Source organism: Halichoerus grypus, chromosome 13 (assembly GCF_964656455.1).
Source record: "Halichoerus grypus chromosome 13, mHalGry1.hap1.1, whole genome shotgun sequence".
Taxonomy (NCBI): domain Eukaryota; kingdom Metazoa; phylum Chordata; class Mammalia; order Carnivora; family Phocidae; genus Halichoerus; species Halichoerus grypus.
This window is the reverse complement of record NC_135724.1, coordinates 70,451,258-70,522,602: the sequence shown is the minus strand read 5'-3', so window position 1 is coordinate 70,522,602 and position 71,345 is coordinate 70,451,258. Positions and strand designations below refer to the sequence as shown.

At 45.4% G+C, this 71,345-nt stretch overlaps 2 protein-coding genes and 1 pseudogene across 6 annotated transcripts; all 3 read right to left on the bottom strand.

The window, feature by feature from the left end:
* Nucleotides 1-18,807: 18,807 nt before the first annotated feature.
* On the bottom strand, nt 18,808-20,613 carry LOC118554184 (leucine-rich repeat-containing protein 37B-like; annotated as a pseudogene).
* Nucleotides 20,403-29,938, bottom strand: LOC118554275 (RAD52 motif-containing protein 1-like). Of its 5 annotated transcripts, XM_036121657.2 has the most exons (7): nt 29,843-29,938; nt 29,281-29,460; nt 26,393-26,515; nt 25,832-26,000; nt 24,741-24,839; nt 22,217-22,302; nt 20,403-20,734 (listed from the first exon to the last, which is right to left on the bottom strand). In XM_036121657.2, exons 1-7 carry the CDS (start codon nt 29,936-29,938, stop codon nt 20,633-20,635), a joined length of 855 nt encoding a protein of 284 aa, XP_035977550.2. In that variant the 3' UTR covers nt 20,403-20,632. The 5 variants fall into 5 exon arrangements, 3 of the variants coding, with proteins under 3 accessions (XP_035977550.2, XP_077916848.1, XP_077916849.1); XM_078060722.1 differs by lacking the exon at nt 22,217-22,302; XR_004926417.2 differs by lacking the exon at nt 20,403-20,734 and having other exon boundaries at nt 22,227-22,302; nt 25,832-25,909.
* A 2,061-nt stretch (nt 29,939-31,999) lies between these two features.
* On the bottom strand, nt 32,000-34,569 carry LOC144379794 (lysozyme-like protein 6). Its single transcript, XM_078060128.1, has 4 exons — nt 34,431-34,569; nt 33,379-33,537; nt 32,573-32,651; nt 32,000-32,015 (listed from the first exon to the last, which is right to left on the bottom strand). The coding sequence occupies exons 1-4, from the start codon at nt 34,567-34,569 to the stop codon at nt 32,000-32,002; spliced, it is 393 nt and encodes a 130-aa protein (XP_077916254.1).
* Between the last annotated feature and the right edge of the window lie 36,776 nt (nt 34,570-71,345).

Genomic DNA, 71,345 nt, shown 5'->3' with positions numbered 1-71,345 from the left:
TCAGTGGTTAAAGCAGCTGCCTTTGACTCAGGTCATGATCCCAGGATCCTGGGATCAAGCCCCGCATTGCGCTCCCTGGTCAGCGGGAAGCCTGCTTCCCCTCTCACACTCCCCTTGCTTGTGTTCCCTCTCTCGCTGTCTCTCTCTCTGTCAAATATATAAATAAAAATCTTAAAAAAAAAAATAAACTGGTTCTCCTGCAATTAAAAAAAAAAAGGTATCTGTACATGAATAGACACTCACCATCATGAGCTATTAGAGAAATGCAACTTAAAGCCACAATGAGATACAGCCTACATACATACCTATAAGAAAGTCTAAAAAAATTTTTTTAACTGAAATACAAGGTGAAGATCTCATACACTGCTGGTTGGAATGCAAACAGGTACATCCATTTTAAAAACAGCTAAGCAGTTTTTTTGTGTGTTTTTTGTTTGTTTGTTTGTTTCTTTTTTTAGAGAGAGCACACACGTGGGTGCATATGAGCCGGGGGTGGGGAGGTGCAGGGAGAGGAATAGGGAGAGAGAGGATCTTAAGCAGGCTCCACATTCAGCATGGAGCCCAACTGGGAGCTTGATCTCACGACCCTGAGATCATGATCTAAGCCAATATCAAGAGTCAAACACTTAACCGACTGACCCACCCAGGTGCCCCCAGGTAAGCGGTTTCTTAAAAAGTTAAATATACACTTAGGATATGATGTAGCAATCCTACCATTAAATATTTTACCTCCCCCAAAATGAAAACATACGCTCACGCAAAGACCTGCATGTGACTGCTTTTAGCAGATTTATTCATAATAGACAAAAAACTAAGAACAACTCAAATGTCCATTAACTGATGAATGCATAAACAGACTGGTGTATCCATACAACTGGAATACTACTCAGCAATAAAAAGGAATGAACTGCAGATAGATGCAACAACCTTGATGAATCTCAAAAGGATTATGCTGAGTGAGAGGAGCCAATCACAAAAGACTACATACTGTATGATTTCATTTATAAGACATGGTGGAAAAGGCAAAACTATAGGGACAAAAATGAGGCTGGTGGCTGCCAGGGGCTGATGGTGGGAAAAGGGGATTGACTGCAAACAAAAATGTTCTAGATCTCAAATGTGGTGGTGGTTACGTAGCTATATGTTTGCCAAAACTCATCAAACTGTATACTTAAAAAGAGTAAATTTTATTAAATGAAAATCATACCTCAATAAATCTGACTTAAGAAAAGAAACACACATAAACAACTAAGTGAAAATAAACATAAGAAAAATCAACTTACAGTTTTTCCAATTCAAGGGTCATCATGAGGATGCTCTCAATTGTTGGAAGTGACACCTGTGTTGTTCCCATGTCTCTGAAGGAGAAAGTCCAAACATGAATGATACCAAAGACAAAAATTCTATACTTAAAAAGAGACTTCACAACATGTGATTAGTTAAATTCCGTCAAGCCAGCTCAAGAGTTAACTTGCTATGGACAATAATTTCAGAGAACTTTTATTGAAGAAATTTAAATTTATGTGCATCATCAAATTTATCACCTTGGTGATGAACAGGACAATCTCTTTTTACCATTATCCTACTTCTCATTCTCAATTGCATCCACCTCTCTTGATTAATCTTTTTTTAAAAATAATGTACATCTTATTCCACTTTGCTTTTTGAGACAAATGATATTTCTACATACATGATAAATGATATTTCTGCATACATCTGCATGTTCCATATCTGTATGTGTTCTTCAGTACTGCTTTCTTCCTCTGCAGGCTGTCTTGCCCATATACATTGTTTCTTTGCCAATAATTCTTATTTCAATAACCCAGTTAAAATTTAAATTATGACTTTTTAACCAAAATGCAAAATACTTAATCTTTAAAAAACAGCAGAAATCATCTCATGAGCCATGAGATTGTTGTAATACTTACAAATATTTTAATGCCGGCAATTTAAAAAGATACGAATCTTCAACAGTTGTCAGAGGGTTACGATTGAGAATTCTGAAAAATGCAATGGAATTAAAATTATCTGCATTTTCAATAACTACCATGAAAGTTTATGTTCATTTTTTTGGGATGGGACTGGAAGGTTAAAAGTAATCATTTTCTGCCTTTGCCTATAAATCTGTAAAGCAGTCTTCCTTTGGGAACTACCCAGGTCTCTGAATGATAAAGCGGGAAAGAGAAAAAACATTTTTTTTAAGTGGACGGCAAAGAAAAACTATGCCAAAGAACTTTTCAGGTTGAAAACCCCAGAAGTGACTACACTAGTAGGAAGCCCTGGCTCTGTAGGAAATACCATTTCTAGTGTCCTCCATGATTTAAGGTGTTTTTCTCTTATCTCTAGAAATTTAAAAAATTCCACAGTTTAAACCACGCAGTGAAAGACAAAAAGAGGACCAATTCCTCAGTTTTGGAGCCAAACAATAGGGGCTAAATGTAGGAGGAACTGGTGAAAGCTATACTCCCGCCACATGTTCCGTGTATCCTTGTATCACAGCCTTTGTCATGGCATGTAATCACCTGTTTCCTTGTCAGTCTCCTGGACTGTCGGCTCCTTGAGGGCAGGGACCATACTTGATTGTCATTGTCCCTGTGCCTGACATAGTGCTTGTTATTTACTAGTTATTTAATGAATGTTTGTCGAATAAATAAATAACATTTTTTCATTCTTTGACACAAGTTTTTATTCCAAAATGTTGAATACATTTTCTTCTCAATGCTTTAAAAACAAAAAAGGTAAAAGAAATAGGAAGAAAGAAAAGAAAATCTTCCTTGAGGTTGACTATACTCAAGAATCATTACTGTACTTTTGCCAAATATTAGAAAGATAATCATCACAACCAATACTATTGGACTGTAAGGCATCTGTGATCAGCATTTCACATTTAATCCTCACAATAACCTTATGTGATAGATATGATCATTACCCCGTTTTACAAATGAGGAAACTGAGGTACAGAGAGGTTATGTAATTTGTCCTAGATTGTCAAGAGAGTCAGAAGCAGAGCTGGAATTTGAAATCAGTTTTGACCTCAAAGCCTGTGTTTAAGTCATATGAAGAAAAGGGGATTTCAAAATAGCTGTTACCTTAAACTTAACTTTGAGAGCACTAAATATAGAAATACTTTGTTGAACTTCATCTCTCCATCTGGGAGAGCTTCTCTGAGAAATACATTTTCTATTTTTATTCCTTTTCTCTAATCATCTCACATGATTAAGTGTTTAATTAGCCAATGGTCATTGAGACTTTAGAGATTTAAAAAACCATGTTATAGGCAAATCAGCTAAAATGGGAAAGTGAGGACATCTGAAAATTCATCTCTCATAAAAGCAACAACAACAATGACAAAAACTGGCAAAAATGGTCAGAATTAACTTTGTTAGAAGTTTGGAAAATTTAACCAATGGGCTTGCAGCAACCCAGAGAGCATTTATTAAATAAAAACTAATTTCTGTAAGAACAGTGAGCTCTGTTGTTTTAACTTGTCCTAGACCTCTGCTCTCTATCCTGATGGTCGCCTTGAAAAATAGCCCACATCCCAGGGGAGCAAAATGGAGCTGGAGTTCCTTAAAGCCTCATTTTCTTTTTTTTTAATTTTATTATGTTATGTTAGTCACCATACAATACATCATTGGTTTTTGATGTGGTGATCCACGATCCATCATTTTCGTATAACACCCAGTGCTCCATGCAGTACGTGCCCTCCTTAATACCCATCACCGGGCTAACCAATCCCCCCTCCCCCCTCCCCTCTAAAACCCTGTTTGTTTCTCAGAGTCCATAGTCTCTCATGGTTCATCTCTCCCTCCAATTCCTCCCCACCCCCATTTTTCCCTTCCTTCTCCTAATGTCCTCCATGTTATTCCTTATGTTCCACAAATAAGTGAAACCATATGATAATTGACTTTCTCTGCTTGACTTATTTCACTTAGCATAATCTCCTCCAGTCCCATCCATGTTGATGTAAAAGTTGGGTATTCATCCTTTCTGATGGCTGAGTAATATTCCATTGTATATGTGGACCACATCTTCTTTATCCATTCATCTGTTGAAGGGCATCTCGGCTCTTTCCACAGTTTGGCTCTTTTAAAGCCTCATTTTCAAAGAACTGTCATTGTTTTACCTGTATAGTGGGTTCCCTGGAAAACCTCGCTTGAAAAGCTTGTCTTTGACCTCACTGAGAGCTGCACAATGCTAAAAGCCTCTTCTTCTCAAGGGGCATTTTTAAAAAACAATTACAGGTAAATGTTTTATCCTGGTGGTCGTGTGAGGCAATGGATTAACAGGCGGGACAAAAAAATAGCCTAACCAAAAATCTTAAAAGGAAAAAACTGAGAAATAAGATGTCCACAGAGACTTTGAAATGCTTCAACATATTCCTGGGAAACCAGAAGACCACAAGACATATTCCTAGGAATGTAGGAAAAAACTTAGCGCTAATACATTGGGTCAGCAAGGTTGCAGGATACAAGATCAATGTGTAAAAATTAGCTGTATTTCTATACACTAGCAATGAGTAGTCCAAAATGAAATTAAGAAAACGATTCCATGTATAACAATATTAAAAAGAATAAAATACTTAGGAAAAAATTAACCAAAGAAGTACAAGACTACACTGAAAACTATAAAACATTGTTGAAAGAAATTAAAGAACATCAAAATAAATGGAAAGATACGCCACGTTCATGGATTAGAAGAAAATATTGTTAAAATGGCACTATGCCCCAAACTGAACTATGGTTTCAGCACATTCCCTATCCAAATCGCAGCTGACTTCTTTCCAGAAATTGGCAAGTGAATTCTAAAATTCATACGTCAAATCAAGGGACCCAGAATAGCCAAAACAATCTTGATAAGGAAGAACAAAGTGGAAAGACTCATGTGCCCTGGTTTCAAAACCCAATTCAAAGCTACAGTAATCATAGTGGGATACTGGCATAAGAATAGACATACAGGGGCGCCTGGGTGGCTCAGTCGTTAAGCGTCTGCCTTCGGCTCAGGTCATGATCCCAGGGTCCTGGGATCGAGCCCCACATCGGGCTCCCTGCTCAGCGGGAAGCCTGCTTCTCCTTCTCCCACTCCCCCTGCTTGTGTTCCCTCTCTCGCTGTGTCTCTCTGTCAAATAAATAAATAAAATCTTTAAAAAAAAAAGAATAGACATATAAATCGATGGAACAGAACTGACTGTCCAGGAATAAATACTCACATTTATGGTCTATTAATTTTCAACAAGGATGCCAAAACAATTCATTGTGGGAAGACTGGTCTCTTCAAGTGGTGCTGGGACAACTGAATACCCACATACAGAATAATGTAGTTGGATTCTTACACTTCATACCATATATAAAAATTAACTCGAAATGGACCAACTACCTAAATGCAAGAGCTCAAGTTATAAAACTAGGAATCTTTCTGACCTTGGGTCAAGCAACAGCTTCTTCGACATGACACCAAAAGCACAAATAACCAAAGGAAAAATAAATAAATTGGACTTTATAAAAAAACAGACTTTTGTGCTTCAAAGGACATTATCACAAAAGTGAAAGACAACTCACAGAATGGGAGAGAACATTTACAAATCATATGTCTGATAAAAGTCTAGTATGCAGAATATCCAGAATATAAAGAACTCTTACAACTCAATAAAAAGACAAATAATCAAATTTTTAAATGGGCAAAGGATTTGAAGAGATGTTTCTCCAAAGAAAATACACAAATGGCCAATAAGCACATGAAAAGATGTTTGATGTCTTAAGTCATTAGGCAAGTACAAATCAAGGCTATAATGAGATATTACTTTACACTCACTAAGATGGCTATAACCAAACAAACAGACAACGATAAGTGGTAGCAAGATTATGGAGAAACTGGAACCTTCATACATTGGTGGAAACATAAAATGGTGTAGTCACCTGTGGAAAACAGTTTGGCAGTTCCTCAAAAGGGTTAAACATACAGTTACCACATCACCCAGCAATTCCACTTCTAGGTATGTACCCAAGAGAATTAAAAACATGTGTCCACACAAAAACTTGTATGTGAATACTCATAGCAGCATTATTGATAATAGCCAAAAAGTGGAAACAATCCAAATGTCTCATAACTGAGGAATGAACAAAATGTGATGTATATGTATGTATACAAGGGAATATTATCCAGCCTTAAAAACGAATGAAGTACTGAGACATGCTACAACATGGATAAACCTCGAAGCTAACATGCTGTGTGAAAGAAGCTAGACACACATTTCTATGAAATGTCCAGAATGGGCAAATCTACAGGGACAGAAGGTAAATTAGTTGTTGCCAGGGCCTGGGAGGAAGGGAGAATGGGGAGTCACAGGTGATGGGTATGGTATTTCTTTTCGGGGCTGATGGAAATACCCTGGCATTAATACTGACTATCGTCTGTCAAAGTATACCATTGGACTGTATACTTTATAATGTTGTATATTATATTATGTGGATTATATCTCCATTAAAAAAAAGAACCATATTGTGATAAATAGAGCACCAGTTGTCAGAAGACCAAATATGTTGGTAGGTGGAGAAAAGAGGAGTAAAGACTCAGACTCTTCCACAACGGAGGTCAGAGGGTGCCAATGGTGAGGCTGGGAGCCATGCTTTTTCTGGGCGGGGGTGGGGGGTGGGGGGCAGCGGGGGTGCTGGTGGGGGTGGGGGGGTCGGGGGTGGGAAGAACCATGCATTTTTGTTCTTGCCTTGGAAACTCCCCTATTCTTCCTATTCTAGCCCATTCTTCTAGATTTTTTTCAGTACCATTAACATGTTGGATTTGTAACACTAGTTATAAAAAGGAAGAATGTGAGTGTCACATGTCTGGTTAAGCACAGTTCCTCAACTTTGAGGCTTTGAATGTCCTTTGCTTTGAAAAAAAAATTGGCATTAAAATCTATAAGCTCATTGGTGGGCTCTGTGCAAGTGAGTTCCTCCACTTGTGCATCTTTCTCTGTTTTAAAAATGACTATAAGGCATTATGTAGCCAAAACAATTTAGCAATTAGTTATCCTTCCCACCAAATTATCTCAGTTCTCTAACCCTCCACTCTTTCCTGGGTGCTCACCCATGGCCTTGTATCCATCAGCTCAGTGTTTCCTCTTAACCAGACAGCCCTTGTCCTACTGAGATTAACATCCTGCGTTTATCCCTAGTGAAACCAAAATATAGGGCCACTCTAAATTATCCTATTTCCTCCTCCTGTCTTTTGTGCTGTCTTTTCTTCATGAAAGCTGTGCCTGGGGGGCAGACAGAATGAGAACTGACCCAACAGTTTACATGTGGGGGACTCCACAGTAACCGTTTTTCTACAAATCACAAAACGAATGGTTTTAGATGCACTGAGGACATCACACTAGAGACCATTTCCCTTTCAGTTCAATTCCCTCATTTTACCGATAAAAGGTATGCTGACTCCTAGTCCATCAGCTTTTTGATATTCACGGGCTTCTAAATGATTTTTAAAAATATACCTTACTTGAAGAGGAAAACTCAAGTATTTTTGCAAAAGCCTTTTGCTGTAGAACAATGGGACAGATTAAAGGTAGCTCACAAAATAAGGGAACACTTCTTAGCTGTTATTTTTTTTTCTCCAAATTCTTCTATACAGGTCCAGACAGATGGGCTACGTTTCCTTTCTATTAACTGAGGAGACAGAGAAGAATTGAGGACTGAAGCATGTCATCACTGTCCTGAATGTACTGAAATCCTAACAGGTTTAGCTGAAAAAATGTCCAAAGCACGCAGTGAAAATAAATTTAAAATAGGACCAACTCCAAACTATCTATGCTAGAATCCCAAGGCAGGCAGGGAAAACTGGCTCTTTGGAGGAAGGCAGTCCAAGAAGTAAGCAGAGTGACCTAGAACCTGTTCCAGTATGTTTGAAGTACTTGGGGATGGAGTAACCCCTTTCCTTTATTCATCTACATAGGTCCATGATCCACGAGAACATGTGAAACTGGTGTGAAGCTCCCCATGTGAAGCTCCTCAATACAAGACATCTAATTTCATGACGTAAATCCTTCCTCGGGTGGGAGGGGAGGGCGAAGTCTAAAGGATCTGAAATTGTGGGCCTATATTTTAATCAAAGTTCTGAGAATAGCTTTGAAGAAGAGTTCCTGGCAGTGAGGAACAGCAGAAGCAGCAAGGGCCTCTGGAATCAGGAAGACCTAGGTTTGAATTCTGGCTGTCACATCGTGGTGAAGTGACTGGAGTAACAAACATCTCTGAGTCTCACTTAGCACCATTTACTTCATAAGGCAATTTGAGGATTAAATGAAAGAGCATGTGCAAAGCACCTCACATAAGGCTGGGCACAGAGTAGGTGCCTAGTAATAATGATGTTACATTTGCACTGGGCAGTGAGCAGAAAATCTGGGGATGCCCAGAGGTGGCATGGCCAGGAGCTCCAGAAGCATGCGACTGTCATGGGGAAAAGGAGCTCTCTTCCCCAAAAGGTCCTATTCCAGTTAGAAACCAACTCCAAGAGACGATGCACAAAACACCAAATAGTCATCATTCAGCTCCTAGTCCAAGGGAATGCGGAGTTGCCTTACTTGCAAAGCTCCTAGGCGGTTCTGCCACTTGTTAACAGTGTGAACCTAGGCAAGTGACCCAACGTCTCCGGGTTTCAATTTCCTCATCCCCAAAGTGGGGATAATGATATCTACATTGCAAGAGCTGTTGGAAACATGGAAATGAGATACAGTGTGAGAGAGCATGTATTGAGCATTTTCCATGTGCCAGGCACTATCTGAGAGTGTTGGGCACACTATCTTGCTTGTACAATACGTAAAGGTCCCTAGCCTAGTGCCTGAAACACAGTAAGTACCTACTAGAGATAGGTCATAAAGAAATGTTAAGGGGCAGAGGAAGAACTACTCTGCTTCCAAGAGAAAGAAGATATGTTGTGAGATATGTGGGAAGAAGGGATGCGGCTGGGAGAAGGAAAGTATGGTAGTTGCTGGGTAGGACTATCTCAAACCTTTTGAACTATTACAAATAGAAAATAATAAAACAGCCACCCGAAGTTCCCTCAAAGGACAGACCCGAGTTATTATTTTCATCCTGAATGTTTCTGCCTTTCTGAATCGGAGAAGAAGCTGCCAGGATTTCCAGTACATAGCAAAAAGTGATGACGATACCCTGCAGTGTATAAACTTGTGTGTGCACACAGCCATCTAAAGGAAACCGATGCTGGATGACGGGGGAGCATTAGGGTGTCTCTGTGACTGCAGCTCGATTTGCCTTCACAGTGTGGCCACAACTACCTCAATGGTATTCTCAATAGTGGGGTAAATAATTCAGTAGGGATAAGGCTTAGATTTTCCTCATTCTCTCTTAGTGCTTATGTTCTTGGCACAACACTGATGCACCACAGACAAGCCAGCATGTGGATGTGCTCTACGTGGATCAGGTAGAGCCCTTCTACATTGCAGAATCCTTCAGTTTCTAAAATCATGGAGCTTGTATTGTTAGAACCAATGAAGTGACTAAAAGAATTTTAAAAAATAAGCCATCAGTCTGGACCTCTGTAGGTGAATGAAGGAGAAGCACTTTAAAGTCAGAAAAAAAAGTATACTTAACATTTAGGATTATCAACCACTGCTGGTTTTCCATAATATATTTCATTCCTGATTTCATCTGAAAGAGATATTATTACTACCATTCAAAAAGCGGTACCTTATTAAAACAAAATGTAACAAAAAACCCTGAAAGTGGTACCTTATTAATAAACTCTTGGAATGTCTTTGAGGTGGATTTCAGTTTTTTGTTTTGCCAGCACACCAGAGAACAGGCTCATTGGGTTTCTCCACCAAGAGGTATACCGTCTCAGACTTACCACCTTTACTAAGCACTCTCTAACACCAAGAGTCTCTTACGAGAGTCTGAATTTCATTATAGTTAGGTGGGCAACGTAGGAAGAAATCGGGTGGAATCAGTTGATAAAAATTAATGGATTCACTGAAAAACATTCACCGAGTGCCATGCCCACTCAAAATAGACTTTACCACACTGCTAACTAGTTCACTCTGTGTTTATCAATAACTTAGAGGCTTCATTCAAGAAACTTACTGAGTTATAGTTATCTGAAACCCAGGGGTAAATCAAGGATCTTGTGGGGCCTGAACCTCATCTACTTTGGGAAATCCTGTCTAATAAAACATGCAAAATTATGAATACAAAAAATTGCTAGGACCCTCTCCCAAGACCTTGGAAGGGGCCTGTGTAAGCAAGGAGCCCTGAAGCGTAAGTTCAAGATAAATCCACCTCAGCTGGGGCCTCTAAGTTTTACAAACTAAGTTAATGCCAGAGAAAGTATCGTTTCAACTTATAAACACCCCGGTAATATGTCACATAGGTAATAACATGACTTAATTCAAGGGGTAGCTCCTTCCCTTGGCAACTTGCCTTTGAAAAGAGATGCAGTAAAGTCTATATCTCACTATGGCAAACATTTCCCGAAGCAGACTAGCTTTGTCTATTAGAAAAATGTGGCTCCAAACAAAGAAGGAGCCTCGCCCCCAGTACACACTTACTATACTGTGATTTCTTTCGGAAGGAACCGTGAATTAGTTTCAGTAGTGCAGCTCTATTCAAATCATGTGACATGTGTATGAATTGATTTTCAACGCCAGCTAGCTCTGGTTCTTTAATTACCTTTTTCTGTCATTTAAGATGCACGCAGAAACTCAACACAAACAAGTTGTTGCCTCATCCATTACGAATCTTTCCTATCCCGCAACCCATTGCCTACTTTGTCACCCCCCCACCTTGGGACCCTGCTGTACAGATGCCCGAGGACTCCCGTGTGCCTTCCCCTCAACACCCATCTTCCTCCTTCTGGTATGAAAGTTTCTTGGGGGCAGTCCCTGTCCCGTTCTTCTTTGCACCCCCAGTACTTAGTACAGTGTCAACATATGGTGGGCATGGCACTCAGTGAATGTTTTTCAGTGAATCCATTAATTTTTATCAACTGATTCCACCCGATTTCTTCCTATGTTGCCCACCTAACTATAATGAAATTCAGACTCTCGTAAGAGACTCCTGGTGTTAGAGAGTGCTTAGTAAAGGTGGTCAGTCTGAGACGGTATACCTCTTGGTGGAGAAACCCAATGAGCCTGTTCTCTGGTGTGCTGGCAAAACAAAAAACTGACCCTGAGGACTCCTTCCCCAAGTGAGGCATCAGCAAATTAATGAGAGGAGAGAGGAGGCCACTGCAGATGGACGTCGGTGGCAACAGTTACTCAGCTCCAGACACACCCTCAACACCTTCATCTATTCTAAAATAAACTGTGTGAAATTGTATTTCTGAACCATGAGACAGGTAAGATAGTCTTTTCCAAAGTCAGGTTTAGAGGAGGATCTTCACCTTGTGTCTAAAATCCCACTCAGGCCATTGAACATACCCACTTATGACTTGCTATGTCACAGAGAAATCACGGAATTTTCCAGCTGAAAGGGAATAACACGCTTCTTACTGAAGAACAGCCAGGAAAGAAAGCATATGAAATTAGGCTACAGCAATGTATTTTCTTCATGAACGTTTTTCACACTCCAACTTAACAGAAACACATCTTTTTCCATACCTCCATACCTTTCCATACCTTGCTATTGCCCCCAGATCATTTACTTCAGAGGTATATACTTTTTGCTCTGGGTGACTGGGGAGAGAAGTGTCTTGTGGTAAGTTTTCAGGAGTTCTTTCTGCTTTACCATTTAAAAGAAGCTGATGGCTGAGGAAGGACACACACTTTTGCTCCCTGGAGAACTCTGTGCTAAACTTAGTTCTTTGAAGCTTTATTTTGCATGTATTGAAGCAGTTAGGAACTTTGCACATGAGCAGGAATCAAAGTTAAATTCAAAAGTGGAATTTCAAGGACCACGCACCTATTGGAGAAGCATCATTGTCATGGAGTCCCAGGATAATGCTGATTTGGGTGTTATTTGCTTGGGGTCTTTTATTGCCCACACCAAAGCTGAGTACTAGAGAAAGCAGAGTGTGCCATTTATGAGACAGACAAGTCTCTTGGCCTCTTTGTACCTTAGTTTCCTCATTTGAAAAAATGAATAGATTTTAAGACATACTTTTCAGAGTTCATACTAGGCTTATTATACCCACCGAACCAATAACTGTATGATGTTTTTACACATAGTTATTTTTTTTTACATGTATTCATTTTCTATTTCACTTACAATTTGTGTAAAAACTGCATTCCATGCCAGGCCTGAAATGTTCCAAAGCTCAGTTCTATGAGTAAATTGCAACCAAGATTTCTAAAAAAAAAAAAAAAAGACACAAGCAAAAGAAGAACAAAAGATATTCTTTCAGAACATTTATCCTTTGGCAGTGATTCCAATTTATATATGATGAAACATAACCTCAATACTCTCTCCATACACTGAAGAAATCTCACTATGGAAGATACTTACTTTTTGAAAAAAACTTGCACGAAAGATTTATACTTTCATGTTTATACATGTGGTGCATTAAATACAAATCAGTCAATGTTCTATAAATACTTGTGTCAAGTAATCTTTATTTCTCTAGGAAAATGTTTCACAACATCAGCATTATTGACATCTATGGTTGGATCGTCTTTGTTAGGAGGGGCGGTCCTGCGCATTGTGGGGTGTTTAGCAGCCTCTGCCCACGAGATGCCAGTAGTTCATCTACAGTCTGACAACCATAAACGTTTCCAGACAGTGCCAAATGTCACCCGGGTGCAAAATGACCCCGGTTGAGAACCACTGCTCTAGAATGATTCAGTCTGATCTATATAAAATTCTCACACTAATCTTTGCTACAGACAGAAAAGATTTGCTACATAATTTTAGTAGCTTTCTACTAATAAAATTTCAATCATATTTCAAAATGATTATAACAAAGAGGCTTACAATTAAGTTTAACAAAAATTCCAAGTATAATGAAATTATATTTCTAACTTACATAAACTGCCAAAAAGGTAGTGCTTCAAATGTACCTCTTTCAATAGATTGTATTTTATTGTAGGATAACTCTCTAGGAAAAGTAAAAGGAAAATATTGCCTCAATTATCTATTAGATATCTAATGAGTAGGATGATAGTATTGAATAAGTAGCTTTTGCCTAAACTCTGAATCTCAGGAATTGTTTTTTGAACCTTCCAGAGCCCCTAACTCTACTTACTCTGTCCTCACCTCTCTTAAAAGAGTCTCACCTTCAAGATCTTCATAAATAAAATCCACAACTATAGATCTTGATAGATCTTAGAAGGAATCTCTCCTGAGAGCACAAGAATTGATTAGAGGATCTTTTGTGGTCTCATCAATTTCTAGATTATGAGGTCAAAGCTTTTATCTCCACATACAATAATTTCTTTTTTCAAAAGATTTATTTATTTATTTATTTATTTCAGAGAAAGAGAGTGAGCGAGCGAGTGAGCGAGAGCACAAGTAGGAGGGGCAGAGGGAGAGGGAGAGAGAATCCCAAGCAGACCCCGCACTGAGCACAGAGCCCAGTGCGGGGCTCCATTTCGGGACCCTGAGATCATGACCTGAGCTGAAACCAAGAGTCAGATGTTCAACCAATTGTGCCACCCAGGCGCCCCTATAATTATAATTTCTAATATTAAAAGGGATATTCTCACATTAGCACAACTTCTTGGTTTAGTTCTATTTTTCTAGGCCAATTCAATAGCAGAAGAAATAGAAGATATCCTTTCATTTAACTTGAAAGGAAATCACTCCTCTAATCAATACATAACTTTGAACTAACTCAGAATTATATTATCATATTAATAGAAATTCATTTTTGGTCACACACTGCCTTTTTTTTTTTTTTTTTTAAAGATTTTATTTATTTATTTGACAGAGAGAGACACAGCGAGAGAGGGAACACAAGCAGGGGGAGTGGGAGAGGGAGAAGCAGGCTTCCCACCGAGCAGGGAGCCCGATGCGGGGCTCGATCCCAGGACGCTAGGACCATGACCTGAGCCGAAGGCAGATGCTTAACGACTGAGCCACCCAGGTGCCCCTGGTCACACACTGCCTTAATAGTCCATGAATTTATTAACTGCTTCAGTTGCAGGTAGTGAGACAACAATAAAAACCACATGGTACTGGATTTTTATTTGAAAACACCCATTCTTGATTATAGCTGACCCTCTTACTTCCACTCCATCCCAGCTTAGTTCCTCACTTTCCACCTAGTCTTCTGATGGGCATTGCCATATCCAGTCTCTCCCTTTCTGATCCATCCTACACACAGTTACCAGATTAATTCTCCCGAAGTGGTTCTCGAATACCAGCATCACTTGGGAACTTAATCAAGATGCAAATTCTCAGCCCTACTGTGGACTGAGCAGTCTGTAATCAGTAACTGTGTTCCGACAAGCCCTCCACGTGACTCTGCTGTAGGCTAAAGTCCGTCCTGGAGCACTGCAGTGATAACCCAGTAGCTTGGCATGTTATCCACGGCCTTCAAAATCCTAGAAGATCTGGCTCCAACCTCCTACTCTACAGGTACAAGATATTCCTGCATTTGGCCTTTCTCCCATTCTCCTTTGCAAGCTTATTCTTCCCAAGATGTCCGTCTGATGATACCCAATAGCTCTTCAAGGTCCTGTTCAAACAGCATTGCTCTAGTAGCTTCCCTGATCCAACGTGAAGTCTTTTTTCCCTCATCTGTGTTCCAAAAACAACTTCTATCTCTCATTGCCCATATCCATTTCTCCTTCTCCTTCTCCTCCTCCTCCTCCTTCTTTTTAAAAAAATTTTTAAGTAGACTCCATGCCCAACCTGGGGCTTGAACTCATGATCCCAAGATCAAGAGTCACATGCTCTACCGACTCAGCCAGGCAGGCACCCCAATTTCTTTTTAATATACTTATTTTGGCATCCCATGTCCACTGAGCATAAACTCCTTGAAACTTTGGACTAGTTGTGTTCATCTGCATTGCCTACCATGTTTAAAACTGACACAGGGACATAAAATAAACTCAAATATTTATAAAATAAACAAATAGCTGGGTAATGAGTAGCAGAAGCAAAATGACTGTTTTAAAAGAAATGTAGTTTTATGACTTTATGGCTCCCTCTTCTGCACCTCTCCGGCACCTTGTCCGCTTAGTGCTTTACACATTATGGCTTGAGCTTCTGTTTATTTTCCTTGTGAGATCATGAGTTCCTACAAGGGTCAGAAGCCTGTCTTAACCATCTGTGAGCCTATGATACTGGGCACAGTGCCTGTCATATTAGCTTTTGATTGACATTTTTTTAAATGAATGAGAATACTTCAGCTAACATGAAGTAATTGGTTTACAAAGTATTTCACAGTAGAAGTAATGAAGGACCTAATCCATTGAGCAGTTTATCTCATTTGTTTTTTTCCAAACTGTGTTTGTAAGGTTTGGAGTCCAGATGGCAGAGGTATCCAAGAAGACCAATACAAGGGTGGCTGTTTCCTAAGACTTGGAAGGTTTGATCATTTAAAAGACTATTCTTAATATCATATCAGGCTCTTTTTACCCACTACCCTTAAACCTTCTACATTTACAAGAAGAATCTATTTGCTAAAGAGCATCATTAATAAGGATTAATGACGTACACAGCTCTGGATGCCATGGACAAAGAAGAAAAATTGAACCAGGCATCTGGGTGGCTCAGTTGGTTAAGCGTCTGACTACGGCTCAGGTCATGATCCCGGGGTCCTGGGATTGCGTTGTCCCGCATCAGGCTCCCTGCTCAGTGGGGAGTCCTCTCCCCTTGCTCCTCCCCCCTGCTCATGCTCTCTCTCTCACTGTCAAACAAATAAATAAAATCTTTTTAAAAAATTAAAAGAAGAATAAAAATTGAACCTTCGTAACAAAGAATATAGTATCCCTGTATGTCTAAATCCATAGAAATACCATGCAAGCATTTCCTCCTTTACAATGAGGCTGGAGAGATTTTATTTTGTAATTTGTGAAGTTAGGGGCATTTCTGATATGTTTCTTTAGCGTAAACATTTCTAACTATACCACTTAACCATCATTTTATTTTATTTTTTAAAGATTTTATTTATTTATTTGTGAGAGAGAGAATGGATGAACGCACAAGCTGAGGTAGCGGCAGGCAGAGGGAGAAGCAGGCTCCCCGCTGAGCAAGGAGCTCGATAGGGACTCGATCTCAGGGTCCTGGGATCATGACCTGAGCCGAAGGCAGATGCTTAACCGACTGAGCCACCCAGGAGCCCCTTATTTTACTTTTTTTTAAAAAGAGTTTATTTTTCTCAAGTAACCTCTATACCCAATGTGGGTTTTGAACCTACAACCCCGAGATCCAGAGTCGCTTGCTCTACCAACTGAGCCAGCCAGGCACCCCTTAACCATCATTTTAAACATCTATTTTTAATATTGGTCTAAGAATTCCCACACTGAAATCCTTAATCTGTTCTCTTGGTAACTTAATATGTACTTGATAATACTGCTTACATAATTTACCTGCTTAGTTAAATATTTAATATTTAAATATTTAATTGAGCTTAAATTTTAAAAAAATTCTGGGTTAATGGCATTCAAATTAATCTAAGTGTTCTATATTTTCTTGTCCTGTAGGTGATAATTTGAGGTTAACTTTAATTCCTCTCATTTTATTAAACCAACTTTTAAAACCTTTTCTGTAAAAGCCAGATAGTAAATATGTTGGGCTTTGCAGGCCACATGCCGTTTCTGTTGCATATTCTTCTCTTTCTCTTCTTTTCTCTTTTATAGCCCTTTAAGAATGTAAAAATCATTCTTAACTCATAGGTTGTATAAAGACAGACCATGGGCGGGATTTGATCCATGAGCCATAAACTAAACATAAATGTAAGCAGATGGTATATGAACACGTAGGAAACAAGGTGCATATGGGTGTCCATAATTGCTCAGACCTCATTACCCCTTTTGCTCTATAACTGTAGGGTCTTTTTCTGTCTAGATCTTGTATATAAAGTTAACAAAACTGAAAACGCATAGAAGACATTTAATGCTAGAGATGGGTTGGGGCCCTACAGACTTACAGAACTGTAGAATTTTATTGTTAGAAGAAATTGTCGCGATTATCTAATTTGAACCCCATATTTATTTTATAGATAACTAAAAAGTCATAATAAATGATTAATTAACTTACATACTGGAGGGATAGTAGGCCTTCAAATGAGTCCTTATGTAATTCGGTCAAATAATTTTCACTGAGAATTCTGAAAAATGAAAAGGTTATTTTTGCATCAAAATGCAAAATAACTACAACTATTTACTACCTAGGATTAACTTCCATATGGGAGGGGAAACTTGGGTAATGGTGCCTCGTAAATACACTAATTCTTATTTAATTTAGGAGTACTGATCTCTGCTCTGTTTCCATTCAAATCCTTCTTTTCATGTACTCCTTTGTGTCCATCTCTCTCCATCTCTCTCTCCCTCTCTCTCTCTCTCTGTCATACACACACACACACCCCTATCTACTCTTTGCACCAAAATGCATATTTAATGCCTACTCTCTGGATCACAAAGTCTCTGCTAGAACCCAGCTCTGGGTGCCAACAACCCTGGCAGAACTGCCATTTCCTCCTCTCTTTTCCCAAATTCTATTCGGAAGCCCCATACACAACTATAGCAGTGTGGCAGAGAAAGCCGTTCGTTTTTTTTCTCCCCGACTAAAAACTATTTTTGAGAACTAAAACAATGTTCATTAATAAATGTTCAGTTTAATAATTACCAAGCAAATACCCATGTAACACCATTCATGTCAAGAAAAAGCCCTGCCTGCATCCCAGAAGCCCCCAGTGTGCCCCTTCCAATCACAACCCTCTCTCTGATTCCCCAGAAGTAACCACTATGCTGACTTTAATAACAATTTCCTTGCTTTTTGGTTTTTTTTTATTTTTTTAAAGATTTATTAATTTGAAAGACAGAGGGAGGGGCAGAGGGAGAGGGAGAGAGAGAATCTCTAGCAGACTCCCCACAGAGTGGGGAGTTGAAATCTCAATTTGGTTACTAATTTTTTTTATCAGAAATACTTGACTGTATTTAGATTTCATAAAATTTACAGTTGAAAAGCTAACATCACATACCCACATTGTTGCAAACATATTTAAACATTTTCTAATAACTGTTGAATATCCGTTTTTTAATTTAAATTTTAAAATAATTGAAATTAACTAAATTAAAAATTCAGCTCCTCAGTCACACTAGCTACTCCCAAGTATTCAGTAGCCACATGTAGCAAGACATGCAATACTAGGCATTGAAATGAACCAACCTCAGCTACATGCAACAATATAATGAATTTACAAGATAATGTTGAATGAAAGAAGCAACGCAGAAAATAATACATATAATATGATTCCATTTATATAGAGTTAGAGTTCAATTACAAAGAGCCCTGTCCCACGACCCTGAGATCATGACCTGAGCCCAAGTCAAGGTTGGATGCTTAACCAACTGAGCCACCCAGGCACCCCTAATTTCCTCTCTTTTTAAATGTAGTTTTACCTATCATATGGCAGCTGTAAACAACATAAGTTAGTTTTGCCCTTGGATAGTGGCTTATAGGTTGACTTATCACCTCATCACTTACTGAAGTTTGAAATAGATACTCCATAGGAAACTCTGGAACTAGAGTTGGGGCCTCCTGTTGGACTGGACTAGGTCCAGCCTCCTCGGGGCGCTCTGCAAGCCGAGCCGGGGCCTCCAGCTGGGCTCGGGTGGGCCCAGCCTCCTCGGGGCGCTCTGCTGGCCGAGCCGGGGCCTCCGGCTGGGCTGGGGTGGGCCCAGCCTCCTCGGGGCGCTCTGCTGGCTGAGCCGGGGCCTCCGGCTGGGCTGGGGTGGGCCCAGCCTCCTCGGGGAGCTCTAGTGGCTGAACCGGGGCCTCTAGCTGGACTGGAGTGGGCCCAGCCTCCTCGGGGTGCTCTGCTGGCCGAGCTGGCGCCTCCAGCTGGACTGGGGTGGGCCCAGCCTCCTCGGGGCGCTCTGCTGGCCGAGCTGGGGCCTCCAGCTGGATTGGAGAAGCCTGAGCCTCCTCGGTGCGCTCTGGAGGCTGAGTTAGAGTTACAGTAAGTACCAGATCCACAGGTTAACAGTGACATTGGAGAAGTTTGGCCACTGAGCTTCGTTCTTACTTAGAGATGGCACATTCACCTCATGTGCTATTGGCTGAGGTACCATCTCCTTAGATGGCTCTGGAGGTTGAGCGGAGGCCTCCTGAGGGGTCGAAGGTTCTACTTCCTCAGGGGCCTCTGTCGGTTGAGCTGAGGCTTTCTGCTGGACTGAAGAAAGTTTGATTTCTTCAGGGGTACTTGAAGGCTCAGCTAGAGCCTCCTGTGGGTTTACAGCTTCCTTAAGGATCTCTGGAGGCGGAGATGGAGCCCCCTGCTGAATTGGAGATGTTTCTATTATCTTCAGGGGGCTCTGAATGTGGGGCCTGGGCCTCCATCTGAGGCAAAAAAGATTCAGCTTGCTCAGGCAACTCTGGATGATTTGGGGTCTCCTGCAGGAGTGGAGGAATTTCAACCTCCTCAGGGAGCTTTGGAGGTTGATCCGATCCCCCTGGGAAATCCATTGGTAAGTTCACCTCAGGATATAGGATATCCATACTGGAATCTGAATAACCATCCTGCAACTGTTGTTGAGGGTGGTCTTTATTTGCAAATTGGTTTGGAGTTCCAACAACTTTGGCAAGCCTTTGATGCTGAGCTAGATCTTTCTCCAGGTTTGGGGGTGAAACAATAAACTTGGTTGGCTTTGAACTGTGACTATCCAGAGGTGGAACAAGTATTTCAAATGATTGGTGATCTTTAGCCTGATCTAGACCTACAGTTTTAATCTTAATTTGAGTCGAGGAGGCGGAGCTATGGTCGGATTCTGATCCCAACCTAGCCTTGGAACCACCTCTGGGAGCCTTTCAAGCTGGGTTAGCCTGTCATTCAGATCCTGATCTGCCTCTGGGGGCAGCTTGCCAACTGAATCCGTGTCCGGGAACGGAACCAAAGTCTCAGTCAATCCTTAGGCAGGGCCAACATCTGGGCTGGAGCAGAGGACCCCTCTGCTGGCGGTGTAAGGGCCTGGGGCGATTCGGGCGGGAATTCAGAGGAGTGTGAAGACCAGGGCTCGGTGGGCCCCAGGAGGTCGGAGGTCAGCTGGGCAGGGTCCAGGGCCCACTCCGGAGGCTGAGCTGCCTGGACCAACAGCCACAATGATTGCCACGTGCGGAGGAGCAGTGGGGCCCAGAGGCGCAGCCGGGACAGGACACGCGGACGCTCTGGATCAGCACGCGCCCCAACCGGAGCCGAACCGTTATGGCAGCCCCGTGACGCGCGCACCGTTCATCACTGCCTGCCCCTCCCCCGCCTACATCCCACCCTTTATTTACTACGCCTTTGTTTACGCTCCTTTATTAGCTCAGCGAGGACGGGCACCGCGCCCCTTGGAGCGAGCCCTTTTTCCAGAATCACCGGGGCCCAAGCCTCCCTTCCCCCTACAAAGGGCACAACCACCTCCTGGGGCTCACAGCGAGGCAGGATGGCCCCGGACTCCAGCAGCTCTGGGGTGGAAGGGGGCAGGGTGCAGTTTCCCAAGGACGCCACAGGACCCGGCATCCCGGGAAATTAAAAAATGCTAGTCCGATTCTGGCGGTTTGAACTCGGCCTCTTCAAAGCTTAAATCCGAGAGACATTCTTCCTCCCCTCGGCCATCCTGCTTCCAAGAAAAGTAGCTGACCTGCAGAATAAGCACCCGTCAGGGCAGTGGGGAAGGGAACACATTTTACAGTTAGTTATTCTAAAATGTTGCCATTTCCTCTCAATTCTCAATACGCATGTCTGAGTATTAAGTCGCCACTCTGTTAGGAGGCTACCTACCACTGAATCAGTGATGGCTCCAAAATTTCTGTAGGAGGGGTTTTGGGGTGGAGCTTGAGGGGGCAGGTGAGCATTTCATTCTGGGAATGAGGGTCTGAAACCAAGAGAATAGCCCTCTATTTACACTGGCATGGGAAAACTTCCCCCATCCCACCTGGATTCAACACAGCCGTCAGTCTAGAAAAAGTAACACCACCACTTTTGAGAGGTCTGACCCTGTGTGTGCACATGGAGAAGGCACTTAGGATGTTCAAGTTAGCATGTTAAACAATTTTCTTGAAATACTGTAACTAGCACCCAGTTTACATCCTTCACAGCCCTTTTTACAATCTGTTTTATTTGAGTCCTTGTTTATGGTCTGGCACAAGCTCTAGCACGCAAACCGTAAGACAGAAGGGTTTTATCTTATTCCCAGCGTGTAGCACATAGCAATGGTTTTTAAATGGAACGGATTCCAAGACTGGCCTTATTTAGGAATGGATCTGTTGTTACAATCAGGTTTCTGAAATCTTTAGCATCAATACGGAATCTCTTTCACATTTCACAGGAAGCTAGACTTCTTAAAGTGTAAACTTGGATAAGTCTGAAGTTTCCTTGACTGGCTTGATTTAAATTGAATTAAAATAATTATTTTGCACAAAAAAAAAACCTTCAAATACTTTTTCAGAAAGTAACCATCTTTCCTTTCTCCACTCTTCCCTTCAAAACAAACAAACTTTGCAACTTTGGAGTGAGTTAAATAATCAGAAATCTAGCCCCAAATTAAGTTTTCAATGACATGAAACACATCCTTTTCTCCTTTTTTTTTTAAACATTCTATATGCAGTATATTAATATCTTCTTTTAGAAATTACTTTGGCAACTTAATCCCTAATTCAGGGCATTGATATAAGTGATTTACAGAAAAGTTCTTCAGCAAAATATTTCATACAAGATATGTATGAGATGCTGACATCTGGGTAATACACCTTATTTGAAAGGCATAATGGTTTTCAAGCACTGTAGCATAATCTCACTGAAGGCCAGAGTTACTCTGTTCCCAAATCCTTGAGATTCTGTTCGAGGGGAGCTCTAAAAGGCTGTGTCCTCTCCTATGGCCACAACAGTAGGAGTATTCTGATGCAATTTGCTCTCCAAATTTTAAATAAGGGGTCAGAGCCAAGGGCCAGGACTTCAGGAAAAGCCCCAGAAATTCTCTGCACTCAAAAGCAGTTTCAGAGTTTTACATTTCCCAAAGGATGACAGAGCTAACTGTACGTGCCCAAGTCTTCCAAATCCTGCCGGTTGCTTTAAATTATGGCTACACTGGCTGTGGAATCCTCGAGCTCTAATCTCCACATACTTGAATTAGATCCTGTAGCTCCTCTTCGGTTCTGGCATCTGTAATCTCTTCACAGGGTCTATATTCCACAGCTATTTTACCACTTTCTGAAATAAAGTTAACAAGTAGCATATCAAAATTTTTCTTGTTCTAAAACTTGCTGTATATAACTGGGATAGCACCTAGTAATTAGACATTCTTTTGATTTTTAAAAAATATTTTATTTATTTATCTGAGAGAGAGAGTGCACAAGCAGGGGGAACCGGAGAGGGTGAGGGAGAAGCAAGCGACCTGCTGAGTAGGGAGCCTGATGAGGGGCTCAATCCCACGACCCTGGGATCATGACCTGAGCCGAAGGCAGACCTTAACCAACTGAGCCACTCAGGTGCCCCATAGACATTCTTTTGATTTCTAAAAGCAGAAAATAAAAGCATTTTCTCAGAAGTTTTCTCATCTCACACTTCAGTTTTTATCATAACTAGTTTTTTTTAAGATTTTATTTATTTATTTGAGAGAGAGAACACGAGCAGGGGGGAGGGGCAGAGGGAGAGGGAGAAGCAGACTCCCCACTGAGCAAGGCAGTCCGACACAGGGCTTCATCCCAGGACCCTGGGATCATGACCTGAGCTGAAGGCAGACGCTTAACCGACTAAGCCACTCAGGCACCACTATCATAACTATCTGTGAAAAAATATATATGAAGTTATCAACCATGTGCTTAAAAAAACTTTATGATCTCAGAGATAGGAACTAAGGAATAATGACACAGGAAGTTAAAACTGTGGAAGCAAAAATGTTCAATCATAGTATGATTAAACAGTAAGACGTTAGGTAGGGGTCAATGTAAGTTCAAACCTGGAATGGAGACCACTGGACTATGGCTGATACTTTATATCAGAAACAAGGCAAGTGTCTACTCCCTGAGAACCAAAATCCCACCAGATACAATGAACAATGCTTTGGAGGGGGGTGGGCAGGGCATGTATTTGAACACTTTATTGGCAGAAACAGGCCCGTGTAACTTATAGACAATACAATTTACCTTAGGGCAAACTAGAGCTACAAGACTTTTTAGTCTAAGGAATTTTGAATGTGTACAAGGGACACCATAGCATATTATGGAGAGGTCAACAACCCAAACGCTTAGTTTGGTTCTTCAAGGTTGTCATTCAGAATTGACAGCTAATGGAGAGTCTACCTGATGACCAGGGAAGTCAGTCTTCACGGGAAGACTTGCCCAGGCTGGAAACCTGAGACCAATCCACGGTCAACTCTTACAAGCAAATAAGGTCTCTGAAACTTAGCTAGGATTTCTTAGTCTTTAAGACTCAAGGCTCTGAAGCAGGGGAGCAACTGTTTGGGGACTCTCTACTAATTATAAAATTTCCAGAAAAAAAGGCACCTGGGTAGCTCAGTCGGTTGAGTGTCCCACTCTTGATTTCGGCTCAGGTCAGGATGTCAGGATTGTGAGATCAAGCCCTGCATGGGGCACCATGCTGCGTGTGGAGCCTACTTAAGATATTCTCTCTCTCTCTCTCTCTCTCCCTCTCTCTCCCTCTACTCCTCCCCTGTCTCCCTCTTTTATTTAAACTAATAAAATAAAATAAAATAAAATAAAATAAAATAAAATGAATAAAATAAGTTTCCTTTGAGCCTGGATTGATTCTCTCTCTCCCTCTCCCTCTACGCCTCCCCTGCCTCCCTCTTTTATTTTATTTAAAATAAAAGAATATTTTTAAAAAAATAAAATTTCCTTTGAGCACAGCCTATAACATTCATACTACTGTCGAACTCAATAGGGAATACAATCAACATTATTCAATAGGATGGCCACTTTCAAGGTTCACAAAAATGTAGCTGATCATTACATAAGAATCATGGTCACCTAATATGTCAGTGCCAGAAACAAAAACTGAAACTGAATTGATTCCAAAAGCATAATCTAATAAATTCTCCAACAGGAAAATAATCATGATAAGAAGTTAACATATTTTGTCTGCTTACCACGTTCCAGAGATAGTTCTAAGCTTTTTATATTCATCATCTCATTTATTCTTACTATATCTCCATGAGGTAAGCTGAATTATTAACCTTATTTTGCAGATAAAGAAATTGCAGCTTAGAGAGACTAAATACCTTCAAATTTGAGTATAAAACCTAAAATTGCATCAGAAATCTAAGAGACAGAGTTAGGATTCAACAACAGATGTCCAAAGCTTACAATCACTATACTACTTTGTGTTATGGGCAATCAATCAAGAAACACTGGATCAAGCACTTTCTATGTGGAGGCAAGTCACTGTATATCTATACCCTGGGGACAATAATATTTACTGTCATTTTTCCTCACAAATGCTACAAAGAACAAATTTGAGACTGCTGCTTTGAAAGCATTTGGTGAATAAAAGAATGTGAAGTGTTTTCATCCAACTAACTTCTCAAAATGAGTTTATTTGTTCATGGAAACTGAAGTTGTTTAAGGACAATCAAAAGAAAAGAAAAGAAAAGAAAAGAAAGAAGTAAAGGACAATCAAGAAAGTCTTACCTAAAACCACAATCAACAGTTTCTGGAATGCATCTGACACAGCCTTCTGAATAGCAAGCTTCTGGGTTGTTTTCCTTTTCATCAGAACTGATAATGGCCCTAAATTCAACCAAAACAAATGGATTTAAAATACCTAGCTGAATGATAACCGATTTTTATGTTATATGTTTATATATGAAAGTGCATCCATGATTCGTAGATCATTATCTTAGCAACTAAGAGCAGGCACAACACAAGCACTTGGTGGAATGGCTCTGCTGTAGGTATATCCTGGCCGGGCACATTTTTACTGCCCTGATCTACCCCAGAAGTTCCTGAAGTACCAGAAGGGAGATGCAAGCCAAGAAGGTGGCACAAATCTCACATCACTCACAGATTTCAAATGGACAAGTTGAAACTATAATCCTACAGACCCTACCTACTCTCCTGGGCATCAAGGGCTGGAATCACAGAGTGAGAAAGATTTGGTGGTAGCACACATGACCTGGTCTTTTCCTGAGCATCACCCGTGGGAACCTACTTCCCTCCATTTGCTAACAGCCCTGCCTCTGCCTTAAAACCCTAAGCCTAAGTGCTACGGACTCTGGGAAAAATCAGTACCAATTGGAACACCTTTTCTAGGATCTGTATTTGATTCTTTACACACCAGCCCTTTTATAGGAGGCAAAGGACTAAACATTTACACAAGAGTTTATTTAAATCTTTAGATGATGATTTTGCTGGGATCACTGAAGGCTACAAGAGATCTGTATTTAAAGGACTATTTTAGCACAAGGCAAATTCTTCTTCTTCTTCTTCTTCTTCTTTTTTTTTTTTTAGCACAAGGCAGATTCTTAACCAAAAATGGGAAAAACATTACTTCCCTCTTCCTAAACTTCTTGGCAGAAAGTCAGTTTTAGAATTGTAAAGCTAAGTTCTTTTAGGTATTGTGTATGATAAAAACCTGTAGTGTACGGTAGAAAAGCTCTGCCCAGGGTTTTAGTAGCTTAGCAAGGGGAGGGCTTGATGATATATCTGAAAAGATGAGTTTCAGAAAGAAAGAGAGATTCTACCTCCACTCCACTCCAGCCCCACCCCCACCATAAACAGACCTTCTTCCAGCTTCTCCAAAGGCTCCTCGGCCATGCCAACTCCAGGACTCCTGCACTCATAGGATGGCAACACCACCTCTAAAGCACAGAAGAATTTCAGGCTCTGCTTCTGAAGTGGTACCGGAGCATCTTCATTTTCTCTTTCTTCGAGGTCAGAAAGATCCTGAAGCTGTTAGGATTTTAAATTAAAGGTCCTTCCTAGGATCTCAACATAGACTTCAAGATGTTTTGTTATTAGAAATAAAAACTAAACTCCAGTAAACCCAGCGAACAGTTGAGGTCCTATAGCTTCAAAATCAAGTAAGACTTGCAAATGAATTATTAAATACAGACAACTAGTTTTTTTTTACTCTATACCCTACAAATACTGTCGAAAATTATGGACATCACTACCCAAGTCATTGAAAGTATTATTAATTCTAGGTGGCAGGCCGATGCTCAGGTCCTTCCACTTAGAAGCCTCTCACATCTTCTCCCCACACCCAGTTCTCTCCTCTCTGAAGTCCAGGATTTCAATGTTGAAATGAGTCTGATTAGCCAAAGAAAATCTATAAAGTTTACCTTGATGATCCTTTTTGACCATCCATTGAAACCAAAGTAATAATTTGCCAATTCTTGGCACTGGGAGCTATTTAGGGCAAGGGCCTGATGTTGAACTGCTTTATGTTTGGTGCCAAGACGAACCTAAAGACATAAGAGAGAGACTGAAAAATATCACAACCTGCCACAGAGGCTTATTTTGGATACACCTGAGATTGATCAATACCTATTTCAGAGACTGGCTGTGAAGATTAAAAAGGAAACACCATTGTAAGCAATGAGCTCATAGTAAGCCCTGAATAAATGGTATTCATTATTTTTAAGCTACAGTACTTTTCTGCATCATTTGCAGGGCTCCTGATTGAATGGGAAGATTTCCCTGACGTCTGGTGGTGAGAGTGATGATGAAAGCCACTAAGGAAGCCGTCCAGGAGCAAATTATGTAGGTGAGCAAAGGAAAGAAATTGTTTTTGTTGTCCCATCCTGTAGCTCGTTTGAGAATATGACCTGAAGAGCCGACAAGATGGACCTGACACGGAGGTAGGACCTTAACCTGCAGCACCCTCCTCCCCAAGTTACTAACCTGTTAGAACAAGGAATATACATACCTCTAAAAATTTTATAAGCAACTAAACAACTAGAGGTTCATTTGCATTAATAAGCTTCTTTGAGAATGCAAATACTTCCAGTCTAACTTACGCTCTATGGTGAATTTATTAAATGTCCTGTCTTAAATGTCTATTTCAACTTTAAGCAGGGTGTAGTATAGTAATATATTCATAAAGATTCAAATAATGCAAATGAAGTCACAGCACTATTAATTCTTTATTGATTTGTTCGTGCATCTTCCTCTATCACTAGTTTATAAGCTCCTTAAGTGCTTGAAGGAACCATCTCTTACTCTTTTCTCATTCCTAAAACCGAGCACATTCTGTTGTTGATTGAGTGAACGAATGAAAGAATGGGTGATAAGAAAATCAAATTACTTTCTCCAGCTGAAGCTGCATGCTGGAAAGAAGAAATGAAGATGAACTTTTAAATGTTGAGTGCTGCAGGGGAGGCTAATGGCGAGGCATAGTGGAGCTGTTCTGGATAAGAAGGAAGCTTCAGAAGGGCCCCGAGCTTCTCTGTCGGAGAAATAGTTCCTGCTGCCAACCATTTTCCTTCATGCTACTGAAAAAAACTCAAATGCCTTAGGCCTTTCCTTGATTTATTTTATTTAAGACATTATTCTTTTTCCTGTATTTATAAAAGGCAAACAACAACAACAACAAACCCAACCAGGAACTATATGTAGTTGCCAAAGTAGAAAAGAACACATAAGTAAATTGGATAACAATTTTGGAAAGCAGGGGTAGTAACCCAAGGTTCTGTGTTAAATTAAAAAAAGAGATCGAATATGAATACGCTCTCCTGTCAACTATATATTGACTTGTAGAACATTTCCTTCATCACTCTCAGTGATGGGCTTTATGCTGTTAAATCTCAAAACCTAAATTTATGAAATGATCTTAATGTCCAATGAGAGACAAAAACCTCATTTCTTACAACTGATACAAAGTAATTGTCTCATAATCTATAATATCTGAGTGGCTATGTGAACTTTGCACAGGCTAGAAACAGGCAGAGCAAACTAAAGAAGGTCTGACAGGTCATCATTTCAATCACAGGGAGTGAAGCCCAGATTGAAGAGGGTGTTGAACAAGTAGGCAGTACACCTAGAGTCACATGTGAGCAGAGTTCTCAGATTCAATCAAGCTTAAATCAATAAGGAAAGGCAAATGATAAGAATAGGCAGCCACGTGGGGCGCCTGGGTGGCTCAGTTGGTTAAGCATCTGCCTTCGGCTCGGGTCATGATCCCAGGGTCCTGGGATGGAGCCCCACGTCGGGCTCTCTGCTCGGCGGGGAGCCTGCTTCTCCCTCTCCCTTTGCCTGGCACTCTGCCTACTTGTACACACACTCTCTCTCTCTGTCAAATAAATAAATAAAATCTTAAAAAAAAAAAAAAAGAATAGGCAGCCACATCAGTATGAAGTAGCCAGATTAAGAAGCCAGTTAGAGAAGGCTGATAAAGACATACAATTACAAAGTGAAAGGTTTGGAAATCTAAGTCTCACTCACTTATTCAGAGGAAATGACATGGTCCTTGATAAAGAAATGGTGATTGAATTGAGGCACATACTGAAATATAATTCTGGGGCTCTGGGAAAGTAAAATGGACAGCATGGTTAGTATGGAATAAAGTTCCTGTAGTGCATTAAAGAATGTTTTAACCATTTTCTGGGAATTGAAGGGAGTCCTGAACAGGCAGTTTGAGACTGATGATGATGATAATGACGATGAAGCATCCTTTATAAATACAACAGATGAAAGAATCTGTCATTTTTTTTAAGATTTTATTTATTTATTTGAGAGAGAGAGTGAGAGAGAGAGCACAAGAGCGAAGAGGAAGAGGAAGAAGCAGACTCCCCGCTGAGCAGGGAGCCGGACCGGGATCATGACCTGAGCTGAAGGCAGATACTCAACCGACTGAGCCACCCAGGCACCCCTAGAGTTTGTCATTGTAAATCCACATAATAGTAAATATAAGCAAGACTCTTCCTGTTAAGATTTCTTAAATTAAGGGGCAGGATAAAATGCCACGGGGTTTAATATCAGTAAGTTGGGGTTTGATCTCCAGCTTCCAGTTATTATCATGAACCGTAAGTAAGTCACTTAACTATCTTCAGTTCGAGTTTCTTCATCTAAAAAGAAGAAAACAAACAAAAACCCAGGGAAACCGGAGGATCGATGTAGCAATGCATCTGAAAGCATTCTGTAAAGCAGAGTGCTGCACAAATGCTAGTCTATTAGAACGGAATTCAGCACTCCGTCCCAGTGGAGTTAGGAATTTCCTATTTGGACCCACCTTCACTGGAGAATTCTGAAAAAGATGCTTCTCGTGGCATGCCATTTGAGCTCTGTGAGCATCCCTTGCTGAATAAAACTTGATGATGGCATAGAAACCAGGACGGGCCACTGCAGCGTTTGGGAAGACTCGGATGGAATACACAAGGCCAAACTGGGAGAATACTGTGGACAGAGAATGCTGTGGGGTGGTCCCACGCCAAGTAAGTGCATGAAATTTCACGCCCACAAACCAAAACTGCCCGTTCCCTTATATTCCCTAAACCCTTCTGCACATACAACCCCAAGCTCCTCTCATTTCATGAACAGGTCTCCCTCTGAAATCTTAAGATTCGAGAAGCATTAGAAGGCAACATGTGCTGGCTGTTGAGAGTTACCTCTCAGAAATCCGTTGGGGCTGACAGACTGCTGAGGTCCCCTCTAGAACTAAGATTCCTCACGGCGGAGACTACGAGGCGCGTGAGGTGCTAAGGCCAGACTCCAGGGCTCCCAGTCACGGCGGGGGGGAAGACACACGGCGTTCTCCATCCCTCCCTCCCTCCCTCCCTCCTGACTGGGCTCACATGCAAAGCCTCGGCCGTGGGCCCAGAACTCAGCTCCCACACCAGCAAGGTTTTGTCGCTTTCGGTGGGCACTGCAAAGGAGACCACCTCCGCCATCCTACCACCACTGCGCATGCGCGGCTAAGCTTCAAGCGGCAGTGCGCCTGCGCAGGCGCGCCCGCGCTTTTTAAAAAAAGGTCTCGTACGAGGGGCGGGGCCAGCCCAGCGGGGGTGGGGCGAGGGCTGTTCCCAGTCCTCTCCCTGGCCCCTCCCAGTCTGGGCGGGTCTCTGACTACTTCCCCTCCAGCAGCCCCACCACGTCGAAGTCGTGTTTAGTGCTTCTATTCAAGTGTATTTTTAGGGTAGAGTCCAAAGGGTGAGCTTACAGGATCCTAGGGTACGGATATCTTTATAGCAGCCAGTTTCAAAATCCTTAAAAAGTGTTCCTTGATTTTCCTACGTAATTTTGGTGAATTGTTTAAGTGTGCTTGTTGGGATGAGAGGGTGTGGGAGTTTGGCAGGCAGGGTGAGAAGGAGATATAAATTTGGAAAAAATCAAAGAGTCCAAGTAGGGCACCAACACTGGAGTTCAGGGTGCCCTTGCAAAAGGGCCATTCGAAGCACCCAGTCAGCTATTTTGAGGACTAACACACTAAGAGGGAAAATAGGTCCTAATGATCCTTATTTTAATCCTAGAAGCCTGAGCCAGAAGGGACCTTACAAAACATCTCCTGAGGTTTCTAAACAATGGTCTTCAGACTGGTGCTGGTCTGTTAGGAAGTTTTCACCAGTCCTTGGAAAAACAAGAAAAGGATAATATAATCAGGGTTTAAAATTTTTTTTCATAAAACAAAATCTATTCCATTTTACTATGCTACAAATATGACCTTCATTTTTAATTTCTTTTTTATTTTTTTACTTTTAAAATATTTTATTTGAGAAAGCAAGAGAGAGAGAGAGAGCACAAGCTGGGAGGAGGGGTAGAAGGAGAAGCAGACTCCCCGCTGAGCAGGGAGCCTGATGGGGAACTCCATCCCAGGAGCCCCCAAGATCATGACCTGAGCCCAAGGCAGACACTTAACCAACTGAGCCACCCAGGCACTCCATGACGTTCATTTTTCATGTTAAAAATTGTTTTCCAATAGTTGTTTTGATTAATACTCTTACTTGGGTATTAAAATAAAAAGTTAGGAATCTTCACATGGGTTAACTTTTTTGACGTTTTAGTGGTCTGTGAAATCCAAAAGTCAAGGCTCAGAAGTAGGGACATCAGTGGCCCAAGTGGGACAGTTTAGTCAAACGGTACTGGTGGTAGCTATGTGCAGGACATTTCTCCAACGGCCCCTTTTCTGTTTTGCATTGTCCTTATGCAGGTTTTTCTCCACATCGGCACCTTCAGGTCCCAAACAGAGATGCCTTTTTTTTTTTAACATCTAGATTTTAGCCCATTCTCTGAAACCACCCACATCATTGGCACCTGGCACCATCTATCAGCCCCAACACCACTTTCTCCACCTCAATATACAAGACCCTTAGCTCCACCCATTACCTACTTCTGAACTTTCTCTTTTACTTTGAAAAGAGTTGGCTTTGGAGGAATAACTGGGATCCTGATGCTGTTTCAAACCAAAAATTGTAGATTTTATTACCCATTTCATTATCCATTGTATTCATTGTATGTATCCACTCATTGTACCCATTAATTGTGTATGTCTCTGGGTAGAGTATGAACACCTCAGGAACAATAGTTATGGTTTATTTTCCTTCTTCTAGTACCTACCACACTCCTACTAGACTAGGTACTCAAATATATTTGGAATTAAAAATGAAGAAATCAACACATTCTTTGCACAAGGAATGCTTTAATAATTCCCAAAATCTAACAACTTCTTCATTGTGGTCCTCTTGGTTTGCAATGACAGTCAGGAACCAGAGGTCTGGGCCCAGATGGGTGCAAGGAGGAAGCCCGAGAAAACCATTTATTCCTGGGGCTCTGGTCAGTTTTATTTGTAAATGGGAAGGAAAGAAAATAACATGAAGTGGAGGCAAGAGGAAGAGGAAATGAAGAATTCCCGAGTGAGAAGAGGAGCTCTGAAATGACTCCACAGCAGCCCTTCCCCCGTCTCATCCCAAGAAACATCCTGTCATCCAGCAGGAGAGGGGCCGGCCTGCACAGTGCTACCTCCACGCTACCCTGAGGAGAGAAAGATTGGTTCTTGCTTTACCGCTTAGTAAGCTCCTTCTCCACATACATGGCCCAACTCTTAGTGAGTCTCTTAGGCAGAGCAGTGCTCAGAACCTCCTTCATTCCTAGCTTTCTGGTCTGTGCCCCTGCGGCCCCTCTGATTCTTCCTTTAAATTTCCTTATCTCTGGTGTTTGTCCGCTTCCCCCATTCAGTATGCTTCCACATTTTCAAATCCTATCTCCCTCTGAAGTGGGAGAGCACCATTTTACGAGGCTGAGAGTTACTAAATAAATAAAAAGATAAATAAATAATCAATCAGTCGATCTCAGGCACAACCATTGACTCTCCCTCCAGAAAGGGTCAGCCCTAATAGTCATCAGTGTCCCTTCTGCTTGGTATTTCTCGAGTAGGCAAGGCACTTGACTCCTCCATCCTCACAGACGCCTAGAGAGACAGCCTAGAGAGGACTAGAAAGGGTCTAGTCCTTGCCTAGTGTGCCTTTCTCTGTCACTACATCCTTCCTGGGGCTCTGCCCGCTAACTTAGTCCCACAGTGTCCTCCTCACCAGTTCTTCATCCCCCCCGCTCCGGACACAATCTTTTTTGCACAGCTGATGATTGAGAGGAGATTGGGGCTCAGTAGGTCTGAAAGGGAGAGAGAGAGAGTACGTGTAAGAACACAGAGGACAGTCCCAAAGACTGAGGCAGACATGGCTGTCCCTGCGCTGGAATGCGCCACCCAGGGGCTGAGTACTTCCAGATTAAGCAAGGCCTCCCTTCCAGAGGCCCGTTTAGACATCCCTACAATGGCGGTCGGGGGTGTTGGGGGTGGGGGCAGGAGGGGCAGGACGACTGTTTATCACCATACTTCCTAACTAGGGTAGATGGTGGTTCAGCCCACGTTTGAGGATTTCTAGGGAAAGGAAATGTCAAAACAGGCAGCACAGAGACCAAGGTAAATCTTGCCTGATGAGGGAGGCTCTTCAGGTGAAGAGTCCAGGGATATTAATCAGAGTATGAAGGAGGGGGAGAAGGTCCAAGTCATGGACCTATGGAGCCTCCTGGAGTGGCTTTGAGGTGGGGAATTTGCACTTGGCCTTTAATCAGATCATTAGCCAAAGTTAGTACTTGATGGTTAGAGCTGAGCCTTCAGGGCCACCAGCCTGGCATTCAGCACTGGTTCTATGAGCCTCAGTTTGCTCATCTGTAACATGGGCGCCAAAATAATTTCCATTGCATGAAAAGCTGGGTGAAATGGACTCCTTGGGCTGTCTCTCTGGGGATATTCCCAGGCTTTGAGTGGGAAGAGAAGTCCTGTGAGTAGAGCCTGGTCCTCTCTCTCACCTCTCCCACCCTGGGGCCCTGGCCAGACCTTGACAGTCCTCGTGGCAGATGTCCTCTGAGTGACTTCGGTAATCATTGCACCAGTAGTGGCTGTTGATCTGGAAGATTCCATAGTCAAAGCTGCCGTCTGCATTTTCATTGACCTTTGATATGTTGAATTTGCTTTCCACAAAAGCCAGACACAGCCCTTTGAACAGGGAGAAGAGGGTTTTCAGAGGGTGCCGAGCTGAGGGAGGAAGGGGATGGAGGAGAGAGGGAGATCAGGAAGCAGAAGAAAGGAACAAGGCCTAAGAGGCTGGATGGGGCAAGTGGGCTAGAAACACCCATGTGCTTCTCCCCTTACCCTTTGTCCAACCCACCCGCCCCTCAGTACAACCACTCATCACCTATCTGTCCATCCATGCTTCCTGCACTTAATGATCACCTACTGTGTGCCGGGAACTGTGCAAAGCCCAGTGCCGGACATCTAGCTGGGTCAAATGTAGATGCTGCCTTCAAGGGGCCTACAGTAGGAGAATGAAGATACATACCTTAAAAAGCCACAAAACAAGATAAAAGGAGAAAGATAGCACAAGACTGGTGTGCACAAATTCTGGGCGAAAGGGAGTTATCCCTACCACGGAGTAGGATGAAGACTTTGCACTGCCTGCTCCCTCTGCCCGGAATGCTCTTCCCCAGACATTTGGGTGACCAGTGCTACTCAATGTCACCTCCTCGACTTCCCCTTCTAGGACAACATTACCTATCACTGCCCTGGCTTTATTCTTCTGCATAACCTTTATCATATATAGTTGTGTGTTTGCTTCTTGCTTGCCTCTTCCCCTAGAATGTGAACACTGTGGAGGAAGGGGCTTTGTTGATGTCTCTATCCCCAGCATCGAAAATAGTTCCCGGTACATAGTAAGTGCTCAGTTAATAATTGTGGACCGAATATGGAATGTTGGGAAGGGCTTCTTGGGGAGGGCTGCTTTTTGAACTTGGCTTTGAAAGATGAATGACAGAGAGAAAGATGGCCACCTAGGGCATGACCAGAGGAGGAGGAGAAATGGGGGAGGGGGGAGTGTGAGAAGCAGCACTCACAGTCAGCGAGGGAGTAGCCCTCAAACCCATCCAAGTCCTCCTTGTACAGCACCCTGGCCAAGTCACAGCGATCGATGAGGCTGGCCTGACTTATGGCAATGAGGCAGCTGACCAAGGACATGAGGAGTGTCCCCATCATCTTTGGAGGGGAGAAGGTGCTGTCGAGGGTCCGTGGTTCTGAGGCTCTCCCAGATGTGCCGCTGGTCTTCTCTGAGTGCCTGAGGAATCTGGAGAGAGCAGCCATATGTCCTCGCTCACACAGAGCTCCCCACCTGGCTATTTCTCTTTCCTCTCATTTATTATTGTATACTTGTTTATTACAGAAACCTTTAAATATTTACAAAATAAGAGAGAATAGTATCATGAATCTTCATGTACCCATTGCCCGGTGTCAACATCGAACAACCAAGGCTGATCCCCTTCCATCTATATATCTTCACCCCTTTTAGCTATTCTCACGCTTGTAATGGGCACCTAGCTGTGGGCAGTATTTGGGTACAGTGTGGGGGGAGAGGATGGCAAAGGAGATTAATGAGAACTGCACTTCACTGGTGTTTGTGTGTGTGGATTTGAGCATGTGCTTGCAGGGGAAGGGCTAGGACACTGGACGGTGAACGCCCCCCAACCCCACACCCCCAGATACACGACACATGACTTTTCCCAAGGGCATACCCTGCCTTGTGCAAGTCCTAGGAAGCTGTTTATGGGTTCTACACTTTGATTTCCACTCAAAGGTGCATATCATAAAGCAAGTAAAAGTGACCTCGCTGTAGAAATAACCTTCACCTTCACACTCTCTCTGTGTAGGGGGAGGAGTGAGGAGCAAGGGCTCTGGATTCACATTGCCTACTTTCAAAGACAGGGCTGCTGTGTGACCTTGAACAATTTACTTGGGTCTCTCTGGGCCTCATTTGTAAAAGGAAGATACGCTAATACCTACTTAATAAGGCTGTCATGATGATTAAAGGAAATACGATCTTGGTTTTGCATTTCCCCCAAACAGGAAGCAGGACTTCTGGGGAAAAGGTTGATTCCTAGGCTGGAGTAGGAAAGGGCATGAGGTAAGTCCGGATTATCTTGTGCTGGAAAGTAAGGAAACACTCAAAATATGGATCGGAGCATGTCAAATGGACAAGAGAATCAGCTCCAAGGGGCACCCACTGGCCAAATCTGGAACATTATTTTTGGTAACAGCTTTATTGAGATAAAATTCACAATACACAATTCACTATGCCATACCATCACTTCACTTAAAGTGTACAATTCAATAGTCCTTTAGTGTGTTTGCGGAGCTTTACAACTATCACCATAGTCAATTTTAAAACATTTTCATCAACCCAAGAAGAAACCCCATACCTCTTAGCAGTCACTCCCTGTGCCGCTTCCCTCCTGCCTCTGGCAACCTCAAATCTACTTTCTATCTCTATAGATTTGCCTCTTCTGGACATGTCACATAAATAGAGTCATACACTGTGTGGCCTTTGTGTCTGGCTTCTTTCACTTAACAATGTTTTCAAGATTTATTCATGATGTAGCATGTATCAGGATCTCATTATGGCTGAATAATATTCCATTGTATGGATAGACCACAGTCTGTTTCTATACTTACCATTTTATAGACATGTGGGTTGTTTCTACTTTGGGGCTATTATGAATGACGGTGCTATGAACATTCACGTACAAGTTTTCATGTGGACAAATGTTTTCATTTCTTTGGGCATATACCGAGGAGTGGAATTGCTGAGTCATATAGTAACTTAAAGTTTAAACTTTGGAGGAACTGGGGAACCTGGGTGGCTCAGTCATTTGAGCATCCGACTCTTGATTTTGGCTCAGGTCATGATCTCAGGGTCGTGGGATGGAGCCCAGGGCGGGGTTCCACGCTCAGCCGGGAGTCTGCTTGAGATCCTCTCTCCCTCCACCCCTCCACCCCTCCAATAAATAAATAAATAAATCTTAAACTTTGGAGGAACTGCCAGACATTTTGGCTGTGCCATCAGCAGTGTCTGCGTGTGAAGGTTCAATTTTTTTCACATTCTCACCAACACCTTCTGATCAAAAATCTTCTCATCTTAATCCCTAATCGGTGTGAAGTGGTATCATGTGGTGGTTTTGATTTGTATTTCCCTGGTGGCTAGTGATTTTGCAGGTGCTCATTGGCCATTTGTAGATCTTTGGGAAAATGTCTAGTATTCAGATCCTTTGCCCATTTTTTAGTTATTTGTCTTTTTATTATTGAGTTGTAAAAGTTCTCTACCAGATACATGATTTGCAAATATTTTCTCACATTCTGTGGGCTGCCTTTCACTTTCTTGACGGTGTTCTTTGAAACAGAAGAATTACATTTTGATGAAGACTGATTTATCTATTTTTTCTTTTGTTGCTTGTGCTTTTGGTGTCATATCTGCAGAACTAATGCACAATGGTTTCTAAGGTAGTCTGGGACAATCTGACCATCCAAATAAAGATAGTGATAGATTATAATCTATTGAATGAGATAGGAATCCCTGAGTCCTTAAGAGTAATAAATAGACACATAAAGGGGATGGGGGGACTCTTCCTGACAATAAAAGGGTGAGTGATAAATGTGGAGGTAGCCATGAAGTTGGAAAATCATCATTCTACTACCATCAAAGATTGGTTTGAGCAAGAATCATCAATGGATGCTAAATCTGAGGTGGTGGGAAGCTTGATGAAGAACTGGATCTACGCATGCTCTTAGAGTGTCTCCCCACAGATCCTATATTAGTTGCATGGGAAAAACAGCAACTATGCGGCAAAGAAACCGGACAGGTTTTGGAACCTGCAATCAAAATTAACACCACCAATGAAAGACAGAGAAAGATTATATGCCTCTAGAAGTGATACCCTAAGAAGGACACATAGCGCTTATATAGTATTCTGGCCAGGGACGCATAACTTGTATCTAATCCCAAGGAAATGTTGGACAAAGCCAAACTGAGGGAAAATCTATAAAATAACTGGCCTCTATTCTTCAAAACTGTCAATGCAATGAAAGCAAAAAATGGGGCTATTTCTGTCAGTAAGTGTGTGTGTGTGTGTGTGTGTGTGTGTGCATGTGCGTGCGTGCGTGTGTGTGTGTGTATCTTTCCCCTTGAACTAAGTGTATGTTCCCAAGGGCAAAGGCCTGGGTTCCTCCATCCACGGGCTTCAGAGTCAGGCAACTTCTGCTTGGACAAGATGGCTACCCTGATGGCCTTGTTACCTCACAGATATCTTCTAAGACTCACTCCATACCAGCCTGAGCTTGTGAACTTTCTTTTGCTTCTCTCTCTCACCCTAGAGTTGCCAGATTTAGCAAATAAAATTACAGGATGCTCGATTACATTAGAATTTCAGACAAGCCACCAATAATTGTTTAGTATAAGTATGTCTCATGCAACCCTACTCTACCCTGACTCCATAGGTTCCTTCAGAGACAGGTGTCACTGAGCTCTGGGAAGCAGGGAGTTCTGTCTCTGCCCATGAAGTCCCCTCTTGGGGTTTCCATGGGGGAATAAAGTCCTTCTGGCTGGTGCATTCCCACCTCCCCTTCCAAAGCTTACCTTTCTCCTAGCCTTCTCTGACCCCAGGTCCCAGAAAGGCCAGGGCTTTCCTCGAGAGTCAGTAGAACAAAGTCTCTTCCACATGAGCTATACTCTAACCCCGCCCAGTTCACAGCTCCCCATGTTCTAAAGAAGGTGGGAGTGCTGGGCCAGCCTGCCCTCTGGAATCCCAGTTGTGTGACGTCATCATTCTCCTGGAAATACTCTGGTCTTAACCATGCAAACTGAGGCCCATTCAAGCTTCCTGCAGAAAGTACAGACGGGTCTGGAAGGACCGGTGATAACTGTGATGAAGATCACTCGGTGAGGCAGGCAGATTGCTCTGGTCCTGCTGGCTGCCCACCTCCCTTCCCTTCAGTGAATGGTACTGCCTTTGTGGGGAGCTCCTTCCCCCGTGGGGTAGTAGTGGAGACTGCTGGTCACAGGGCCCTGTCTTCCAGGGGACAGGGTGTGCCTAGGGCCCCACTACTACATTTTGAATTGAAACTAAGGGGAGGAGCTCAGCTTCCCACGGGAAGCCTTCAAGGGCGAGGCCAGAAGCTGACAGTGTGGAATCATGTGGGTACAGCCCATCTGAGAGGATAAACCTCCCCGAAGAGGGAGCAGAGTCCAGACAAGATTCCAATCCTAGAGTCCACCCTTTCTGAGACCTAAACACGCTCTCGCCCTTCCTGCGATCCTACGATTCGTTAAACGTCCCTTCCTGCAGAGGTGAGTTTCTGTCATTTGCAGCCAAGAGAGACCTGCCTGGTAGAGAGCGTAGGGTTAACCCTCTGGGAAGTGGTGACCAGACAACCTGTCATCTCCCCATGAAGGTGGCCCATCTGAGCGTCATTCATCACCAACGAAGTCTGAGAGACACTCCCACCAACTGTAGCAGAAAGGAGGCAAAGGAAAGTTCTGTGACTGGTGGCCACTCTACCCTCTGAAACTGGAGGGCAGGGGCTGACGGTAAGAAGGTAGGAAGAGCTTTTAGGTAGACAGTGCTGCCCTGTACTTCTGCCTCCAGACTCCCCTTCCCAGCAGGGCAGCAGGACATTGCGGCTGGCGCTAACAATCTTGGAAGGAGGGGTGCCTGGGTGGCTCAGTCTGTTAAGCATCTGCCTGGTTAAGCATCTGCCTTCGGCTCAGGCTCAGGTCATGATCCCTGCTTCCTGGGATTCAGCCCAGCATGGGGCTCCCTGCTCAGCGGGGACCCTGCTTCTCCCTCTCTCTCTCTGCCCACCCTCCCCCTGAAGCGCGTGCTGTCTCTCTCAAATAAAAACAAAAAACAATGTTCGAATGACTCATAAACATATACCTAATTCATCAATGATGATGACTAGTCTATGAAATTTATTTTTCTTCTTTTCCTTTCAGCAAAATCACTAATTACATTACGATTACAAAGTTTTAAAAAAATATTGAAGGACTAAAAACACAATTGTATTCAAAGAACAAAAACGTAAATATATTTTCATCAAAAATAGAAAGTTGTGTCAAAATGTTTTATTAGTTTTTTCCAATGTTTTCCCCCAAAGTTAGGCTTTTTACATATTGGAAAGTATCTAATAATTCAAAAGGCAAAGTACAGATGAGTATTAGTAAATATCAAATTTTTATATCGAATAGACACAACTTCAAATATATGATTCTACTCTTTAAAAGCTGAATTAAATTTTATTTTATTTTTTTAAATTTTTAAAATTTATTTATCAGAGAGAGAGAGAGAGAGCACAAGCAGGGAGAGCAACAGGCAGAGGGAGAAGCAGGCTCCCTGCTGAGCAAGGCGCCCGAAGTGGGGCTTGATCCCAGGACCCCAAGATCAACCTGAGCTGAAGGCAGCCGCTTAACCGACTGAGCCACCCAGGTGTCCCTGAATTAAATTTTATTAAGTAACTTAATTTTTACAATTTACCTTAAATTTTATTTAAATTATACACTTCATTTAAATTTTTATTTAAAAATAAGTAAATTTGGGGGCGTCTGGGTAGTTCAGTGGGTTGAGCGTTGGACTCTTGATTTTGGCTCAGGTCATGATCTCAGGGTCCTGGGATTGAGCCCTGTTTCAGCTCTGCTCAGCAGGGAATCTGCTTGAGGATTTCTCTCCCCCTCCCTCTGCCCCCCGCTCGCTTGCACACTCTCCCTCCCTCTCTCTCTCTCTCTCTCTCTCGCTCTCTTTCTCAAATAAATCAATCTTTTTTAAAAGTAACTTTTATTTAGTTAATTAATTATTAGTAATCTCTAACCCCAATGTAGGGTTCAAACTCATGACTCCGAGATCAAGAGTCAAATGCTCTAATCGACTGAAGCCAGCCAGGTGCCCCCCCAAATAAGTAACTTTTTCTTTTCTTTCTTTCTTTCTTTTTTTAAAAAGATTTTATTTATTTGAGAGAGAGAGCACAAGCAGGGGGAGAGGCAGGGAGAGGGAGAGGCAGAAGCAGGCGAGCCCGATGCAGGACTCGATCCCAGGACCCTGGGATCATGATCTGAGCCGAAGGCAGACGCTCAACTGACTGAGCCACCCAGGCATCCCAATAAGTAAGTTTTTCAATGAAAACGTTAAAATTCATAATTCTAGCATTCAATGTCCATCTCGCTGCCAATGTAAAGAATTAGTATTGTTATGTTTAAAGTCTAGATATATATACAAACTTGAGTAATGTGTAATGTGATTTATGTGATAGTGCAAACATTTCCTCAGCTTCCATTTACAACGGAGGCAAATACTGTACAAATTCATGTGTACCCCCAGAACCGCGAATAGGCACATGAAGCAAGGAGAAATTGTACACTCAGTACTACTAGAAAAGGACATTTCTTTGTGTTCAAATCTATTGCATTCAGGCCGAGAGGAAAGATCTGACAAGTTCATTAATTCGTCTTTTCTCTTACCTAAGTACTTCTCTGCTCAAAGTCTCTCTGCAATCTGAGATATTACCTAGCAGGGGTCCTGTTAAGCTTTCATTAAACCTTTCCATGCAGATGCATTCCCCGCCCCCCGCCCCCATCTATCTAGAGTAAGATGTGAAGTATCTCTCTGGGGCCTGAACATTGTTAGTCAAGAGCGTGGATGTTTAGGGTTAGATCTAGCTGTGTCAATGCTGATCATTTAAAAGGAAACATGCCTTCCTGATGGTCAGCCCTGTGAGAAATACATCTTTCCACTGAGCTGAAATCTGCCTGTGTCCACCCTTTCCGCCCACTCTCAGCCCCCATGCATCAGGCCACTCAGCAGTTTACCCTCGGAGTGGCCAACCCCTGGGCTTTGGAGCAAAGTGGGTTCATGTTGTAACTGTATGTATAGGTGAAGTATCTGACTACATCTTTATGTTCCAGTGTGATCATGCCTGAGCATTTATACAGAACTTACCCATTATTTTATTACTTTCCTTCAGTTTCTCTTCTATTTAGGGCATTATTATTGATGTTTAAATTTACCACCTTTCTGAATGGATAAACACATTGTGGTACACTCGTATAATGGAATACTACTCAGCAACAAAAAGGAATGACCTACTGATACACACAACGACATGGGTAAATTTCAAAATAATGCTGAAAGAAGCCAGACCAAAAAGAAAGAGGCATATACTGCATGGTTCCATTTATGAGAAACTCCAGAAAATGTAAACTAATCTAGAATGACAGAAAGCAGATCAGTGTTGCTTGGGGATGGGGGAACAGGAAGGGGCAGAGGGAGGACTAACTGAGGGGCACAAGGAAACTTTTGGGAGTGAGGAGATGTTCACTATCTTGATTACGATGGTGGATTCAGGGGTATATACATATGTCAAAAATTATCAAATCGTACACTATAAATATGTCTTTTAGTATATGTCAATACCTGGGTCGGTATATTACAGTTACACACAATATAATTTTATGAAAAGGGAGGTGTAGGTCTGTCATGGTTGAGAACCCCCAAGTCAGGCCGATGCCCAAGTGGGGAAAAACTCTCGTCATTGTCCTCAGGCCAACTCGCTGTGCAATCTATCCAGTGGCCACTAGAGGCCAGCAGCGGCCCGTATACAGGAAGTGTGGGTTGCTGGGCACCAACAGTTTTCATTTTAATGCTGGGAGGTTAAGTAACTCATCCAAGGTCACAGAACTAGTGGGAGGTAGAGCAAGGATTTGAACCCAGGTTTGACACCAACATGGTGGGTTTAGTTGTTACTCTGTACTGCTCATTTTAACAGCATTGTCTTTCTTTCTCTTTGGGGCTGGGGTCTTATTCAGTTTATGTGTTAAACTGGTTGGTGTTGCTAGCAGGTGGTGGGCATTTCAGCTGAACCTTCTGAAGATAAAGCTCCTGGTGTTTCAAGAGAATTTTAAGCATTGCTGAAGGTCCAGGAAGGAAGTCTTCCCTCTTTTTTTGCTGAGCATTTACACTGTGTGAGGCTCCGTGTTAGGACTGACACTCTCATAGTGATGGTACTTGAAGGGCAAGTGGGCAGAGGCCAGCACCAAGGAATCAAGGGCCAAGTGACCTATCGCCATTCAGTGCATGGTCCCTTTGTGCCCATGGGACTGTGTCAAGAGGCAGCAGCACCCCACCTCCACTGGAGTCCTCAGCAGATAACCAGACCTAAGAGAACTCACCAGAACGCCCAGTTATCAGAACAAGGTCAAAGCAGCCAGTGAGCAGATAACTCATGCCCATGGTTCATGGGTAAGTGAAGTCCTCCAGAGGTTTCTCTCCTGGAGAAAACATCCCACCTGGGATCACGCAGCTTGATCCTCCAAGGGAGATGGCCTCTTCTGTTCTAGGTTCTGCAGGGGCCAACATCTCTGGGCTTCTGCCCATCCTGCTGATTTTATGCTCCTATGGCCACAGGGTGGGGTGGATACGGGTACTAAGGAAAGGCTCCTGGGGCTGCCCATGTGAAGACAAAGCAAAAGGAGGTCAAAGCTAACATTGGGTCCATCGGCTTCATTTCATAGATGGGGAAACTGAGGCCTGGGGAAGTGAAGGGACTCGAATGAGCTAATGGCCGAGCTGGGGTTAAGACTCCCAGCAGTCTCTTCTCCCCACTCCCAGTCGTATTTCATAATAGGTCCCTGCTGCTGGGTGCTTCTCTGTACTTTGTCAATTGTTATTCACATATTATCTCTCTGTGTCTTTCTTAAAACAATGATCCTTTAATATCATAACATATTCATTATTCAAATTTCCAATGTTGTCATGTCAAAAAGCATTTTCTTTTTTTTATTGTTATGTTATGTTAATCACCATACATTACATCATTAGTTTTTGATGTACTGTTCCATGATTCATTATTTGTCAAAAAGCATTTTCAACAGTCTGATACAATCAAGATGGAAATAGATGCACTCAGTTGTGATTGGTTGATGTCTCTTAAATCTCTTCTAATCCATAGGTTCCTCTTTCATCTTTCTCTTTTCCCCTGCAACTTATCATTGAAGAAGGCGTCATGTATCCTGTAGATTGTCCCGAGTCTGGATTTTGACAATTGCAAAGCCATAATGTAGCTTAGTGTATTGCTCTGTTTTCTATATTTCCTGTATTTGAGTCTAGAGGTTTGATCAGATGAAGGTTTGGGTTTTGTTTTGGGTTTTTGTTTTGTTTTGTTTTTCGGGGGTTTTTTTTGGCAAGACTACTTCATAGTAGGTGTGTTCTCCCACAGGAAGGACATAATGTCTAGTTGGCCTCCTTCTTATGACATTGGCAGCTCTTGATGCTCGATGCCTAGACCCGGTAATTCCCTGGGGGTTAAACATGGTGACATTTCATCATCTCTTCTTCATTTATTAGCTGGATTATTTCTATAAAGAGAAACTTCCCTCATTTACTCTCAGTTACCCAGGGGATTATCTCATGAATTCTGCGAGGATTCTGGGTACATGTGATTATCCCCACGGCGATGCGAGCACACTGAAGTCAGACTGGTTAAGGGTGCTGTCATTGGAACTGTCCAGATGAGCTCCGGTCAACTCATGGAATCATAATAAATAAACGGGAGTTGCTTTATGGCCCCAAGTCAGGCAGTAGCCCGTGAGCAGCGAAGCCAGGCTGAAGAGCTCCGGGGCCCTTTCTCCCTTCATAGGAGGACAGACCTGCCCAGAATCTTTTTTTTTTTTTTTTTTTTAAGATTTTATTTATTTATTTGAGAGAGAGAGAGAGAGTGAGAGAGAGAGAGAGCGCAAGAGGGGGTAGGGTTAGAGGGAGAAGCAGACTCCCCGCCGAGCAGGGAGCCCGATGTGGGACTCGATCCCGGGACTCCGGGATCATGACCTGAGCCGAAGGCAGTCGCTTAACCAACTGAGCCACCCAGACACCCTGGACCTGCCCAGAATCTTAAACATCATCCAATTCAGCCTTGTCACGTTTAGATGGGAAGCTGAGGACCAGAGAAGTGCAGGCTTGCACAGGTAGCCAAGGTCATGGGCATATTCTTAAAGGAAACCCCTGAAAATTCTTGTGATGGGGTCCAGTGCTGCGTCTGGTATTCTCATTCTATAGCCTGTGCTTGTACCCGCTGCACCAGCACGGCCTCTCCCCCTCATCTTACTTACTGTTGGGTCCCCAGTGAGTATCTGTTGAATGAATAAATGAAGGTACCATTGTCTTTATACCTCAGGAACTGGCTGCTCCTGGACCTGTCCCCTGGGGAAGGCATTATAGGCACTGGCCCTGCGGTAGCTGTCCAGAGAGTGGCCAGGCTGTCAGGCACAGGGCAGGAGCCAAGGGTCAGGGGATGAGAGGGAAGCAGGGCTCACTCCAAGAAAGCAACTGGAGTGATAGGCTGTCCTCCATCCTGGCAAGAGACAAACCCAGCAACACAAAATCCTGCCGGCAGCATGGATGGGGTGCACCAGCAGGTGGCAGGGTTCAGCCCCTGAGATGGGGTGGGGGCAGAGCCCCAGTCTGTAGGAGGAGCAAGCCAGGACCCTCATTCTCTCACTGGATGGGAACTCAGGCCAAAGATCAAGTCCGAAGCCCTGAGTGTTAGGACTCAGTTGGGTTGACAGGAATGGAGAGCCCCAAATGTTACTGGTTCAGATAGGGTAGAAGCTCATTTCTCCCTCATGTTAAAGGCCCTGAGGGAGTCCGTTCACAGCCAACAGGGTGCTCCATGGGGCAAAGAAGATGAGAGAGAGAGAGAGAGGACCCCAGCTCCCGTCACGTTGCTCTCTTATCCTCAAGCATGTCTTTTGCTCCATGGCACAATATGGCTGCTGGAACTCATCCTTTCCATGTCATATTCCAAGTAGCGGGAAAGAACAGAGGGAAAAGAAGCGCGCTCCTCGTCTTAGGGCAATTCCCAGAATTGTGCAGACTACTTCACGTACATTCTATTGGCCAGAACTGAGTCACGTGATGACATCTAGCTGCAAAGGACCATGGGAAATAATAGTCTTCATCTCACACATCCGTGGGCCCGGCTGAAAACCGGAGAGTCTGTAAGTGAAGAGCAGAGAACCCGTGTCCAGTGACTCGGATTATGCTACAAGGCAGAAGTGAGCAGAGGACTCACGGCTTGGGCCCAGGAGGTGCTGGGCTGTAGCTGCTGACCTCCCTGCTGCCCTAGGTCCTGGGACTTGGGCTGTGTGGGGTTGTATAAATCCAGCTGTGGGGAGGGGGCAGCTGTAGCCCCTCGCCATGGGGCCTGATGAGTACCTCCGCCACAGCAAGAGTGGGCATTCTGGAGCTCAGCATGGCTCCAGCCCAACGAGACTCAGCAGCAGCAAGAAAACAGATGCGCTCATTGCCAAAGACAGGCGCACACTCAAAGGCCAACCGCTGCTTGAGGCTATGAAAAGCATCCTCAAGATGATGAGTCCAGAGCCCCAGACTGCACCTTTCCCCAGGGGACAGGGAAGTAGCTGATGACAATTGCTTTTTTTTATTTCCTTAATTAAATTTCTTTTTTACTATAGAATAACATACGCATAGAAAAGGACGTAAATCATAAACGTACAATGCAACAATTTTCACAGAAGTGACCACACCCAAGTCTTCAGCACCCAGATTAAAAACTTGAACATTACCACCACCCCAGAAGTCCTAAGTATCCCCTTCCAGTCACGACCTACTTCCCCTGCCCCCAAATCCACCCTTCCCTCCCCACTGCTGACATTTAGAAAATCTTTCCAGGCGATTCCATAGTCAATGCTGAGAATCACTGCTTTTATAACAACGCGCTCTGTGGGAAGTATGGTTCTCCCTATCCCTTTGCCCCTCCCCTCGCTTGTGCTCTCTCCCTCTCTCTCCCAAATAAATAAAATTTTATTTATTTGGGAGAGAGAGAGAGAGAAAGAGAGAGAGCATGAGCAGCGGGGAGCAGCAGAGGGAGAGGGAGAAGCAGGCTCCCCGCCGAGCAGGGAGCCCGATGCAGGGCTCGATCCCAGGACCGGGGGATCGTGACCTGAGCCAAAGGCAGACGCTTAGCCAACTGAGCCACTCAGGCGCCCTCAAACAAATAAAGTCTTTTGAAAAAACACAATGGTTATCCAACTTGGCTGCACATTAGAGTCACGTGGGAGAATGTCTGCCTTTTGAAGTAGAAGCCGGGATGGAGACAGCTAACTAAGCAGGCAGGGTGGTACGGGGGAGAAACTTGGGAGCCACACAGGGCTGCCACTCACCAGCTGTGTGACCTGGCAGGGGTTCCTTCACCTCTCTGAGCTTCACCTGTGGAATGGGAACACTACCACACGCCCTGCAGAGCTGCGGCTGAGAGAGAGAGGATGTAAGCCCAGGCCCATGCAGGGTCAATAAATGGCAGACACTACTGTCATTGTTATTAAAAGTGAGCAACCCCAGGAAGACTGAAAGCCCTTCTTTATGCAGAAGGGACCCAATCTGGGCAGAGGGGACGCAGGTTATATGGAGAAGAGGGTCAAGAGGTAGTGTTGATGAGAAGCCAGGGTCTTTCTGGGGAGCACGGGAAAATTCCAGGGGCGGCAGCGATTCCAAGCCAGAGCTGGTTAAGCGGCGGCTGCCAACAGCACCAGGGACCAGCAGCTGTGGATGGACCTGGATGGGCCCAGTTTGGGCAAAGCCAATCCTTTTCCTTCAGCAGGCATGAGGAAGCTGACCAGCTGCAGGCTCTGACTCTGGGAGCCGCTGATGGAGGAAGAAGCAGACTTGCTTGAGCACGTACCTTGTGCCAGAAATTGCACCTCCATGCCTTTGATCCTGTGAGGTGGGCACACCCTCATCCCATTTCACACTCAAGGGGACTTAACTCCGGCTGCCTGACTCACAGAGCCCTGGGGTCGCCACAACCCTGGGACCTGCAGTGGCAGCGCCCCCCCCGCCCCCCGCCAGGGCGTGCTGTATACACACATGACCCAGGAACGCCTCACTTGATGAAGTGCTCATCTCCGTAGTGTTGGTTGTTTTTTTTTTTTTTCAAAACAAGAAGTAGGGGCAATTGGGGGGCTCAGTCGTTAAGCGTCTGCCTTCGGCTCAGGTCATGATTCCAGGGTCCTGGGATCGAGCCCCGCATCAGGCTCCCTGCTCCGCAGGAAGCCAGCCTCTCCCTCTCCCAATCCCCCTGCTTGTGTTCCCTCTCTCGCTGTGTCTCTCTGTCAAATAAATAAATAAGATCTTTAAAAAAAAAATTAGTCATCATACAATACATGATTGGTTTTTGATGTGGTGATCCACGATCCATTGTTTTCGTATTGTATGGTGACTAACATAACATAATAAAATTTAAAAAAAATAAAAAAAAAAAACCCAAGAGGTATACTTTTTAAGCTGATTATCTTTTTTCATACTTGGTACAAGATACAATGTTCATTGTAAAACACATAGAAAATACAGATAACCAAAAAGAAAAAAAATTAAAATGTCGCATAGCCACATCGTCCTGAGACGAGCACTGTCGATGTTTCGGCATCTCTTGTTCCTCTAGGCGAGGCCGGGATGTGAGCGTGTGGAGAAATGACCAATAAAAATGACCAAAAAGGGGTCATAGGGTAGACTGTGTGTCTGGGACTCTGCAGATTCCAGGCTTCTCTGTCCCTCCAGAAGTCAGGGTCAACCTGTGCTCACCTAGCCATCCTCAGTGTCACAATTTCCAGAAGGCAGAATCCTCCTCAATAGGAAAACTGGAGACATCTAGTGTGACTGGGGTCCTGTCACCAGGGCAGCCAGAATGGGCTCTGAACACCTGCTGTCCTGGGATGAGGCTGATGCTCAGGAATCCCAGGGGGAGTCTCTGTCCCCATGGGCAGCTCAACCCACTCCAACTCTGAGCTCCATTCAGAGCCTGAGGCTGATCTGGGACCCCAGCCTCAGTGCTGCTGCCTTAGAGCTCAAGGTCCATGGGGGACATGAGACACACCCTCCCTGTGCTCTCAGCCCCAGGCTGTCGCGCCCACAGTCACCCCAGTGACACCCACAGCCAGGCTGCACTCTGATGGAAAGTCTTCTGTCCCAACCCAGGGCCAGAGGGCCTGTGACCTCAGAGACACCTTCCCCCTTATCTCCACCTTGCCACCACTCACATGTGGGACCCTTGACAGAAACTTCTGGGTCCAGTTGGCCTTGGGTGGTAGATATCCATTCCTGTAGTCATGGGTGGCTGAATGAATAAAGGTTCCATCCTGAACATGCTGGACACAGTGCAGGGACTAGAGCTGTGCTCACCCCAGAGAGTGGTCTGACCCCAAATCCCTCTGTCCTGGAACCTCTGTCTCTGTTTGGTAATTTTGTCAGCAGGATGGTTCTGAGTTCATAGGAACAGGCCCCTCAAGGGGTTTCACTGGTCACCACGTTGACCTTTCCTACCTGGGAGACTAGACACATGGTACAAATAAGTGATTTTAGACAAAGAATATAAATCCCTATTCTCCTGAGAACAGAAGGCATTCCTGTTCCACTCTTTCCCATCCATGTGTTTAACTACTCTTTCCACCCAGATTCTCTCTGCACTAAGCACAGATCTGGGGAAAGTACACTCCTGATTGTACCTGCATCTTCACACTGACATTGTCATTGAGTTTAAATCAATCTTACTGAATGGAATTATGTATAAAATAACAAGTTCATCTTAAGTATGAGGTTGGCTCCGTGGGGACTGACACATAAACTCTGTCACTAGGTCCCTGTCAGAGCATCTGCAGCTGTCACTCTTTTCTTCCCAGAATTTCCAGCAGATTTGCCCTTTGTGCTCTGAGGTCAGGGCCGCACACACTCACGTGGCAGGGCTCCTGCAGACTCGTGTCTGTGCTGGGAGGACAGAGCTGAGGAGGGAATCCCTGGCCAGTGTGTGGAGGCCTGTTGTTTCAAGCAGGGAGAAAGAGTGACGGGTGACAAAGATGCTCCGTGTGTAACCCTCTAGGAATACACGTGACAGCTTCTACCCACAACCTGGAGAGAAGATCTCCCCATCTCCTCAGTGCTGTGGTGGCCTCAGAAGAAGGAGAGCTCTGGAAATCAGGGAGAAGGCACATAAGAGGAAATTCCCAGCATCCTGCACAGAAGGGGCCCTGTGTCCATGGGGACCTATCACTGCTCTGGATCCTGATGTAGAAGAGTTAGTGTAGAGACACCATCTCAGTCCTGACCCAGGAACAGAAAAGGGAACCATGGACAGATTCACTCTGAAGAGTCTTACTAGGGCATATAGTGAATCTCACTTAAGGGGAGGTGACATATAAGGACTCCTGGTCAGGCCCTAATGCAGGGAACAGTGGTCAAAACAGTTTGGGGGTGTGTGGACATGTGTCTGATGGGCCCTGGTCACCAAGTCACACCATGGTGTGTCTGGGTCTGGACACCAAGGGGCACTCTGGTTCCATTTCTGAGGAGTCAGGGGTGATCTGAGCTGGGCCCTGCCACCTGGCCCTGCCTGTGCCCTCTGCTCAGGGCTCACAGCTGGGACCTCCCCACCCCTGGCCCCACACGGCCCCTCCCCTGCCCAACCCCCTAACATGCTGAAGCAGAGGACCTGACCCAGGGCCAGGGAGGGGTCAGTGAGTTGGGGTCTCATTTGCATGAATAGGCCCTCCCACTCTCAGAAGATGAAGAAGGGAAGGAGGAGATGAGGGGGGCTCCGTACAACTGTGGGGTCACAGAAGGCAGGATCGGTGATGACTTCCACCATGGCCTGGTCCCCTCTTCTCCTCAGCCTACTCGCTCACTGCACAGGTGACTGGATGCAGGGACAGGGAAGTGGCCCTGGAAGGACTTGTGGGGGCCTGCTTCTTCTTCTTGTGTCTAGACCCCAGCATCACCCTCTCTGTGTCTCTCCCCCTTGCAGGGTCCTGGGCCCAGTCTGTGCTGACTCAGCCGCCCTCCGTGTCTGGGGCCCTGGGCCAGACCGTCACCATCTCCTGCACTGGAAGCAGCTCCAACATCGGGGGTGGTTATTATGTGAGTTGGTACCAACAGCTCCCAGGAAAAGCCCCTAAAACCGTTATCTATTTGGATGATACCAGACCCTCAGGGGTCCCTGAACGATTCTCTGGCTCCAAGTCTGGCAGCTCAGGCACCCTGACCATCACTGGGCTCCAGGCTGAGGACGAGGCTGAGTATTACTGCTCAGCATTGGACAGCAGTCTCAAAGGTCACACAGTGCTCCCGGCCTGTGGGGAAGTGAGACAAAAACCTGCTGTCCGGGGCGCCTGGGTGGCTCAGTCATTAAGTGTCTGCCTTCGGCTCAGGTCATGATCCCAGGTCCTGGGATCGAGCCCCGGATCGGGCTCTCTGCTTGGCGGGAAGCCTGCTTCTCCCTCTCCACTCCCCCTGCTTGTGTTCCCTCTCTTGCTGTGTCTCTCTCTGTCAAATAAATAAATAAAATTTTTAAAAACAAACAAAACAAAAAAAAACCCTGCTGTCCCTCAGCAACGGGTCTCCCTGTGCAGCTCCCCCTCCTTGGCCAAGTCAGCTCCTTCCTTTGTTTGGTCTAATCTGTAGTCTGAACTACTCTCAAGGAACATTGGCTATAAAGTATTCCAAATTCTCTTAAATTCAGCCCCTCCAGCCTCTCTTAGCAGGAAGACATTGTTTGGTTTTCTCCTATTGAGGAGAAACTCCTGGGTGCCAGGGGCAGGTTGCCTGGGTAACAGAGTCTGCTGATGAGGGAAACAAAGGCAGGAGAAATGTGGCTTAAAGTAAATCTACAGCTGCAGCCCCTGGTAGATCCCTGACCCATGCAGAGTGTGACCTTCCTCAAGGACCTCATGGCTGCCTTAGCGCCTTCATGTGTGAGTTTTATTAAAGACTGAAGTCACCTCGTCTTCACAGCAGCTAGCCCCTCGATTCCTGAAAGCCTTGCTTCCAAATTCCTTAGAGATTTACACTATCCCTCACCTCCACTAATTAAAAAGTATATAATCAGTCACTCCTCACAATGCCAGTGAGCTTTCTGCCCATGGGTCCTGTCCCCGGGCTCTAGTAAAATCATCTTTTTTCAACTTTAAATGTCTCAAGAATTCTTTCTTGACCACTGGGCTTGACAATTCCATATCACGGTGACAGGTCAGGACAGAACCAGAGACAGGGAGTCCACCTGTGTCTGACGGCGGATAGAGCACTGTCCAGTGAGTGTGCGTTCACACCACGTACTGAGCACCTACCATGTTAGTCTAGGGATGTGGGACATATGTGGACATGACAGGAAGGGTCTGCAGGCTCAGGGAGCTGACAGTGTGTGGGGGAAGAGAGAGGACACAGAAGCTAAACATGTTGTCATGGAAAGCTGTGTCTCAGGATCATGAGGAGGGGTGAGGTTGGTGGGGTGGAGTGGGAGCATTGGAGGGGTTCACAGGGAACTCCAGAATCTCATGTATCATAATGGCATCCCCGTTCTGCACAGACAATGAAGGAACAGGAGGGAGCATGTAGGTGGGATGTGGCAGGGGTTGTGGACTCTGTCCCAGTCAGACGAGGAGTTCTGGGCAAGGGGTTGATAGGGAGGAAAGTAAGAGTCCTCATGTCCTGGGGGAAGCAGGGACTGAGAATGGGAGTGGGAAGGAGAGGTTCGAGGTGGGGGTGCTTGGGAACAGTGGGTGGAGTGGGTTCATTTCAAATTCTCTTAAATTTGTCCCGGAACCCTGTCCTTGGCATCCTCAGATTTTGTCAATTTCTCAAATTGAGCAAAAATTTCTGGGTCTCATGGCAGGATGGCCGGTGGACAGAGTCCATCATCAGTTGGGGAAGAACCAAGAAAACACAGTCTACCTACGTGCGAGTCCCGACACGTCGGGAGTGTCCTATATGTGTCCTGTACCAACAGCTCCCATGTATGGGGTCCCAAATCCACAACTATTATGATGTAAGTCCCTCTGGGGACCCTGATCCTTTCTTTGCTTCCATGTCTTACAGCTCTGGCTCCCTGACCATCACTGGGCCGAGGTCTGAGGACAGTCTGCTCCTCAGTGCCCCTCCTGGGAGAGCATCTCAGGGTTCACACAGACTCCATGCCTGTGGAAATTGGGACCAGAGCCCCTTTCTCATCAGCCAGGAGGGGGAGACCGAGTGGCTGCTCAGGCTCTTCCCGTGGCTTCTGCTTCTGGTGCTCCTGCTGCCACCATCATGGGGCCAAGTCCATGCAAGGGCATCTCCTGGGGGTGAGGGCTCCTCCTTTCCTCCTGCCCCACCTTCACTCACAGCAGCCTCTCCCTAGACAAAGGGTCTCCCAAGGACACAGAAAGATCATCTCCCCCATCAGGTTGAGACGCAGGGTCTCTACACTGAGGTTCATGGACTGGGGGTGGCAGGTCCAGGGTGCTCAACCCCCCCTGAACTGTGAGGAATCTGGGGTCTCCATTCTTGATCATTTACCTATTTCTACAAGTTTCCAGACCCATGTAATCCTATCAGTCTTCCATAGGAATGTCTTTTCTTTCTGCTCAGTGGGCTGATTTCTTCTGTCCCTGCTGCACCAACAGGGGAGTATTGAGTAATCATATATTTGGGTCTTTTAGGATGACTCCCTTTTTATTCCCATCAATGCTGAGAGCGAAACAGTGATTATTCTTGTTCACTTTCATTGTCTATTACTTGCAGAAAGATGTTGAGTAATCATGGAGTTAAGGCCACTTATGCCTGTTCTTGATCTTGTCGAAAGGTCCTCCCCCCTCACCACAGTAGCTAACTTCCTGTCTGGGGGACTGAGTTCTAGGTGTGTGGGAGAGAGTGTGTTACCATGGGTCAAATGTGTCTGTCTGTTTCTATTTTATGTAGTTTTTGTTAGGACTTTGCTTTCCATTTGCTCAAAGAGTCTGTCAAGGTCTCGTGAGATAATGTGATTTTCATCTATTGCTTTATTAATAGGATATCTTATATAAAATAATTTTTTACTGTGGAATTCAACTTGTATGCCTGCAGTAAATCACATACGGTCATGGTGTATGAACATATGGATGTGAGATCGGAGTCACACTGTTGATATGGTATTTAGATCATTCGTAAAATATGTCTTAATACTGACCTGCAAATTTCCTTTTCCCTTATAATATATTTCAGATGTCTGTATCAGTATTCCATTTTGTTTCTATAAGAATTTAACTTTTCTGGGACCACCCGGCTGGCTTAGTCAGTTGAGCATGCAACTCTAGGTCTCAGAGTCGTGAGTTCAAGCCCCACATTGGGCATGGATCCTCCTTAAAAGTGTCAAAAAGAAATGAATTTTAATTTTCCATTGCTTTTCAATCCTTTTCAATAACATATATGAAGGAAACAAATAAAATTTTCTGCTCTCTGAAAGTTTGTTATTTTTTCTTGTGAAGCTAATCTCATCTCATGCCTTTTTGTGGAATAGTTCCTTATAATATTCTCTATTTATTCTTTTTCTAAAAGAGATTTTATTTATTTATTTGAAAGAGAGAGAGAAAGAGTGTGAGAGAGAGAGCAAGCATGATCGGCGGCAGGGGCAGAGGGCTTGATCCCAGAACCCTGGGATCAGGACCTGAAGAGAAAGCAGACGTTTAACCGACTGAGCCACCCAGGTGTCCTAGTGACTGGATCAATCCTGCAAGTTCTCTTTGCCTGTCCAGCTTCCTCATGCCTTCAGTCAGTCATTCCACCACATTCTGCAGTTTCCTCAGACAGCTCCGCTCTGGAGGGGCAGGGGCTCTGTGCTGGGAACTGGCAATGAATTCGACAGAGGGGGTCCTTTCTCTCTGCTTTAGATGCTCTTCACTTCTACTCTTCCTTGTTTCACTTTCTCCCTGCTCCAAGGCAATCCTAAAACTCCGATATCCTGCCCCAAAGAGTAATTCACCAGTTCCCTCCCCCACTCTATTATACCTGTCCTTCCCAGAGGAGGTGGGGAGAATCCTACCTTCACCTAGAATTCCTTGAGGGACCTCTCTCCCCATTTGTCAACTGCACGAGGCACAGCCCTTCCCTGGACCACATTCCTCTATAAACCTTCTGAGAATCTGTTCCTTATTTTTGTTTCCACCTAGCCCTTCTCATACTTACCTTTGTCCTTGACCAGAAGCAGAGATGGAACATATATGTGGAATAGATGTATGGTCATAGACAACTACCCCATATGGAGATGATGCATCATCCCAAGGGAACCGTTGTTCTAGTTGAAGATCCATGTGTCTTCCTGAGTGTCCTCATTCAGTTCTTTCCTCACATGGGGAGCTGAGAGGTGGGCCAGACCCACACATCTGGGGGAGGAGGGAGGGACTTTGGCAACCTCCTCACCTAGGGATTCACTTCAATAGTCCCCATCCCATCAACATGAATTACCTTCTGGCAAGCATCCCTGAACTTTTGTCATGCAAATTTAGTCTTGGGTAAAGAAATCACAGGGAGCAGGGAGATGGTGGAGTAAATGCTAAGGAGAGGAGACACGTGGAATTTCAAAGAAACTGAAGAATATGATTTAGTTGGATGAATTCCTGCTAACAGCTCACTTGACTAAGGGACTGTGAGATGATCACTTGTCCAAATGTGTTAAATACCGAGCTCAAAATCAACTCTGTGGTCCGTGGAAGTCCAGTCTCAACTCCTCAGCCCCAAATCCCACAAAGGTCCTGGCAGAAAACCTCATGATGCAGGAATGACGGGTGTGTGGGCTCCGTGTTCACAGGAGAGATGGTTCTGCAGGGAGAAGTAGATGAAGGGAGGCAATATACGACTGATTACTTATGTGCTGCTTAGGGATTGTTGTAATCAAATATCTCACTCGTATTGATGATGGCTGTGGTGGGGGATGGGTGCAGTGTCCATTCTGTATGATTTTGTGCAACATCAGATACGTCCACAGTACATATGTGTCTGTTCCTACCAGCCATGATGTGTGTGAGTCCTGCTATTACGTGATAGTCCAATGTGCCAACATGTGTGCCCTCACTCGGAACAGGGGATGAAGCCCAGCTACTGCCAACAGACAGAGAAGCTGGTGTGGAGGCCAGGGGGGTCCAAGGACAGAAGAGTGATGAGGCCAGGGCACTGAGGACCAGGACAGGGGCCTCAGGTGGGTGTGCAGCTAGGCGTGATCACCACACGAAAGGGCATCTCAGTGGGGCTAATGTGATATAGTTTATGCAAAAGAAGTTAGGAACACCTGAAGGATTTAAGCCATTGGTTGACTGTGTGAAAGTTCTGTGTGAATGCTATGAGGAGACAGGACCTCAGGGCAACAGGGGTTTATTTACTGCATTCTTTACTAAAGACCTTGCATTCTTTACTGAAGATCCTGGATCATTTCCAAAAGATCCAGCAACAAGTCTGGGGACATTTGCTGAGTTGATACAAGTGGATATGAAGGGGAGTTTGAGCAAATGTGAGTTTCTAGTCTGGTCTAAAGAGGCAGTCATAATATCTGCAGTAGGACTTTAAAATACTGGTCTTGCTAGGAAGCAGGACATAATCAACAAGAATTTACAGTAGGAAAAGGATCTTATTTTATTATTTTATCATATTTAAGTTGATCATATTGATGATGTTATTACATTATTTGCTTATTTGCAATTGGTAAAACCTGGGGAAAAATCCCAACAAGAAATATATGACACAGATATGCACAAAACACCCACTTTACTTAGATATATCTAAATTTTTGAGAAAAATTTCATGTTATTCACTAGTGTTGTGTATAAAATTTATTAATTTTCCTATATTACCAAATCAACTGAATCTACAGATGTTAGGACAATTACATATCTAGTGAATTTTACCAAACTGTAATCTTTTGCACATATCACTGAGCATTTTTATATCCTAGAATATATCCATTTTATACTGATGCCCTGAAGAACCCTTGCAGGACATTCAAAAAACCAAACGAACAAAACCAGATCCACTGTCCCCTGGTGTGGGACATCAGGTGTTGCACATACGGGTCCTTCAGCTTTTTCTAGAATCTCCTGCAGGCGTCACTGGCCACCTCAGTTGCTTTCTGTACGTTAAATACAAATGTGCCATTTATTTTCCCCAGTGATAATGGGTTTATTGAAGAAAAGCAAAAACGTGAAATCCAGGACAGGTAAGGTATGGCAAAACCACAGGAAAGTGCGGGGAACAAAGGATAAGGAAGCTCTTTCATGGAGCAAAGGGTGAGTGTGGGAGGGACAAAAAGTCTATGGGAGTAAAAGGGAATTCTAATTACAGGGCTTGTCATTGGTGGCGCTGTGACAATTTCTCATTGGCTGGGCTGTTGCCAGGGCAGGAAGAAGTCTTCCTCTTCCTGAGGTAGGAAGGGACTAGTTACAGGCATGCAGACTTGCAAAGTCTGTCCTCCTGCTGGGTCTGCAATCGAGGAGTGGTGGGCACGAGAGCTCCCCCTACTGGTCTCTGAACTCCATTCAAAAGAGATGTTCCATTAATTAAATATCACATAATATATGGATGGGTTTATATTCAAATAGACCAGGACTCTTTCTGACACTGAGATTCAACATATCATCAGCAGGCCTGAAGGACCATCATATCTAGAAATCAGACCCAGTGAGATGCAGACCCCAGCTGGACTCTCAGGGCTTCGGACCCTGGTGACATGTGTGCCCTGGACCAGCAGGTGGCGCTGTGGGACTGCCTTGTGCTAAAAAAGCAGCTCATTAGTGAGAACCAATCAAAGAAGTCTGGGCCTGAGGGCTGGGCCCTGTGCTCCCTGATGGGACTCAGCAGCTGTGTCCCCTCTGGTCTGGCAGAGTGTCCCAAGGGGACCTGTGTGTGGTCTCAGCAGGTGCTTCCTCCCAGGGCTGGCCCCAGGGCTGAAGCCAAACTCCATCCTCCTCAGTGTGTGATGTGAACTGAGCTCCAGCACCAGGCTCAGGGAAAGTGAGGGGCAGGGACTCACTGGACGGACCATATTTGCATATAGAGCCCCTGATGTGGCAGAGGCTGGAGGAGAAAAGGAGGCCTAGGGCAGCCCAGCCCACTAGGGAACCTGGGTCTGTGTCACCATGGCCTGGACTCCTGACTTCCTGGGGATGCTCTTCTACCGCACAGGTATGGACAGGCCTCGGGGAATAGCCTGCATCACCCCTCTGCTTCCGAGTCTAGAGAAAATTTACTTTGAACCTATCCAATATCTTATGAGTGTGTGTGTTTGCAGGCTCCCTGTCCCAGCCCGTGCTGACCCAGCCGCCCTCCCTCTCTGCATCTCGGACCACAGACAGACTCACCTGCACCCTGAGCAGGGACATCAGTGTTGGCGGCTCTAACATCTACTGGATCTAGCAGCAGCCAGGGAGCCCTCGCCGGGGTCTGCTGTACTACTCCTCAGACTCCGATAAGCACCAGGGCTCCGGGGTCCCCAGGCCCTTCTCCGGCTCCAAAGACGCCTCGGCCAATGCAGGGCTTCTGCGCATCTTGGGGCTGCAGGCTGAGGCCGAGGCGGACTATCACTGGGCTACAGCTCCCGGCGGTGGGAGTAAGTACTGCTCCTCACAGCGTCTCAGATAAGGAGGAAGTGGGTCTAAAACCTCTGGACCCACGGATCTTGTTTCTGAGCCGCTTTTCAGTAAGAAACTTACCTGGAGAGACATAGCGGGGTGCTGTCTTCGGCACGACGATCTATCCTTCAACAGGGAAAGGGGAAGAGTCATGTAATGCACGCAAAGTGACATAAAATGGGGGCATCCGAGGAAGACACAGACACATGAGATATCCGAGCCCAACCGCACATCCCCACTCAATCTGGAGAAGATGGACAGGACTGAATTCTGTGTCTACGGCTGAACATACTGCCCAGCAAACATTCCTCCACAATCCGTTCTATCATGTTATTCCATAAAGTGTGACCTTGTGTCACGACTGACGTATCCACAGCTGATACATTGACAATAACCCTGGTCACAGACACAGTCTCCTCTCTCTGAACCAGCTGCACGTGAACTTGGACCGGATCCTCCAGACTCTCCCTGGCAACACTCCCCATATCCTCCTCTAATCCTCTTTGCTCCTGCATCCCTCAGGCTTTAGGACCCGCTCTGGGTCTTCGGTCTCACCTATGTCTCCATGTCAGGATTTCCGAGAAAACTGGAAATGATCTTGATGTATTTCCCAGTCTCCAGGGTCCATCTCTAAAGAGAAGAATGACCAGAAAATTCAGTTGCTCGCAACCCCCCACATTCTCCTTCCTGCTCTCACCCCAGGCTTTATTTTGTGTTGCCAACACTCCCAGTCAATCTCTTTATTTTTTTTAGAGACTTATTTATTTATTTTAGAGAGAGAATACAATGGGAGAGGGAGAGAATGTCTTAGGCAGATCCATGCTCAGGGCAGAGGCCTTTGAGGGGCTGGAGCTCAGGACACTGGGAGCACGACCTGAGAGAAACCTAGGGTCGGAAGCTCAACCTACTGTGCCTCTCTGGAGCCCCCCAGTAAGTCTCTTTAATATGAAAATAAAGTTATTACATTTCATGAAAAGAATGTATTCATCTACCTGTATGTATTTGCACATGGGATCTGCTGAGTTTGACCCGCTTCAGAATGAACTGATGCCCCCACCCATGGGGAGTCTTGGAGGAATCCACAGACACAGGACCGTCTGCATATTTTAAGATATGTCATCTTATGCTCAAGATTCTCATTCCTAAGAATTCTCTGGATAGTAATTCGAGCACAGAAATATTTTTGCATGATTCATAAAGTCCCAAGCTGTAGTGATTTTTCACACACACAGAAAACCATCAGCAATATATTGTTCTCAGTCCCTGGTAGACATCTGGGGACATGGGGGACTGTGGGTCTGGCTGGGATGTGGGGCAGGAAAGAGGGGGCTGTATGCTCCCCGCCCTGCCCTTGCTTCCAGACACCTGAAAACCCCACAGCTGTAGGTCTTGTGTCTGCAGAGATAAAAAATTGACAGATTTCTTGTCACTCAACAGGACCTGGACTCCCAATTCAGTGAATTATTAACAGGTTTGCTCTCACATGAGCCCTCCTGGCTTAAATAAGTCCTTTTCCAGTAAAAATCTTTGAGATCCATACTTCTAAATGCAGGATCATGACAGTGGAGTTTTATAAAGAGAATCACCATGGAGAACTATCCCTCAGGGTGTTTCAAAGTCATAAGAGGGACAGGGGTCAGGTAGCCTAATTTTTGGTCACATACACACACACACACACACACACACACACACACACACACACACCCCTCTCTTCCCAGTGAGTGAATAGTGTGTCTGGGACTTTGCAGATTCCAGGCTTCTCTGTCCCTCCAAAAGTCAGGGTCAACCTGGGCTCACCCAGCCATCCTCAGTGTCACAATTTCCAGAAGGCAGAATCCTCCTCAATAGGAAAACTGGAGACATCTAGTGTGACTGGGGTCCTGTCACCAGGGCAGCCAGAATGGGCTCTGAACACCTGCTGTTCTGGGATAAGGCTGATGCTCAGGAATCCCAGGGGGAGTCTCTGTCCCCATGGGCAGCTCAGCCCACTCCAACTCTGAGCTCCAGTCAGGGCCTGAGGCAGATCGGTACCTTGATTCTGGGACCCCAGCCTCAGTGCTGCTCCCTTTAGAGCTCACGGTCCATGGGGGACATGAGACACACCCTCCCTGTGCTCTCAGCCCCGGGCTGTCACTCCCACAGTCACCCCAGTGACACCTCCAGCCAGGCTGCACTCTGATGGAAAGTCTTCTGTCCCAACCCAGGGCCACAGGGCCTGTGACCTCAGAGACACCTTCCCCCTGATCTCCACCTTGCCAACACTCACATGTGGGACCCTTGACAGAAACTTCTGGGTCCAGTTGGCCTTGGGTGGTAGATATCCATTCCTGTAGTCATGGGTGGCTGAATGAATAAAGGTTCCATCCTGAACATGCTGGACACAGTGCAGGGACTAGAGCTGTGCTCACCCCAGAGAGTGGTCTGACCCCAAATCCCTCTGTCCTGGAAGCTCTGTCTGTGTTTGGTACTTTTGTCAGCAGGATGGTTCTGAGTTCATAGGAACAGGCCCCTCAAGGGGTTTCACTGGGCACCACGTTGACCTTTCCTACCTGGGAGACCTGACACATGGTACAAATAAGTGATTTTAGACAAAGAATATAAATCCCTATTCTCCTGAGAACAGAAGGCATTCCTGTTCCACTCTTTCCCATCCATGTGTTTAACCACTCTTTCCACCCAGATTCTCTCCGCACTAAGCACAGATCTGAGGAAAGTCCACTCCTGATTGTACCTGCATCTTCACACTGACATTGTCATTGAGTTTAAATCAATCTTACTGAATGGAATTATGTATAAAATAACACGTTCATCTTAAGTATGAGGTTGGCTCTGTGGTGACTGACACATAAACTCTGTCACTAGGTCCCTGTCAGAGCATCTACAGCTGTCACTCCTTCCCTGCTAGAACTTCCAGCACGTTTGTCCTTTGTGCTCTGAGGTCAGGGCCACACACACTCACGTGGCAGGGCTCCTGCAGACTCGTGTCTGTGCTGGGAGGACAGAGCTGAGGAGGGAATCCCTGCCCAATGTGTGGCAACCTGTTGTTTCATGCAGGGGAATCAGTGACAGGTGACAAAGATGTTCAGTGTGTGACCCTCTAGAAATGCACGTGACGGAATCTACACACAATCTGGAGAGAAGAGCTCCCCATCTCCTCAGTGCTGTGAGGACCTCAGAGGAAGGAGAGCTCTGGAAATCAGGGAGAAAGCACATACGAGGAAAGTCCCAACATCCTGCACAGAGGGACCCTGTGTCCATGCGGACCTGTCACTGCTCTGGACTGGACCCTGTTCTAGAAGAATTTGTGTAGAGATAACGTATCAGTCCTGACCCAGGAACAGAGAAGGGAACCATGGAGAGCCTCACTCTGAAGACTCTTAGATGAGCATATAGTGTGTCCTGACTTAATGGGAGGTGACATATATGGACAACAGGTCAGGCCCTAATGCAGGGAACAGTTGCCAAAACAGTTTTGGGGGGGGTGTGGAGATGGGTCTGATGGGCTCTGGTCACCATGTCACATAATGATGTGTCTGAGTCTGGACACCAGGGGGCACTCTGGTCCCATTTCTGAGGAGTCAGGGGTGATCAGAGTTGGGCCTGTGACCTGGCCCTGCTTGTGCCCTGTGCTCAGGGCTCACAGCTGGGACCTCCCCACCCCTGGGCACACACAGTCCCTCCCCTGCCCACCGCCCCTCACATCCTCAGGCAGAGGGACCTGACCCAGGGCCAATGAGGGGTCAGAGAGCTGGGGGTCTCATTTGCATGGATGGGCCCTCCCTCTCGCAGAGGATGAAGAGGGGAAGGGACAGATTAAGGGAGGCTCTGCCTCAGCTGTGGGGCCACAGAAGGCAGGATCGGTGATGACCTCCACCATGGCCTGGTCCCCTCTCCTCCTCAGCCTCCTCGCTCACTGCACAGGTGACTGGATGCAGGGACAGGGGAAGGGGCCCTGGGAGGACAGGTGGGGCCGTGTTTCTCCTCTTGTCTCAAGACCCCAGCATCACCCTGTGTGTGTCTCTCCCCCTTGCAGGGTCCTGGGCCCAGTCTGTGCTGACTCAGCCGCCCTCCGTGTCTGGGGCCCTGGGCCAGACGGTCACCATCTCCTGCACTGGAAGCAGCTCCAACATTGGGAGTGGTAATTGTGTTACCTGGTACCAACAGCTCCCAGGAAAGTCCCCTAAAACCATGATCTGTGGTAGTAGTGGAGGACCCACGGCGGCCCCTGAACGATTCTCTGTCTCCACGTCTGGCAACTCTGGCACCCTGACCATCACTGGGCTCCAGGCTGAGGACGAGGCTGAGTATTACTGCTCAGTGTGGGATGATAGTCTCAGTGCTCACACAGTGCTCCCGGCCTGTGGGGAAGTGAGACAAAAACCCTCTAACTCATGTGTAAAGAGGAGGACACACACCAGCTTAGCCTGTGATTCTGCTTATTCTTTTGCTGATGCCCTGGGACCAGGTCCATCCAGGGGCACCATTTAAGGGCGAGGTCCCTCCTGTCCCTTCTGTCCTCAGAGTCGCTTGGAGCAGCCCATTCCCAGACAAGGATTCTTTATGTAAACAGAAAGTTCTTTTTTCATCAACTGGGGTATGTTTCATCTCATGTTTCATAGTCTTTTTCTCTCATTGGTTTTCCTCTGCCTTTTCAGTTGGAGTGATGCTGAGATGCATCGCAGTATTTAGGAGAACAGAGTCTAGGAATTCCACCTTCATTGTCATAGAAAGCCCTCATATTACAGACAAAAATCGAGAAAATTCTGTTTTTTGGTTCCCGCCAATCCATGGGACATTTACCAGGTAAACATGATGAAGCTTAAATGTGGGTGGGATACCTTGTCCTGGGGGCCCCGTGATGCAGGAGTGGAGAGAGAAATTCTAAGAAGAGGGAGGTCGGTTGTACAGTGTAAGGGTTTATATTAATGCTCATACTGAGAACAGTTACAAAACTGGACGAATGTAAAGGAAAATTCATCGTAAGTATATCAGAGAGACACAGGAAATAATGATTCCCAGGGTAACCAAAAAGGGAAAATGAAAACCTAGAGTAGGAAGCATGAACAGTGGACACATTTTTGTTGAAATCATTTTAGTCTCGTGACAAATGAAGACATCAAATGCCAGGGCTGTGACTGGGGGTTATGGGATGTTCCCGGAGACTCTCCTAATACAGCACCACCGACGTCAGTCTCACTGTAAGGATGTACCAGGTGTGAATCAACAGTGACCGCTGGGAAACATTAGGCCACTGAGTGAGTGTATCCTTACAAAATTCTTTCTTTTTTTTTTTAAGATTTTATTTATTTCTTAGGGAGAGAGAGAGAAAGCACAAGCAGGAGGAGTGGCAGGCAGAGGGAGAAGCAGGCTCCTCGTTGAGCAGGGAGCCTGATGCGGGACTCGATCCCGAGACCTGGGCTCCTGACCTGAGCCGAAGGCAGACACTCAACCGACTGAGCCACCCAGGTGTCCCCAAAATTCTGTTTCTATGCCTTTCCCAGAAACAGCCCCTACAACTTCTGCAAAGCAGCTCCACCGTCCCTTCCTCGGTGACACACGTGCCCCCCTGCGCACCTGGGTCATTCAGCTTTGTCTAGAAAGTCCTGTAATTGTATATGCACATATTTTCACCTCGCATGGACCACGGCTCCGCCTGGAGTGAGAAATTACAGTAAACAGGCACACAGATCAGAAACATAGTACAGGTACCCCCAACTTGGAAAGTTCTCTTTACACCTCTTTGCTTTTATGAAATATTTACATTAATAGCTGCTTTTACTGCTCAAAGCAATCTGAAGAGGATTTTCAGTTTCACAAAAAAAGAAGCGCCAACTTAGCATCCAGCGTGAGGTTTGCAGGAGCCTCTCCAGAGACGGTGCACAACCCAACCAGCATGACGGGCGCCTTCCAGCTGCTTCCCCGGGAGTCACAGCCAGCAGCTCAGCCACAGGCCACCGCGGCTGTGACGGTGTGTGTTATCACATGCGCTTTATCGCCATTCGTGTTCTACATCTGACGGCAAAGTGTGTCCTTGGGTATCAGAGAAGCCTAGGACTGATTTCTTTTTGAGTCTGGAAACTTGCAAAAAATTGTGCATATAAATTAATATTAATTGCTTCTTGCCTTATGCCATCGTGGCTTACTAAGGTTTCTTAGGGATGATGGAGTTTCAGACAGCAGGGGAAACCTGTACTGAGACTTGGTCCACGGATGTGTGTATCCACAGGGATGTGGGGAGCTGCAGAAATCAGCGGGGCTCTCAGGGCTTTGGGACACAGTGACGGCTGCGCCGTGACCAGCAGGGGGCGCGGTGGGACTGCCCTGGGGTCTCTACATAGCAGCTCAGTGAGGAGCATTCACTCAAGAGAAATGAAGTGGGGACTGGCCCTGTGCTCTCTGATGGGGACTCAGCAGCTGTGTCCCCTCTTGCCTGGCAGAATCCCCTGAGCAAGGATCTGTGTGTGGTCTCAGCAGGTGCATCCTCCCAGGGCTCTCCCCAGGGCTGAAGCCACCCCCATCCTCCTCCCTCTATCTGTGAGCTGAGCCCCACACGAGGGCTCAGGGAGGCAGTCAGTGGGTGGACTCCGTTTGCATGGACAGCCCCTCCTGTGGCAGGGGCTAGAGGAGAAAAGGAGGCCTGGGACAGCTCAGCCCACTGCTGGGTCCAGTGTCTGTGTCACCCTGGCCTGGACTCCTGTCCTCCTCACGCTCCTCTCCTATTGTACAGGTAGGTCCAGGCCTCAGGGAACCTGGGCAGCCCTCAAAGTCACTCTTCCTGAAGTCAGCATCTTGATAAATTTCTCCGTTTCTTGCCCCATTAACGTCTGTGTTTGCAGGCTCCCTGTCCCAGGCCGTGCTGACCCAGCCGCCCTCCCTCTCGGAACCCTGAGCAGGGACATAAGTGTTGGCAGCTACCACATAAACTGGTACCAGCAGAAGCAGGAAGGAGGGGGCTGTGGGTTCCCCCCCCTACCCTGTGCTTCCAGACCTGAAAACCCCACAGCTCTAGGTCTTGTGTCTGCAGAGATAAAAAAAAAAACGAGAGATTTCTTTCTTTTTCTTAGATTTTATTTATTTGACAGAGAAAGACACAGCGAGAGAGGGAACACAAGCAGGGGGAGTGGGAGAGGGAGAAGCAGGCTTCCTGCCGAGCAGGGAGCCCAATGTGGGGCTCGATCACAGGACCCTGGGACCATGACTTGAGTCGAAGGCAGATGCTTAATGACTGAGCCACCCAGGTACCCTGACAGATTTCTTGTTACTCGTCAGGACCTGGACTTCTGATTCAGTACGCTGTTAATAGTTTTGCTCTCACATGAGTCTTCCTGGCCAAAATAAATCCTTTTCCAGTAAAAATCTTTGAGATCCTTACCTCTAAAGGCAGGATCAGGACACTGGGGGTTTATAAAGAGAATCACCATGGAGAAACATCCCTTGGGAGTGAGGGACAGGGGTCACCTAGCTTCATTTTTGATCCTGGGATGAGGCTGATGCTCAGGAATCCCACGGGGAGTCTCTGTCCCCATGGGCAGCTCAACCCCCATCACCTCCGGGTTCCAGTCAGGCCCTGAGGCTGATCGGTACCCTGATTCTGAGACCCCAGGCTCAGTGCTGCTCCCTTGGAGCTCAAGTCCCATGGGGGACATGAGACACACCCTCCCTGTGCTCTCAGTCCTGGGCTGTCCCTCCCTCAGTCACCCCATTGACAACTCCAACCAGGCTGCACTCTGATGGAAAGTTTTCTGTCCCAACCCAGGGCCACGGGGCCTGTGACTTCAGGTGACACCTTCCCCCTTATCTCCACCTTGCCAACACTCACATGTGGGACCTTTGACAGAAACTTCTGGGTCAACTGGACTACCCTTGGGTGGTAGTCATGGGTGGCTGAATGAATAAAGGTTCCATCCTGAACATGCTGGACACAGTTGCAGGGACTAGAGCTGTGCTCGCCCCAGAGAGTGGTCTGACCCCAAATCCCTCTGTCCTGGATGCTCTGTCTGTGATTGATAATTTTGTCATCAGGATTGTTCTGAGTTCATAGGAACAGGCCCCTCATCAGCAGGATTGTTCTGAGTTCATAGGAACAAGCCCCTCAATGGGTTTCACTGGGTACCACGTTGACCTTTCCTACCTGGGAGACCAGACACATGGTACAAATAAGTGATTTTAGACAAAGACTATAAAGCCGTATTCTCCTGAGAACAGAAGGCATTTCTGTACCACTGTTTTCCACCCAGATTCTCTCTGCACTAAGCACAGATCTGGGGAAAGTACACTCCTGATTGTACCTGCATCTTCACACTGACATTGTCGTTGAGTTTAAATCAATCTTACTGAATAGAATTACGTATAAAATAACACACGTTCATCCTAAGTACGAGGTGGGCTCCGTGGTGACTGACACATAAACTGTGTCACTAGGTTCCTGTCAGAGCATCTACAGCTGTCACTCTTTTCTTCCCAGAATTTCCAGCAGATTTGCCCTTTGTGCTCTGAGGTCAGGGCCACACACACTCACGTGGCAGGGCTCCTGCAGACTCGTGTCTGTGCTGGGAGGACAGAGCCGAGGAGGGAATCCCTGGCCAGTGTGTGGAGGCCTGTTGTTTCAAGCAGGGAGAAATGGTGACGGGTGACAAAGATGCTCCGTGTGTAACCCTCTAGGAATACACGTGACAGCTTCTATCCACAACCTGGAGAGAAGAGCTCCCCATCTCCTCAGTGCTGTGGTGGCCTCAGAAGAAGGAGAGCTCTGGAAATCAGGGAGAAGGCACATAAGAGGAAAGTCCCAGCATCCTGCACAGAAGGGGCCCTGTGTCCATGGGGACCTATCAGTGCTCTGGATCCTGATCTAGAAGAGTTAGTGTAGAGACACCATCTCAGTCCTGACCCAGGAACAGAAAAGGGAACCATGGACAGACTCACTCTGAAGAGTCTTACTCGGCCATATAGTGAATCTCACTTAAGGGGAGGTGACATATAAGGACTCCTGGTCAGGCCCTAATGCAGGGAACAGTGGTCAAAACAGTTTGGGGGTCTGTGGACATGTGTCTGGTGGGCCCTGGTCACCAAGTCACACCATGGTGTGTCTGGGTCTGGACACCAGGGGGCACTCTGGTCCCATTTCTGAGGAGTCAGGGTGAAAAAGCTGGGCCCTGCCACCTGGCCCTGCCTGTGCCCTCTGCTCAGGGCTCACAGCTGGGACCTCCCCACCCCTGGGCACACAGGGCCCCTCCCCTGCCCAACCCCCTAACATGCTGAAGCAGAGGACCTGACCCAGGGCCTGTGAGGGGTCAGTGAGTTGGGGTCTCATTTGCATGAATAGGCCCTCCCACTCTCAGAAGATGAAGAAGGGAAGGAGGAGATGAGGTGGGCTCCGTACAACTGTGGGGTCACAGAAGGCAGGATCGGTGATGACCTCCACCATGGCCTGGTCCCCTCTTCTCCTCAGCCTCCTCGCTCACTGCACAGGTGACTGGATGCAGGGACAGGGAAGTGGCCCTGGAAGGACTTGTGGGGGCCTGCTTCTTCTTCTTGTCTCTAGGCCCCAGCATCACCCTGTCTGTGTCTCTCCCCCTTGCAGGGTCCTGGGCCCAGTCTGTGCTGACTCAGCCGCCCTCCGTGTCTGGGGCCCTGGGCCAGACAGTCACCATCTCCTGCACTGGAAGCAGCTCCAACATCGGGGCTGGTTATTATGTGAGCTGGTACCAACAACTCCCAGGAAAAGCCCCCAGAACCGTCATCTATGATAATAGCAATCGACCCTCAGGGGTCCCAGATCGATTCTCTGGCTCCAAGTCTGGCAGCTCAGGCACCCTGACCATCACCGGGCTCCAGGCTGAGGACGAGGCGGAGTATTACTGCTCAGCATGGGACAGCAGTCTCAAAGGTCACACAGTGCTCCCGGCTTGTGGGGAAGTGAGACAAAAACCTGCTGTCCGGGGTGCCTGGGTGGCTCAGTCATTAAGTGTCTGCCTTCGGCTCAGGTCATGATCCCAGGGTCCTGGGATCGAGCCCCGGATCGGGCTCTCTGCTTGGCGGGAAGCCTGCTTCTCCCTCTCCACTCCTCCTGCTTGTGTTCCCTCTCTCGCTGTGTCTCTCTCTGTCAAATAAATAAATAAAAATTTTAAAAACAAACAAAACAAAAAAAAAACCCTGCTGTCCCTCAGCAACGGGTCTCCCTGTGCAGCTCCCCCTCCATGGCCAAGTCAGCTCCTTCCTTTGTTTGGTCTACACTGTAGTCTGAACTACTCTCAAGGAACATTGGCTATAAAGTATTCCAAATTCTCTTAAATTCAGCCCCTCCAGCCTCTCTTAGCAGGAAGACATTGTTTGGTTTTCTCCTATTGAGGAGAAACTCCTGGGTGCCAGGGGCAGGCTGCCTGGGTAACAGAGTCAGCTGATGAGAGAAACAAAGGCAGGAGAAATGTGGCTTAAAGTAAATTTCCTACAGCTGCAGCCCCTGGGAGATACCTGACCCATGCAGAGTGTGACCTTCCTCAAGGACCTCATGGCTGCCTTAGCGCCTTCATGTGTGTGTTTTATTAAAGACTGAAGTCACCTCGTCTTCATAGCAGCTAGCCCCTCGATTCCTGAAAGCCTTGCTTCCAAATTCCTTAGAGATTTACACTATCCCTCACCTCCACTAATTAAAAAGTATATAATCAGTCACTCCTCACAATGCCAGTGAGCTTTCTGCCCATGGGTCCTGTCCCCGGGCTCTAGTAAAATCATCTTTTTTCAACTTTAAATGTCTCAAGAATTCTTTCTTGACCACTGGGCTTGACAATCCCATATCACGGTGACAGGTCAAGACAGAACCAGAGACAGGGAGTCCACCTGTGTCTGACGGAGGATAGAGCACTGTCCAGTGAGTGTGCGTTCACACCACTTACTGAGCACCTACCACGTTAGTCTAGCGATGTAGGACATATGTGGACATGACAGGAAGGGTCTGCAGGCTCAGGGAGCTGACAGTGTGTGGGGGAAGAGAGAGGACACAAGCTAAACAAGTTGTCATGGAAAGCTGTGTCTCAGGATCATGAGGAGGGGTGAGGTTGGTGGGGTGGAGTGGGAGCATTGGAGGGGTTCACAGGGAACTCCAGAATGTCATGTATCATAATGGCATCCCCGTTCTGCACAGACAATGAAGGAACAGGAGGGAGCATGTAGGTGGGATGTGGCAGGGGTTGTGGACTCTGTCCCAGTCAGACGAGGAGTTCTGGGCAAGGGGTTGATAGGGAGGAAAGTAAGAGTCCTCATGTCCTGGGAGAAGCAGGGACTGAGAAGGGGAGTGGGAAGGAGAGGTTAGAGGTGGGGGGGCTTGGGAACAGTGGGTGGAGTAGGTTCATTTCAAATTCTTTTAAATTTGTCCCTGAACCCTGTCCTTGGCATCCACAGATTTTGTCATTTTCTCAAATTGAGCAAAAATTTCTGGGTCTCACGGCAGGATGGCCGGTGGACAGAGTCCATCATCAGTTGGGGAAGAACCAAGAAAACACAGTCTACCTACGTGCGAGTCCCGACACGTCGGGAGTGTCCTATATGTGTCCTGTACCAAGAGCTCCCATGTATGGGGTCCCAAATCCACAACTATTATGATGTGAGTCCCTCTAGGGACCCTGATCCTTTCTTTGCTTCCATGTCTTACAGCTCTGGCTCCCTGACCATCACTGGGCCGAGGTCTGAGGACAGTCTGCTCCTCACTGCCCCTCCTGGGACAGCATCTCAGGGTTCACACAGACTCCAGGCCTGTGGAAATTGGGACCAGAGCCCCTTTCTCATCAGCCAGGAGGGGGAGGCCCAGCGGCTGCTCAGCCTCTTCCCGTGGCTTCTGCTTCTGGTGCTCCTGCTGCCGCCATCATGGGGCCAAGTCCATGCAAGGGCGTGTGCTGGGGGTGAGCACTCCTCCTTTCCTCCTGTCCCCACCTTCACTCACAGCAGCCTCTCCCTAGACAAAGGTTCTCCCAAGGACACAGAAAGGACATCTCCCCCATCAGGTTGAGACGCAGGGTCTCTACACTGAGGTTCATGGACTGGGGGTGGCAGGTCCAGGGTGCTCAACCCCCCCCTGAACTGTGAGGAATCTGGGGTCTCCATTCTTGATCATTTACCTATTTCTACAAGTTTCCAGGCCCATGTAATCCTATTAGTCTTCCATAGGAATGTCTTTTCTTTTTGCTCAGTGGGCTGATTTCTTCTATCCCGGCTGCACCAACAGGGGAGTATTGAGGAATCATATATTTGGGTCTTTTAGGATGACGCCCTTTTTATTCCCATCAATGCTGAGAGCCAACCAGTGATTATTCTTGTTCACTTTCATTGTCTATTACTTGCAGAAAGATGTTGAGTAATCATGGAGTTAAGGCCACTTACGCCTGTTCCTGATCTTGTCGAAAGGTCCTCCCCCCTCACCACAGTAGCTAACTTCCTGTCTGGGGGACTGAGTTCTAGGTGTGTGGGAGAGAGTGTGTTACCATGGGTCAAATGTGTCTGTCTGTTTCTATTTTATGTAGTTTTTGTTAGGACTTTGCTTTGCATTTGCTCAAAGAGTCTGTCAAGGTCTCGTGAGATAATGTGATTTTCATCTATTGCTTTATTAATAGGATATCTTATATAAAATAATTTTTTACTGTGGAATTCAACTTGTATGCCTGCAGTAAATCACATACGGTCATGGTGTATGAACATATGGATGTGAGATCGGAGTCACACTGTTGATATGGTATTTAGATCATTCGTAAAATATGTCTTAATACTGACCTGCAAATTTCCTTTTCCCTTATAATATATTTCAGATGTCTGTATCAGTATTCCATTTTGTTTCTATAAGAATTTAACTTTTCTGGGACCACCTGGCTGGCTTAGTCAGTTGAGCATGCAACTCTAGGTCTCAGAGTTGTGAGTTCAAGCCCCACATTGGGCATGGATCCTCCTTAAAAGTGTCAAAAAGAAATGAATTTAAATTTTCCATTGCTTTTCAATCCTTTTCAATAACATATATGAAGCAAACAAATAAAATTTTCTGCTCTCTGAAAGTTTGTTATTTTTTCTTGTGAAGCTAATCTCATCTCATGCCTTTTTGTGGAATAGTTCCTTATAATATTCTCTATTCTTTTTCTAAAAGAGATTTTATTTATTTATTTGAAAGAGAGAGAGAAAGAGTGTGAGAGAGAGAGCAAGCATGAGCGGCAGCAGGGGCAGAGGGGCTTGATCCCAGAACCCTGGGATCATGAGCTGAAGAGAAAACAGATGTTTGACGGACTGAGCCACCCAGGTGTCTTAGTGACTGGATCAATCTTGCAGGTTCTCTGTGCCTGTCCAGCTTCCTCATGCCCTCAGTCAGTCATTCCACCACATTCTGCAGTGTCCTCAGACAGCTCCCCTCTGGAGGGGCAGGGGCTCTGTGCTGGGAACCGGCCTTGAATTCGACACAGGGGGTCCTTTCTCCTTTCTGTCTGCTTTAGATGCTCTTCACTTCTCCTACTCTTCCTTGTTTCACTTTCTCCCCGCTACAAGGTATCCCTAAAACTCC

Coding starts and splice junctions, on each gene's coding strand:
- LOC144379794 (XM_078060128.1), bottom strand. CDS start 34,569: ATGATGGGGACACTCCTCATGTCCTTGGTCAGCTGCCTCATTGCCATA. Junction 33,538..34,430: donor GGGCTACTCCCTCGCTGACT/GTGAGTGCTGCT, acceptor CCCTGTTCAAAG/GGCTGTGTCTGGCTTTTGTG. Junction 32,652..33,378: donor CTGCCACGAGGACTGTCAAG/GTCTGGCCAGGG, acceptor TCTCCCTTTCAG/ACCTACTGAGCCCCAATCTC.
- LOC118554275 (XM_036121657.2), bottom strand. CDS start 29,938: ATGGCGGAGGTGGTCTCCTTTGCAGTGCCCACCGAAAGCGACAAAACC. Junction 26,001..26,392: donor GGTCAAAAAGGATCATCAAG/GTAAACTTTATA, acceptor AAATCCTAACAG/CTTCAGGATCTTTCTGACCT. Junction 24,840..25,831: donor TTTGGAGAAGCTGGAAGAAG/GTCTGTTTATGG, acceptor GGTTGAATTTAG/GGCCATTATCAGTTCTGATG.